The sequence below is a fragment of the Gymnogyps californianus genome, chromosome 1 (genome assembly GCF_018139145.2).
Source record: "Gymnogyps californianus isolate 813 chromosome 1, ASM1813914v2, whole genome shotgun sequence".
In the NCBI taxonomy this organism is placed as follows: Eukaryota; Metazoa; Chordata; class Aves; order Accipitriformes; family Cathartidae; genus Gymnogyps; species Gymnogyps californianus.
The window spans coordinates 199076038-199148126 of record NC_059471.1 but is presented as its reverse complement, the minus strand read 5'-3'; the positions used below and the strand labels follow the sequence as shown (position 1 = coordinate 199148126).

Genomic DNA, 72089 nt, shown 5'->3' with positions numbered 1-72089 from the left:
AAGCCCTGAGCCATTGAAGTTAATGACAGAATGAGAAAGTCAGTTGCAGTTCACTTCAGTGAGGTGACAGAGTGGAAACTAAATGCTTGATAAATAGTCTTTGCTGCATCCTGTCAATAAAGATTACTCAGTTTTTAAGACTTCTAATTCACTTTACAATCTGTTCTTTTTCGTTTGGGTTTGTTATTTTTTTTTACAGCTTGTGTGGAAAAATAATAGATAACAAGGAATGTGTTATTTTACAGGTAGTTAATCAGAAAAGGTAATAAGAAAGGCTCGTTTTTGACTATTCAAGAGGAATAAGTACTGATGAAGTATGGACTAGGTAAGTACTCAGTGAGATAGAATGAAAACAGGCTGAATTGTGGGCCCAAAGGATTGTGATCAGCAACATGAAGTCCATGTGGAGGCCAGATACTCATGGTGTGTCCCAGGGGCTGATACTGAGGCCAATTCTGTTTAAAGTCTTCATTAATGACCTGGACACTGGGACAGAGCGCACCCTCAGCAAGTTTGCAGATGATACAAAACTGGGAGGAGTGGCTGATAGACAAGATGGGCGTGCTGCAACCCAGCAAAAGGTTTATTCAGTACTTAGATATTCCTCCTGATTATAAGAGATATCTAAAACAATGTTTAGATACATTAGATATAGAAATGACTGTTTAGGAATTTATTCCTGTAAAGATGCTCAGGAGGTTTGTCTTCAGTGGACAGGCTGATACTGGTTCCCTGATACTGATTATATCTACCACAAAGATTTTACTATGACACAATAATCTTTTCACAGTATTCTACTATATTATTGTAGGTTTTAATTCATATTCAGGAGGAAAAAGTGTCATTTATATAGATGAACAGACACTTTCATTCGTATAAGTGTGTGTGCATGTGTGTGCACAGAAGACCTGGAGAGCTCTTGACAGACTAGGGCTTCTGAAAGTGTTGGTAGAAGAATAGTTAGATAAGTCACTCCCTGTAAATGTTGTCTGCAACTGAAAACTAGTTATAAGAGTTTAAATAACTGTAAAATAACAAAATCCCCCATGAAATATTATTTTTTCAAACCTATTTTGTTTTTTTGTGGGATTTTTAAATTTTATTTTCTTGTTTGTTTTGTAGCTGTGTACAGTAAAGTAGCAAATATACCGATATGGCTATTTTAATGAATTTTAGGAGTCAAAAATAAAAATTAAGAGTTATAGATATTTTCCTGACATTTCCCAATGTTATGGAAAAGGTAGTTTAAATAATTGCTCTCTAGAGCTAGAAAAATTATGGTTTCCTTTGCTTCCATTTGTAATAGTATAACCTATCCAAAACTCAGAAGTCAATCAGAACTCACAGGAAAGTAACCTTCATATATCTTTTGTATTTTATGCTGAAGATTAGAAAAGAACTCAAAATGTTTAAACAAATTGGAATTGTACCTATGGTTTTGAAGTAAAGCAAAGATGGTCCATAAAGATCCCATTAATCTAAATGGTAGGAATATTTGCTTAAGCCAAGGTGAGCAGATTGTTAACAGTGTTCAGCAGCAGGGGAGAAGGAATTCAATCAGCTCTGTCTTCACTAGTAGATACATCCAAATTAAAAAGAATAAATTAGATTTTAACCACTGAGTCACATAGATGTGATATGCAGTAAAACACCAACTACAAGAAGAGTCTTCCCAGATTGTGTCTTCTGATAAAATTTTCTTTGGAAATTTGTGTATGACATGATCATGCACGTGCAAAGAATTTTGCCCTGGCTTAGATAGCTTGGACAGGTAAAACAACCATAAAATACGGAAAAACAGAAGCATTCCAAAATTCTTTCTAGAAATAAGAAAAAAATTGTAGAAATTTTATATCACCTTAAAAAAATAATTGTGACTGTAGGCAATATTTTCTGAACAGTAAGTATTGTTTAAAAGCAATGCATTAAAATAGTCTATAAGAAACATAAAAATACTGCTCAAAATCACTTAGATGGCTGTACACTAAATCAAGCACACCAAAATCAAACTTGATAGGGCTGAAGCTGACAAGAATAATAATAGAATTATAAAACTCCTGAAACATTTTGACCCATTATTAGTGAAATAAAATATATTCTAATTCTTATCAGAATTTTTTCAAATCCATATTACATGCAGAAACAAATTCAACAAGGAGAGGTGAAGAAGACAACAAATCAAATGCAAACTCCTTGAAAAATCAACGTTATTTCCACTTTTATATTTAACTCTTAAGATACCTGCATAGGAACCAGAGTTTTCTTGCTTTTCCTCTCCTCTATCAGCTTAGTAGAATACATTATTAATTCTCAATAGTTTGTTTATTTTTCTCATGTTGATGAGATTAGACTGTTGACACTAAGTTGCAATGACTTTGTTTTTCAAATTTTTTTAAGCAGATATTGTCCTGCCTTACATTTTTGTATGTAACTCTACCAGAGGTCATAAGATTGCGCTGCTGGACATATACCATGAACATCAGATTCACCAGTAGGCCTATACCTACTGCAGATGGGTGATCTCCATTGTGTACTGTCATCCTTCAGGTATGTATTCTGGTCTGGCCTCAAATAAATATTAGGATGTGACCTGGATCCATATTGTTCTTCCAGCTGCTCATGCAGAACTTAGAATATTACATTTGTCTTACAGAAATGTGCAGATTTTTAAGCCTTATCCATACTGTGCAAAATACACATGCTTATTTGTATTTTGATAATACTGGAAAGTAACGTGATCAAGCTATTCCTCATTTTTTTTTGTTTTCTTTTCCTGTTTGGGTCCTATTTCTAGTCTCACAAACATTCTTCATGGGAAAGCAGGAAATGGATGACTGAGGTATACAGCTGTAGAAGCTATCTCACCAAACACAGCCTCGGAAGCAGAGTAAACCATGTCACGTTCAAAATGAAACATTTCACACTCACACCTCAGCTGGGAGCAGACAGAAAGTGGCAGTCAGAGGTGAGGAAACGTTCAAAGATACATCAAAACAGACCACTAGACTAATGAGGAAGAAACCCCACCATGAACATACTTCCCCAGAACAGACCTCAGGATGTCATATGGCTTGTCAAAAGCCTTCCCAACTCCATTCTTCTTGAGAAGGGTTGTTGACTTAAGACCCAGAGAGACATGGATAGGTGAGCACAGCACCAGGGAACAGCAGTAGGTACTGGGAAGGTTGTTTTCGTATAACAATTTTAAGAGTGTTATTGATGTTTTCCTGTACTAATTAGATAATTTGGACTACTAGACTCTTAGAATGTTGATTACACTAACAATAAAGTCTTACCTCCACATGTGGTATACTCCCTTCACCCATAACAACATTTTGAGTGTAACAATGGGTTACATGTAGTTTTTGAGGGCAATATATATGATATATTAAAAACATATATAAAAAAAAATATATCCATATATACATCTATACATACACATATATGTATATTAAGAAACCTCTTTCCACAAGAGATTCAAATTGGTCACAGCTCTCCTGTTTGTCCTAAAAAAACGAAACTCACTTAAGGAGAATTTAGCTAATTATACTTTTTATTCTTCGTGGGAAGTGGCAAGCTCCTGTCTGTGGATAGGGAAATAGTTTTAGTCAAGAGAGACCAAATTCTGCCCTCACTCCTACCTGTAAAGCCCCATTAAAGTCAGGGGATTGCATCAGTGAAACAGAATAGAACTTGGACTCCATAGCTATGCAATTAATATTAATAATAGCAACATTTTAGATAAAGTGCATTTTAGTTCTCATGAAAGATGTTAACTGTCTTAAAGACTTCAAAGCTGCTTCTTGCTGCAGATCAGATCACTCAGGAGCAACACCAGGGAAAGCTGCCCAAATTGATTCTATCATTGTGTCTGAGTACTGGTGTGGTGGGACTGCTTCTAAAGGTGAGGGTGTAGTTCAGTCTTTAAACTGGGGCTGGTTGAATTATTTATTGCAGTTACTGAATTATTTATTTCTGTTCACAAATAGGCTTTGATTTTTATAAATGTATTTGGCATGCATCATTGCTTGATCAGTTTAGCCAGACAAAATCTAACTTTTAGGTGTCTCACTAAAGATTCAGTCTTTCAAGGCACTGAGACCTGTCATGGCATCTTTTGTGACATGGCGTTTTTGCTCTTTGAATAATTGACTGAAGGCTTCAGGAGAGTGGTGAATGACAAATAACAAACCAGACAGAGCAACTGGTTTGTCTTGCTAATAAATCTTCATACGTTAATACAGGTCATCCTTGAGGACATCTCTCTCTCATACTTATGATCACAGAAATAACACTCTCATTCCTTTTTGTCAATATCAAATAAAAAGGGTCAAAAATAAAGGTTGAACTAAATGACTGTTAGATATCTGAACAACCATTCATGCATACTGGACTTTATCAGTCCCACATAAGTCTGAGGTCAAGAAAAAAAAGAGGAAGAAGAGGAAAAAGGAAAAATAAATTGCATCTTAGTCTCTTCTACCTTGGAATTCAAAACCTAGGCAGAATGCTGCATAAGCCTGCAGTTTCACAGCAGGACAAACTGAAACAATTCCTCTCTAATATGCTTTCCCTATTCCCCGTACACATTGTTCTTCACCTACCTTGGGTTGTCTCTGGCACTCATAAGATCCTGTGGTGAGCTGATTTGTCACACAGAAGTTGTAAAATATATATGTGTGTACATATATGTCTCCACGCTGTTGGCTATTTTATATGTTAAAATCACTTAGGGAAAGGCATGATAAAGACTAGAGGTGGCATAAGGCAGAGGGCAGAGGTAAAGAGGGAGATATCATAGTAGCCAGAAATTACTGGTTGATATAAATGGATGTGAAGTCTAAGTTCCATGCTGTCATGTTGTGAACATTTCTCTGTTTTGCTAACAAAAGGGCAGCACTAAGTTCTCTCAAAACAGCGAAACAGCTGCCTTTCATATGACTGCACAGAGGTTTAAACACTAATCCAGGAAATGGAAGACCTACTACAGGAATGAATTTGAATCTCTCATGTTTTTAAATTACTTCTTTTTTAAATATGACTTTTTCCCCTTAAAACTTCAAACTTAAAGAAAATGTGTGATAAATATCAGGCATTGCAAAGCGTGGGATGTAACCATAATGATGGTGGACAGACTGTATGGAAGTGCTAATACATGCCTATCAAGTGAGCAAAGAACCTGCTGCAAGGACAGTCAACAGCCTCCTCATTACCATTATGTTATACCTTCCTTTTTATGGCAAATACCATAAATCAGTGTTGAGGATTATTTTACCTTCAGTAAACTATAAGAGGGGAAGTGGGTGTAAAACATAACATATCAAGCCTATAATTTTTTTAACCCTGAAACTTAGAAGCTAAATACATATGCATCATGTATATGCAATTGTAAAAGATTTCACGTTAATCTAAGATTGGGCCTATTTCCAAGACAGCAGGACACTTCATTTGCCTATTATCCAACAAAAGGACATGCCTACATCATGCAAAAAGAGATGGCTACAGCCTTAGAACTGTACTGTGTGGAAAGATTGGCTTGAAACATGCAAGTAGTATAAAATTAACTACCTTGAGCATAGTGTCACATAAATATAAGGGAATTATTTCTGTGTGTATATAACCCAGTAAATATGATCTTTGACATTTCTAGTAAAAGGCCACAGGGTCTGCACTGACCTGACAAAGCAAGGTCTCAGTGCTGGTCTGGGCTTACTTTGGCCATAGGTGGGCTGAGGTTTTTGTCATTGTTAATGATGGTTTCCTGTATTAATTAGATAATTTGGACTATTTGACTGTTAAAACATTAATTATACTAACAATAAATTCTTAGCTCCAGATATATGATGAGTTCACTTTTGCTTAATGAAAGATTTTGAGATAGTTTGGTTGAAACAGAGGACATCTCTTCCTATTGAATCCAAAGGTGTCTAATTGCGAGGTCTCTTTAATGTGTTACATCAAGACTGAGGTTATACAAAATGCAAATTACTTTTGAAAATTTCAGGTTGAAAAGATGCTTGAGCAAACTTGAAGGATGGCATAAAGAAATGCACAACACTATAGGTAACAGAATGAGTTACATGAGAGACAAATTGTCTTCACTAAATACTTTTAGATATCTTGAATTCTATGGCAGAGGGGCACTACAGAAATCAGGTTTACTTAGGATATCTGGTCACTGTAAGTGTGGATCTTTACAAGACCCTGATATAGTAACAGGATTTCTTTTTCCCCCTTAATTTCCTACTTTACTAAATTTCTGCATCATTCCTCTAAATATAATGATAATAGTTTAGGTTGATGTAAACCACAACTGTTATTGTAACTCAGACTGTAGATGTCCCAGGAAGGGCCCAGGAGTCTACTCTGTGTCAACACAAGCAGATTTCATAGCTGCCTTACTGGCTTTGCATCAAACCTACACATGTGGATGAAAAGGAGTTTGCAGTTACTTTTTGACAATCCAAATTAGTAATAGACCAAACAATCTAAAAATTATGTTTTACAACAAGCTATTTCAGTAAATAAAAGTGTGTGTTTTTCAAAATGCATTTTAAAATACGTTCATATTTTTGCATGGTAATGGAAAACAGTTCTTTTAAAGGAAAACAGAAATGGACAGTGTCATTAACTCCATGAAAAGATGACAGCACCGGCCTTTTATCTCAGAAAAACAGCATTGCAATTTGGTCTGAAGGTCTAACTGAACTGAGATGCAACTCAGACAAGCTAGTACAAGGCAAAACCAGTCCCAAATTCTAAATTCACTGTAGTCAAAGTAAACATGTCCATTTACACAGAATATGCACTTTTTTTTTTTGCCTTTTTTTGGGCCCCCCCCCCCCCCTTTTTTTTTTTTGGTGGCCTGAGGGAAAATGGACCTCATGCTACATTCACCTGTAAACTCATGTGACTTTCCTGACCTAGGCAGAGTACCTCTGGCCGTATGCCAGATGTTCTGTGAGCAGAGTGGCTGGGGAGACAACTGCATCCTGCGGCACCTTTCTCTGCAGACCAGACTGGATTTTAATGTAGGAATCTTGCCAGGAATTAGCAGAGCTCAGAACGGTATTAACTCCCTGTGGGTCTTTTTTTTGACTACTACTTCACAGACACAGGAAGCTCCAGTCAGTAGCAGCAGGACCCTGCAATAAGAAACAAAGAGATCCTTCCTCTTAGTCCTTCTTCACAGCTGCAAAGATATGCACCACCGTAACCCAGTATCTGATTGCTTTTTAACAAACTACAAGATCCACCTTTTGTGATAAAGCTTTTCCTTTCTAAGATGTAATTTATATTTTAAAATAATTATGACATACTGGTGAGGCAGAATTTCCTTAAACTGGGCAAGTATGAAAAGCTGAGTAAGTGATAATCTGCCAAGAAACCCAAAACCCACAACCAATAACAAAAAAACCAAACCACACAAAAAACCTCACCAAACTCTAATAGTATTTAGCTTTAATAGATAGAGTTACTTTATTAGAGGTCACTAGAGTATTATCTTTACAGGTCTGTGTGAGAAGGTAAACAATTATCTTTGATTTTTTCAGAACAATTATTATACATGGCAGGTATTTCTTCAAATGCTCTAACACCACTTGGAATATAACTGTTCAAACATAGATAACCAAATGAAATGGTGATTAAATCATGGGATACTAGGGAAAACTCAATATAAATGCTGAAAATTCATTGGTGGACCTATCATTAAAAAGTCTGTAAATAGATCCTTTCTACATGAAATTCACAGTGCAGCTATCTATCATGTAAAATTCACACTGTCCACAAACTATTAACGTTTTTAGTTCCCTTTCACTTTACTGGAATATATTTTCTTACTTCACTCTCCTTTTTTCAGGTTTTACAGGTTGTGTGCTGTTTGAACACTGCTGGTAGCAAATTCTGCTGACAGAAGCAGAGGAACAAGAGTCAGTTGACTTCACTATAGTGATTCTTTCTGAACTGGGGAATTTGCCGCCCTGATGATCCAAATAACTAAATAAATAAAAGTTCCAAATTTCTAATTCTAGATTCAACTCTTCCCTGTTTTTTTAGAAACTGGAAGTAAAGAAGATGGAGGTATTAACCTGTGATTGTGGGAACTATTTTATTTAGCTTATAGAAAAGAAAACTGAAGAAACTTATGATCAGAGCCACTGGAGGGATAAGGAAAATTGATTAAAAGATTAAACCATTTAAGTTTAGGTAACCAAATGAAGACAGCTATGTGGCAGGTAGGTTCTCCAGGCTCATGTTATAATTATTGTCAACGGAGAGCTACTCACTGCAGTCACTGGAGTCTAGAGAGGCATTCAGCTGATCATACACTACAAAAATATTTAGTTTCCAGAGTTCAGGTGTCTAGTGCCATCTGAAATTCCATAGGGTGTCCCAGCTAGCCTCTAGGTGTTGCACCAGGGCACCAGTGTGCTGTTGGTTTTTGTATCACACTTGCTTGCCTTTACGATTTAAAAACATAAGTATCTCTGCAAGCCAATTCAACACTGCTGTGTTGAACACTGCTGTTGGTGTATACATTTCATTCTATTTACCCAGGTACTTTATTTCAGAGTACTCAAAATCATTTTCAATACACACATTGACTGGGCTCTAAGTAAGCTTAGAGACTCAGCTCACTTGTGGACACCCATATACAGGCACCAACATTTAGAAGTCTGAACTCGCAGCTGCCTCTCACCTTTAACACTTGTAATTAGCTACAGGAAGAGGGGAGTAAGCTGTCTTCCAGGCTCAGTTCAGTTACCCACACATGAGCATCTAGTCCTGTTTGTGATTTCCTTGGGAATCCTGGTTAGTCTCCAGCTGCCACACTGAAAGAGTATGAGTGGTATGAGTGTCCCCTGTGTCCTTTAGCACATCTCAGGACTAGTTGGATGACAGAGGACATCTCAAAGGGCACAAGACATCCACATATAAGCAAATTAATGCTAAGTATCTACTTAGGATACAAAAAGAAGTATTGGACTTTCTGAAATAATTGGTCCCGAAAAGGAAAATTTAACTTCCACATTATGAAAATCTTTTTAACTATAGGAATATCTGAAGAGATGATGAAATGGATGGCTTAGGATGACCTGATGTTCTAGACAGACATCTGCTAGGATTTGTCAAAAGTGCTGAAAATCTGCTCATAAAATCAGCAATATGACTCATGCCTAGAGGTTACTATGTTAAAAAAAAAAAAAAAAAAGAAAAAAACCCTAGAAATTAAACTTCCATTTATTGAATCAAGGTCAACACACTGATTTTTTAAAAAATGAAATCTGTTTTTGTTTTTATTAGTGTGAATGTGCTTAGACTTACATTTATTGCCAATCTTAAGACAAAATGAGTGAGACTGCTGTGGTGATGAATTACTCAATTTGTTATTGACATACATCCTAAGCTTAAGACTTTCACAAAGAAATATGAAATCTCTATTAAAACTGTGCTCTTTAAAAAAAATAACGTAATTTGTAATCTAATATACTTACTTTTTTCCCACTATTTACTGAAAACAATATTAGACTTCCAATATACGAGTCTTTCTTCAGTAGTCATTCTGTAGACATTGAGTATTATTCATCTACAGTACAGAGGTACACAAAAGAAAGCAGTTAATTAACCTTGGTTTTTAGATATCCAGAAGCCATGGAAACATGAAACATAGCTTATAATAAACACCTTAAAATTACATAATGTGCTGCACAGAAAAAAATTTTGGGGCAACACTACCTATATCACCCATGCAATACCTTATTACAGAAAGGATTTAATGAAAGCAACTTGGCATCTGGCTGTAACTAATACCATCATAAATGACTTTCGTTTGAGGAAGGATCCCTACTCTAACAAAGTCAATTAGAAACTATGGAGACAATTTATGAAGTTCACTTTTTATTCAGCCTGAAGTTTTCTTGGAGACTATCATTCACATGTCCATCTGTGAGAATGCTATGTCACACTCATATTGTTGGCAACTTTAATTCGAGGAGAGAGATTCTAAGGAAGAGAAAAGTTTGAAGGCAGATTTTATTTTTATTTATTTAGTCATGAGAGAGACTAGGTATTTATTTTCAATAATATAACAACTAAGTTTTTTTACCAACAACAAAAATTGGGACTTACTAAAAATTGGGAATTGGAAGATATGGGTACTTTGATCCTCAGTGACATTCATTTTCTGTGTTCAAGAGAACAGAAAGAGGTCAAATCTATTATTTACAATAATAAACATGACTGTTTCATTGACTTGAGCATTTCAAGTTCTAATGAAGAACATGGGCAACAGAAGATGAGGATTTACTCATATATACGTTGTTCCTTCCCCTACTCTTTGTTTAAGTTATTATATTTATATATGCATTATCTAGACAACTCTGAAACTTCAAAGGGTTTTGCTAGAGAAAATGCACCATTATAAACAGTAAAGTGAGACCAAGGAGCGGAGGTTTAGCTTCTACCACTTTACACAAATAGCTGCGTAAAATTTAACAGAGACAATTGTCTGAATAAGTGATAGAATAACTTGGAAGTCCACTGTCTAGCACTTCATCTCACCTATGTTTTATAGCCATAATGAAATTAATTTCCATATCTAAAGCAGCTTTCTCCATGTTATCATCAGCCAACCTGATGGAAAAAAGTATAATCTGGAATGGTGCTGAAAAAAAATTAATCTACTTTCAATTTCTTTCTCTTCCTTTAGTCCCTCCCTGAACTTGTTCTGCCTCCATCTGTAAGGAAGGCAGAGCAGGAATAATTAATCATGTTCAATAAGAATTAATGGTTGAAAGTACTGCTTGATTTTGATATTATGCAGCTTATTAGACTGGGAAAAAAGGTGCAAAGAAGTAAATTTCTTCCTTATTAGGAAAGCTATCTATCATTATCTTATAACTTTTCAGTGAAGACGTCAGGAATACTGTACCATCTCTTCTAAATAAACTTGAAAAAAAACTTGCCATTAAAAATGTTCAAAATCTGGAAAAGCAAATTTCTGTCACCTCCCATTCCATTTGAAAACAGGTAAGTATGAACAAATGTGGTGTGTGACAGGAGGAAGAAAACCTTCAGTTCTTTCACCTCGGCACAGGAAATAGCTTTCTGTCTCATGTGAAATGTTCTCCTACTCTTCCTTTACCTCGATTGTCTGTTTCGATCTCTGAAATTATCTCTGAAATTATATTTACATTGAAAAATTAAGTATGGTGAAAAATACTTCACCACCACCTCGGAAAAATGTGGTCTAAGCTAGTAAAACTGCAGTGCAGGTCAAAGCAACTCCACAGAAAGACAACACCGCATGATTGAACAGGTGCAGCTGTGTTGATAGAGCTACACTCATGTAAATATATACTGATATGGTATTAGTTTGCTCAGAGCAAGTGTATCAAACTTCAATCCATTCAGATGCCAGTTCAGAGATTAATTTCCTTTCCTTGTCTCTGTATTCACAGCACAGGTATGAAGGAGTCCTGAGAAGTCCCATGTTTGTATATGGCTTAATAAAATAGTGCCTATTCTTGGCTCTTATTCACTACATAGTGAGCATACATAAGAATACTCCCACACTGGGCTGCAAGCTAATTTAGTCCAGTAAAAAGAGATGCCTGTACTCCAAAGGGCATTCAAAAGACAGTGTCTTCCATCTGTAGGAAAATATTTTGTTTAGTCTTTCAGAATTCTTGCAAAATACCGTTCTTTGTAATCCATTCTACAGGAATATAAGGTCCCAAAGTATAGTTCCCCATTCTTAAAATATCTCTGCTCCTTTTTTTGATAAGATATATTGAAGTTTCATGAAATGCTTTGACAAACTTACTGACCTATGTATTTTTGAAACTTTTCACTTGTTGCAGTTTTACTTTGTCTCTAAGAACATTTACAAGAATGCAGGATCTTTGTTCCTTTGGAGCTGATCTGCTCCTATTTATCTCCCACTTGAAAATCATAATCCTGTATTTGTGACACCACAATTAACTACTGGGAACATTATTATGATTTTTCAAATAGAGGATTCTAACATCAGATGGAGAATAAGGCATAGATAAATTCCTAAGGAACAAAGAGAGTTTGTTTTCTGTAAATGATCTGACTGCAGGGAGGGGAAGGGCAAAGGATTCATATATTTTGTTATGAAACCAGAACTAATCCTAATTAGAATGTGTTTCCTTGCCCTAAGTTTTCTGTGAAAAGCGATGCAGCTCCTCAAGTTTTAGAAATTGCTTTTTGGACAAGGACAGATTCTACTACTCTAATACTGTTCCTTCATTTTAGTGAGGCTACTTAAGATGTATGAATTTATTCATTACAAGTAAAAGTAGTAAAATCTAACATTGGACAAATCAGCAGTGTGAAAACACACTGCGTTTCACATATTTAAACAAGTTTTTTGACTTGTCTTAGTGACTAAAGATCATTGTTTATTTTCAAATGTTGGCAAGAAATGAACAGTTGGAAAATATTCACAAGAGTACCTTTAGTCTCCAATGACTCTAAAGTCAATGCTCTGTAGTAAGTAATCACTCTGTAGCCTATTTCTAGTCAGATAGATTCCTCTAAGACGTGATTCAGAACTGAAATGTAAGTTGCTCTGAATCACAACCTAGAATGACTGTCTGTACAAGGAGATCAAGAGATTAGACTAAAGATAGATAGCAATTATGAAGCTCTCCCTATAAACCAGAATTTAGACCAGTAAGTGCTTTAAGCATCGAACATTTACTTTCCTTTTTCCCAGTATTGTTTTGCCTTGTATTGTTGCATGAGTAATAGGATTAAATTACCAAATAATGTGAAATCAGATCCTCAAAAGTCCTGCTCCTAATTTCTATAAAAATCAAAGCATACTTGACTCAAAGATTTCTATATGATATCTATTTGAATCAAAACTACCTACATGTATTTCAAGTTCTGGGTCATGGTAAAATGTCTTTAATTGGCAATTGTAGGTACAGGTCAGAATAAAAAATAAGCTATCACTGAAAGGGTTATTAGAGTGTTGTGGTTTAACCCTAGCTGGCAACTAAGCATCACACAGCCTCTCGCTCACTCCCCCGCGGTGGGATGGGGGAGAGAATCAGAAGAGTAAAAGTGTAAAAAGTACAGATCAGAATAAAAAATAAGCTATCACTGAAAGGGTTATATGCTACTTACTAGAGAAAAATCTGTGGATGATGTTATTCTGGATAATAATAAAAGCCTTTTTATGCAGGGTTCTGGCACAACTGATACAAAACAAAACCTCTTTGAAGCTGAGACCAGAGCTTCAGAATCTTATGCTTCCTTTTTTTTTTTTTTAAAAAGAGCCACTTATAGATATTGTTTGAAACAAAAGTTCTGAACCTATAAGCAGCCAGTAACAATGCTGCTACTGGTATTTGAACGTTCCTAAGTCTGTAACTATTGTGCTGAGCAATGTGAAATGCCATATGTGCCTGTTAATTTGGAACCCAGCAATGACAATTTACATGTTAACCTTGACGGTTCATTGACTGTGACACTAGGCATGAAGGTGCTGGAAGATCTCAGAACATCTGCAGTGACTGACAACTCATTCTGACACATTCAGCAAAGCAGAGCTTGGTAGCAAAACCTTCTTTTGTCGCCCTGCAGCTAGGGCACAAGCTGAATAACTCTATTTGCGTGGAGTGTGAGTAACTCAGTAAAATGTGTTGGTACATTAAGATCTCAATGAAAGAAGGGTTGGAGGGTTCCTTAATTCTCTTTTCTAATGTAAGGGCTGGTTCTGTCAGTAATAAGTTAGGCAAAAAGCAGGCACTTGACATTTGTAAGTTCATAAATGAAATAATCTCTCATATTATATGCACAATACAATGCTAACAGGAGTACCATAAAGTTCTGTGAGAGTACAATGAGTTCTCAACATGAAGAAGGCAAACATATGTGACTACTAAATATCAATGTCAACATAATGTACATTTGACTAAATTAATGTAATAAAATACATGTGTTATGCTATACTATATAACACAGCGTATATACACACTTACCATACCCACAAATATATTTTAGATCTAAGTGTATCTACTTCAGGTAAACCTTTTAGATGCAGTGTAATTTATTTTTAATATTTTTGCTAGCAGGAGCAAAAGCCAATTTAAAAACAACCTGTTTATCTATTAGTTTCTATCTCTTCTGATGCTTAGTCTCATTTCATTAACAGTAATATTTGCTTATCTATGCAAACTTTCTCTTTGTGATAAGATATGTATGAAATTAGAAGATACACCACAACTCAGAAATATAGTTGTATACATTAGAAATAAAGAATACTTAATAAACTACTAATCTATCAGATTATTCAGACCTGGAGGCAATTTTGTTTATGCTGTCAACAAAGCAAATTATTCAGATTCATGCATTTTTAGAAGAATTTAATTTACTGTGCCCATTTGGTCAGACATAAATTCAAAGACAAACTGCAAGTCTATAGAAAATTCCAAAGCATAGAAAACTTTTATATAAACAATTATAAAAATGGCTCTGAATACCACGTATCCTCTTTGCATAATTGCTTTCTTATGAGACATGTTGTGAAATAAGACATAGTTTAGGTCTGTTGAAGAAAGAACGCTTATTCCTCTAGAATGTTTGCTTGAAGTGTAGAGATAGAGGAATTGTTCTTAATATTTACATTAACAGAACATTTATAGTATATTGTATGAATGCAAAAATATTTATATTTAGATTATTTATAAGCCTTTGGCCTTCTATTGATTAAGACATAGTCTAATGGAAGTGAAGCATAATGTGACTAATTTTTTTTTACCTTTTAAACTAAAAAGTTGTCTTTAAGGCTTCCCTATTGGATACTACAGAGGGGAAATAAAGGTAAAGAATGAACTAAAGAAAAGTTTGTGACTGTTCAAGTGTGTGAACAGAAAGAGTGGGGAAGAGACTCGGAGTGCAACTGCTTTCTGAATCCACCCTCCTACACATATACGGCAAGAAAGGAGCATATAGATGACGTATGTGACAAACTGTGGGAGATTATTATGGGTGGATTATGTTCACTTAAATTCGGATATCTGCGTCTAACCTTCTTGCCTCAGGGTTCCACTACAATCAGCGAAGATTCAGTCAATAAAGTTTCAGGAATGACTCATCTTACCCTGAAATAGACATTAAGAAAAGGTCAGATAAATAGTGTCATGAATAATGCCTATTTTCTTCCATTAACAAGTAAAGGAACTGTAAAAAGCCTACTTCCTATGTAGACATCAGAATCTTAGATATCTAAAGATAAGTATCACAGATCCATTAAAAAAAACATAAAGGAACAGGAAGTACAAATTATAATAGGACCTCGGTATCTGAAACACTTTGGCCATTACAGGTTGCCACAATTTATACAAATCCCATTCTACCCTAACTGCCTAAATGGTACTAAAGGGTAACTATTGTTCACAGTGTACCTGAATCAGGATAAAGGTAGTCATGGTTTCTAATTATTTCAAATGTGACTTTTCAAGGTAGAAAGCAGCATAGATTTTTTTCCCCAGTGAGAACTGGAACATTTTAAATGTTGTCTGATTTACAGTTATTTAAAGTCTATGTTTCATGCTTTCCCCAGGCCAAAAAAAACATCCACCCCAAAAAAGAAACTCAAAATTTCTTTTCTTGTTCATTTGTGTTTACTTCATATGAAAGCTGAAAGTCTAATGTAGTAGTTGAGCTTCCTACTAAGTGGTAAAGTCAACCAATGTATAATAGTTTGCAACAGCCTGGGATCTGGCCCCATGCTTTGAGTTTGACTTTGCATTTTAAATTAAGTTAAAGTATTAATTTAAATGATGAAGAAGAGAAGATTTGCAGACCTAAGCAACCATTATCAGCCACAACATATTTTGAAAGATTGGCAATGCCATCAGCCATCCCTTGTGCAAAGTATTTTATTAATTGTAATTTTTATTATTCAGCCAGGCACTTTCAGGTTGCTCTATCATGAGTATATTCTTTGACCTAGGACATGACTGCTAAATCTGCAAGTCAGTATTAGGGAAGATGTGCACTTACAGCATGGTTGAGATGTATGAGTATAGCTGCCTGTGCGTGACTCTGAAAGCTTAATCAGTTTCAGTAAATCTCTTGCATTCAATTATGGGTCAGCATGTGCTATTTCTATTGACCTCCTTATTGGAGAAAGCTACTAAAGTAGGTACGTTTGTGCAGTTCATAGTACTGTACCACGAGCAGTTAGAGTGAATTTTGTGGGAAAATGTAACAGAAATGGGCAAATAATTTGGATAATTCAAGACCTAAACAAGATAAATTTATACAATAAATTGTAATTACATTGTAGTGAAGAAAAACACTATATATGCTGTAATTGCTTACATCATTTGTATGCTGTACTTAACTTGCCTGACTTTGAGAAACAGGTCAGTTTCCTACAAGTAATGGAAAATATTTGCTACAGCAAATTGAGGTTTTATTTCAGACAATCTTGCTGGACCTCCTGCTGGGTCTGAAGATCAGCTGTCAACAAAAAGGGATGGGTTCATAAAAGACCACACTCACACTGGTAGAGCAGTAGATACATGCACAGAGGGGTGCATGCTCTGTTTCCAAAGCTGTGTGGAGAGCAGACCACCACCATGCAAGTTAGCATGGTATTGGCCGGTATAAGTTTCCAGTCAGCAATCTGTTGGTTAATGGAAACATCCACAAGAAGAAGCAAAGGGATTATCTGACATTACTGAAAATATCTACATGGAACTGGGGCCAGGGGTTGCAGAACGGAAATGTTATGAGGAAAGAGTAAATAACTCATGACAAAGTAGAAATGGGTAAGAATGTAGAGCTTCAACTACTCCGTAACAGTGCAGAATTTTAAAAGGAGTTACAGTAGACTGACCAGAATAAAATCTGCTTGTGACTGCATTTGACACATGAAAAAATGAATTAAGAAAGAGAAGTGGGAGTAAATCTGAGCTAATGGACTAGACCCACTTACCAATTTCTTCGGAAGGGATTCAAAGAATGATGTAGCACTGTATTGGGTTTGCGTAGCAAGGTTTTGGTAGTGGGGGGGGCTATAGGGGTGGCTTCTGTGAGAAGCTGCTAGAAGCTTCCCCTATGTCCGATAAAGTTAATGCCAGCGGGTTCCAAGATGGACCCGCCGCTGGCCAAGGCCAAGCCCATCAGCAACAGTGGTAGCGCCTCTGGGATAACATATTTAAGAAAGGCAAAAGAAGTTACAGGGGAGTTGCAGTTGCAGCCAGAGAGAGAGGAGTGAGAAGATGTGAGAGAAACAACTCTGCAGACACCAAGGTCAGTGAAGAAGGAGGGGGAGGAGGTGCTCCAGGCACCGGAGCAGAGATTCCCCTGCAGCCCGTGGTGAAGACCATGGTGAGGCAGGCTGTCCCCCTGCAGCCCATGGAGGTCCACGGTGGAGCAGATACCCATCTGCAGTCCATGGAGGACCCCACGCCGGGGCAGGTGGGTGCCCGAAGGAAGCTGTGACCCCATGGGAAGCCTGCGCTGGAGCAGGCTCCTGGCAGGACCTGTGGCCCCGTGGAGAGAGGAGCCCACGCTGAAGCAGGTTTGCTGGCAGGACTTGTGACCCCGTGGGGGACCCACGCTGGAGCAGTCTGTCCCTGAAGGACTGCACCCCGTAGATGGGATCCATGCTGGAGCAGTTCATGAAGAACTGTAGCCCATGGGAAGGACTCACGCTGGAGAAGTTTGTGGAGGACTGTCTCTCCCATGGGAGGGACCCCACGCTGGAGCAGGGGAAGAGTGTGAGGAGTCCTCCCCCTGAGGAGGAAGGAGCGGCAGAAACAACGTGTGATGAACTGACCCAAACCCCCATTCCCCGTTCCCCTGCGCTGCTTAGGGAGGGAGGAGGTAGAGAAAATCGGGAGTAAAGTTAAGCCTGGGAAGAAGGGAGGGGTGGGGGGAAGGTGTTTTAAGCTTTGGTTTTATTTCTCATTATCCTGCTCTGATTTGACTAGTAATAAATTAAACTAATTTTTCCCCAAGTCGAGTCTATTTTGCCCGTGATGGTAATTGGTGAGTGATCTCCCTGTCCTTATCTCAACCCACGAGCCTTTCATTTTATTTTCTCTCCCCTGTCCAGCTGAGGAGGGGGAGTGATAGAGCGGCTTTGGTGGGCACCTGGCATCCAGCCAGGGTCAACCCACCACAAGCACAAAAACCATCATCAATAAGGACAGTGATAAAAAGGCAATGCAACACCATTCTGAGGTCTGCTACAATGAGCAGCACATCTTCAGTCATGACGGGCAATTGGATTCTTGTTTGGCACATGGTTTGGACAGAGTAACTTTCATTCCAGCTCCTTAGTAGAATGTCAGGCATTTTCAGACATACCATTACCTTTACTGCTATTATTATTATTAATTTATTTTAAGCCTTTACAAACATAGTAAATAAGCCTCTCCTCAGGCACTTTGAAGTCACAGGCATTAGAAATCTTGCAAGCCTTAACCTTTTGGGTAAGACATATTATGTCCACATATTTTAAAACAAACAGAAAATTCAGCAACATCTGATTTCAATAAAATCATTGAAAATAGCAGAGTATTTCATAAAAATATAAGAGGATGAATTATGGCTTCCTAATATGCCTTCAAAACCTTCAAAAATTTAGTCCACCACTCTTATCTCATTGGATTAAGGGAGAAAATCACAATTTCCACAGTTCACAATCTTTCATATTCATTCCACAGAATAGTGCTTCCAGGATATAGTGTGTAATTGTTTTGTTTCCCAATGATTTTATATTATTATCATAAGACTTCTTTTCCAAAATGCCATCATATGTTCCTGTTGTAAATGTGGTCCTAATTGTCATACAAATATTAGGGTATGAAGACTATGAAATCTACCCACTTTTTCCTGATAGAGTATGAAGGCCACAGTAGACTAATCTTTTTTTCTTTCTTGCCAACAAGAGTGGTGCATACAATATATAGAGGCTACTTCTGCATGTTATTTGATTAGCATGTAGTTCCAAATTTTAATTATATACCTTATACATAAACTGCAGCATCATTAATTTAATAGATTGCTGTGGAAATTAACTGTGTGAGAAAAATCATTATTATTTCAAAAGTGTGATAAAAGTAATTCTCTTGTTGCATGCCAGGATTAACATTTTAGACCCTTGATGTGACTACAGAGCTAAGGAAGTTTTCTTTTTGTTTTTGGTTTTTTTTTTTTTCCTCCAGAGTTACTATACCTGCGTACAACTCAGTTTGAATATTCTGATAAATATCCCCAGGATATTTCACTCACTAAAGCAGAGAATGAGCTGACTGTATTAACATACCTGTAAAGAGAGGAGACTTGTGCATACACCAGAAGTTTGAAAAACAGGGAATTTTCAGCTTTTTACAAACAAAAGAAACCCTTGAAAAGACAGTGATGACATCTGTTTACCTAAAAGTTTTTTTAAACTACCATGAATGTTAAATAGATACAGTCAGGAAATTATATGTATTAAGGAAATAAATCATGTTCAGATTTTCAAAATATGGGTGTCTAGTCACTATCCAGGTGTTTCATTCTCATTCAAATCTGTGTGCCATGTACTGAAATTTCTGAGAACCTCAATTTTAGTAGTTTAATATGAATTCCTACCTGAATGAGGGGATGCTCGTTGAATGAACAGAGAATTCACTGTTTCACAGGACATTCGCCTCAAAGGTGGAAGGGTGATGTTTACATCTCATTCTCTGATATTCTACTGGAAGCTACTGGCCTTGATTTGCAGCCAGGAATCTCTAGCAGCCCTTTTGTCAGAAACTGCAATGAAACAGCAGATTCCTGAAAAAGGTTGATTTGGTATTGAAATTTTTAAAAAATTTGATGCTTTTCAGCTGGCTATAAACTAGCAGATGGAGTAACCTGCTAAACCAGGAACTGAATCATCTGCAGACTCAAAATACTTCTGTGGGAGTGGGCTTGTGAGCATAGGAAGTACCACTTTGCTTCTGGAAAGCACAGGAGCTTTCAAGAATGATTGGGATGCCTCTAGCAAGATGTGTATGTACTCTGGACATCACCACACTTGGAATTTGAGTTCTGATAAATGTCCTATTTTGAAAGCTTATAACCTAAAATAGCCAAACCGAAAATCCCCCTTTCAGTTGCAGAACGTCTATTGGTTAGTCCTGGATGCTGTCAGCTCTCTCTGCTTCTGCTTGTATGAGACTGCAGGCTAAACTAGAAATGACTATTTAAGAAATTCAGCTAACTGTTGGTGATGTTTTAATTGAAGTAGTAGGTTTTATACAACATTGGTTCCTCCAGATCAAAAGATATTTTGTTTATCTACCAAGTTTGTCTACTTTTTGTCTGGAAAAGCATTAAGGGGAATTGAAAAGGCCTGACAGAAACATTCTAAGAGTAAAGGCTCCCTGGGAAAGAAGAGGACATGAAAACAAAAAGTTTGGAGGTGATTCTGAAGGATACATTAAAAAAATGGCCTTCAGTGCCATATTGTCATCCTCAAAATTCTCTCTCAGATGCAACCTAGCTTTGGAAGCTCCCAAAATTCCCGAAAGAGCTACAGTTTCCCAGGCAGCTGAATTTCCACTGCTGATACATGCAGGTTAAATATCTGAAGATATTGAGGTGTAAGAAACAGAAGCAGAGTTATCCAAAATTTATATCCCTTATGGAAATATAAACCCCCAAAATCACATGAAGATTCTTTGCCTGACAATAGGAAAGTGCACAGTCATTTCAGTTCAACTTCTGATGCAGACATGTCACTCAAAATGACTTCACATTTGACTTCATCTGACAGTTTTTATTGACAATTTGACACTTACGCTTACGCTTAAAAGTGATCACTCCAACTCATGGTTCAGGCTCATCAGAAGGGAAATCTCTTCATAGCTCTGACTATTCCAGAGACATCAGAGGAATTACACTTCAAGGTTATAAATATAGACACATATATTCAAAGATCTATAAAGAGAATTAGAGTGCATATAAGATATCAATTCCAATGTGATTATATCAAATAATATAAACAGTATACACCTTGAAATGATCTCAGTTGTATTTTGCTGTTTAATAAAATCGTTCATACATCATTATTTTGATTTGCCTCTACTTTGTGATGTGAGATAAATTGACTTCTTTATTCAGGTGCACAGTACCGTGACATATTAAACCTGGTTTTGACATTTCTAGAAAGAATAATGAAAATTCATAGATGGGAAATATTGTATCTTTCATGCTTATTTAGAGTGATGCAGCATGTGCGAATTGTTGTTCTACTACATTCACCTTTCACTTCATGTGTTACAAATATTACAGGAGACAGATATTTTCACACATTAATTAGCAATTAAAAACCTTATAAATAAAGTCAATTCATAAAGACTTGTCTTATTAAAATGCAAACTATTATTCCAGATGACTTTTAAATAAGAAATGAACAGAAATGCTGAAGACTGACTACTAACCATGCAAGAACATCTTCAAAAACAATTTGTTGAATATTAATGAACTGAAAATGTCATTTCTGGTCCAATTACTACAAGTAATTAGTTTTTTTTTAATTATGGAGGAAGTGGAATTTTAATAAGGTCAATTTTACAATTACAGTTTTGAAAAAAATCCTAATTGTATTGTTATCATCTTATATAAAAAATGGAATCAACTCAATAACATCTGTTGAATTTAATGTAAATTAAAAAGAAAAAAGCACTGTGTTAATTCAGTAGGAAGTGACATTTTAATGAGATGAGGTTTGTTTTTAAAGATGGAAAATAAAAGATTTTAGTTATATAAGTATTAGTTATAGTAACAAAAAAACTGATGCCGTTGCATTCAAAAATTATTTTTATATGAATGTTTAAAAACACTAACATTAAACTTTTTCTTTTGAAATATTTATTATACAACTGTTAAGTCTACTGAAATCAAAATACTTCTTAACTTGAAGAGAGATACTGCTTTTTACTAATATGTGTTCTAACTTCAGTTTTTCTAGAAAAGGTCAGTCCTTTGTTATAAAAACATAATTTAGTCATGATTGTATTATATCTGGAGATTTTAAAACTCAAGGGTCAATACCTTTGTGCACTTTGTTATTTAGTGTTTATATTTGAGAAAATATCTCCTTACTGAGTTCTTTGATGTAACTTTAAAAGTTGGTTGGAATTCAAGTAATTTTCACCTTTAACACAGAGTGTGAATTTTATTGAACAGATTTAAATTTTAATCTTGTATTAAGCTAGCCCAGATGCAGCTAGCGTTGCCATTACAAGCTAAATTTTCCTAACCATGTACAATGTGTGCTGTCATAAGCTAGGAAATGCAGACCAACTATTACGCATACAAACAGAAATGTAGGTCCACAAATTTTTTTTTGTCATATGCAACTGATCATTCTGTGAATGGAATGAATACACAGTCAATATATCAGTAAAGACATACCCCGGGATTTGCAAATTTTACTCAAAAATTTTCATTGTTATAGAAAACCATCAAGTCATGAAATCTGTGTAATTTATGCTGCAGTATTATTAAAGAAAAAAAGGAAAGAAAAAACTTCAAAAATGTATAACATTTTATTGAAAAGAGTCTCTGAATGTCTCTATTTTTAAAGGCAGAAAAGAAAAATCCTGTAATTCACACCTAGAAATCTTTAAAATCTGTATTGCTTTTTTATGTGGAACATAGTTGCAGCTTGTTAGGAGGTAATAGCCGGAAGATATCCAAAAGTATGTTTTAGTTATGGAAAATGAAATACTGATATATTGCTCAAGCAAATCTTTCTGATGAAAAGTAGGATAAGAGGAAAATGTTTTCAGCTGTTACATTTATAAATAACATTTCTTCAAATCATTAAACCTTCACAGACAAATTTGTTTAAAACAAAAAAAGTTAGTGACATAGAACCATTTTACTGGACAAAAGCACACTGTTTCTTATTTTATTCCCAGTAGATCTAGCAAACTGTTTTGTTTGTTTTGTTTGTTTTTTTCTCCTTTTAACATACACAAAGACTTCTGTCACATATTACTGTAGTCTTCTTTGGACTAAACTAATATAGGTCCTTAATTCTTTCTCATACACTTTCTCAAGTGTTTTAGACTTGTAAATCATTATTATTTCATTTATTTGGGATTTACTCCAACAACTGCTCAATTTAAAAAACTTTTTTTAATGTAAAATTATCCAGAAAAATGGCCCAGCTGGGACCTTTTATGTTGATAAATAAGATTTTTTTTTTTTTAACCTAGATTCTTGTTCTCTGGATATTTTGCAGTAGCAATTATTAATTTGCATCCTATTTATTTCAGACATTTCTTAAATTTTCAGTATGATGATAATCTCCAGTCATGTCTTCTAAAGTTCTTATAACTTTTCCATGTTTAATATTATCCTTTCTTCCACAATACTAATTTAAATACTGAATTTACCTGGCCCAAAACTGATCCCTGTAGAAATCCATCTGACATATCCTATAACTGCTGCTTACACTCTGAATAGAGGTTTCTCAGTTAGTTTCACGTCTCCTTCTACAGTATCTTCTAGACTGTATTTTAGATATTTGCTTATGGAAACGTCAAATAAGAAAGTATCATAAGGCTTATTATCTGGCAAAATATATTACATCCACCTTTTATCCTTCTTTCAAACAAAAAAGAAGGGGTTTTTGTTTTTTATGATTCTAGAGAAGCAAAAATATCTTACTGAAATAAATGACTACTAGGTCACAAAGTAATAGATCAACTTTTCTCTTTAGTAAATAAAGGAAATGGATTAAGAAACAAGTCTAAGAATCAGTAGCACATAATCCCAGGATTATGTTCAGCATTTGTCTTGCAAAGATAGCATTTTAATTAAAGATATGTAAACAGTAAATTAAGCAAAATAATTTTCTAGTCTCTGTGTGTGTGCACGCATCTGATATCCACACTCAGTTTACCCAATTTGATGACTTCCTCATTAAAATGAGGATGAGGTGTTTTCTCAATTACAGCTTTGATGTCCTCTAACTATAAAAGTGAACAAAGTAACAACAGCAGCATGATACCACAGCTTGAAACTTGTTGTGCTTTAGTAGTTCAGCTGGGTCTAAGAGACATTTCAGTAGCACAAATTTCTAGCTTTGTATCTGAAGTCCATCTACATTTGTAAGTTTTAAAACTTTATATCACATTTTTCATTTATCAGACATTATGGGAAACTCTGTAGATAAACTGTCCAACAGAGCTGATTCTACTAACCTGTTGAAGTTCAGCTTTCGAAACAAATGTCTATATGCCTTTATGGTGCACAGTCATTTATATTTGACAATAAGACAGCAAAAAGTAGATTTTGAAAAAAACTATGCAGACTACTTTTTTTCTTTAGAAGAAAAGGAAATTGGAAACCCAGCCAGATTTCTTCCCAGTGACTCCTCACGTGTCACTGAGACAACAGCCTACCAAAGATATGGCCTAAATGTTTGTGATTATGAATCTGGGTATGTTCCAACCAGGGTACTTGATACCATATTAAATAAAGAGAAGATAATAATATTTAGGTGTCCAGAAATTGCAAAAAAATCAATTGTTTCTTTATGAAAAGTAAAGATTACAGGTAGGTTTTTGTGCCCTTGTAGCCCCAGAAAGTAAGATGTTCGCATTGCTTGTGGCAGGCCCCAGGACCCCAGGTTTACTCTGGATTTGTGCTGCTTGGAGATTTTTGTAGCTTGTAATAGCAATCATCAAATGGCCAAGTGACTATTGCTTACTTCATTTTAATTTTTGCTTGGCTTGGTATAACTGATATAATATTGGGATATGTATACATACATATATATGTATATATGTGTATTTATTTATCTAGGGTCAAAGACAGTTCATTCTACCCTGAAAAACTACTTGTTATCGCTATTGTTATTTAGGCATGCGTATATATGCATGTATACATAGATATGTATACAGGTGTGGCAGGTGTACATGCCCTGATAAAGACCGAAACTTCTTGACTGCTGAAAGGAAAGAGTTAAAACTAGAAGCTGCAGTTTGGGGGTCGAGTGGGCCAGCCACGTGGTGACTGTGGTTACCTACACACCTTGGTCAAGGGATAGGAAAGGCAAGGCCCTTTGGTCGACAGACAAGGCCCTCAGCCAATGAAACGCCTCGGTCAAGAGAAGTTTCTAGACCAGTGACCATATATGACCACAGAGCAGATTTGACCAGGGTATAAATGGAGTCCTGCTGGAGGGCAAATTGAATTGGTTCTCCTTGGAGCAGTGGGTCTGCAGCTGGGAACTCTCCCCTTAGGTTGGGATGCCACCTAAGGAAACTCCTTGAGGTTGAGAGTCCCTGCCTTACTGGGTGAGTGAGTGTGCATTTCGGGTCATCTTCCCTATAACTTAAGCTTAAGTCTACTGTGTAGTATTAGTTATGTTTGACAGACATCTGTGGTGGTGCAGCCCCCTCCCTGGGCCACATTGCAATGTCAGGACCAGCCACCATTGCATTCTTGTGCAGTGAGCTGGGACAGCCTGGTACTTTCTTGTCCTGGCTACGGTACAGTGAGTTAGGATGATTATGTACTCCCTAACTGTGTCTGAGACTCCTGTTGCCTGGAACTGCACCTGACACTCCTCCTGCTTTGATCATGGCCTGCCTTGGAGGGCGCCAGAATTACCTGACAAAAAAGAATGATGGCCAGAATGGAAATACACTGACCAAAGTCAATCATCTTGTGATCCCATAAATAGTAATAGTGTTAATAAATTTTAAATTGCTGCTACCTTAAAGTTGCTTAGGATCCATAATCACTAATTCCCTGATAAATTGACATAATGACTTAACAGCAGATTTTCCTTACCCTCTATATTCCATTTATCAGGCATTAACTGTTGTCCAAGGCTGAGACTAAGTTTGGATCCAGCCACACCTAGATTCCTCTCTGAGATGGAGTTTAGAAAGCAGGGGAGTCCATTCTGAACCTCATGACTCAATGGGAGGTTTTCCTTACCTTTGCATTAATTCCATTAGACATAAACCGTTGACCAAGTCTGGGACTAAGATTGGACCTAGCCACACCTAAGCTCTATCAGGAGCTTAGAAAGCAAGGGGGTCCACTCTGAACCTTGTGACTCAACAGGAGGGTCTCCCTTACTCTTTTGCATCTCCAGTCTCTGTGTAAATAATTCTAAATCGATTCTAACTCAATTTTCCTTTGTATGTTTCTCATGTAGTAAGTAATAGAGTGAACCTTGCCGTTGAACTTTGTTAAGTCGCACTTTTACAAATTCACATTAAAAATCACTTTTGCTAATATCTTTGACAGTGATTCTTTAAGTGATCTAAACCAGTCATTTGTGACAACATCTGAACCTGTAGTTTACTAATGTTTGTCGGAGTGCTAAATAATTTTAATTAGAATAAATCTCATTTCATCTATTTTGAGAGACTCCGTGACAACAGGTACATTCATTCTGTATAGAATGAACTGTGTATGACCTTGGAATAAAATGTAGCATAGAGATTTAAAGGTGTAGGATGATCTCAAAGGCCTTGAAAACACTGGCACTGGTTAATATAGAGGACCCCTGTAAACAAGTCACCATTTACTGGTCGGTTATTGGCCATCAAAGGAGTAAAGGCTTGGGAGCTGGGTAAAACCAGTTTGGAGAGGGGAACACAGAGAACGAAGAACCAGTATCCAAAATATGTGAAACACACCATAGTAAATTTAGATGCAGAGCAGTGAAGAAAGAGCAAGGCTTTAAGTATGTCAATAAACATGGAAAAGTAGATCTAAAGGGAAGAGAATGAAACCATCAGCATCATACCTCCAGCAGAGGACTTGCGATGCTGATGAGTCCCCTGAACACCTCCCCGTGTACACAGAGTGAAGGCACCACCTCCACACCCCACCTTTAGGCATCAGAATGGCAGTGGAAGGATCATTGAATCGTATCATAACAGGTTGGAAGGGACCTCAAGGATCATCTGGTCCAATGAGCACGACATCAGAGAAAGGGGTAGATAGTAGACAGCATGTGCATTTATCATTTTAACTGTATATTATTTGAACTGTTAGTGTCATTGTAACTGTACTAATATAATTCTTTGATGTTAAGACTTTACTTATTAGATTAACAATAAATTCTTGCCTTTGCATATACGAACTGTTCTGTTTTGCATTTAGCGAGAGGGCTCTGAGCATCCTGGTGGGCAACAAGCTGAACCAGAGTCAGGAGTGCAATGAGGGCTGATCACACGTTAGGCTGCATTCACAAGAGGGTGGAGAGCAGGTTGAGGAACTGATTGGTTTTTCTCTGTTCAGCGGTCTGGGATCCTCTGTCCAGCTTGGGGTAGTTTCTGTCCAGTAGAAGAGAGATGTTGAAAAAATGGAGAGAGACCATCTGGGATATATGATGTATGAGGTGATGCTGAGGGAACTGAGTTTGTTTAGCCTGGAGAAAAGGCTGCTAACAGGGGATCGAACTGCCATCTTCCACTACCTGAATGGGGCTATAGAGAAGGTGGAGCCAGACTCTTCAGAGACAGACACACAGCGGGTCAAGCAACCACAATCATATGTTGCAGCAAGGGAAGTTCAGACCAGATATTACTAGATTATGCTTCACATTTAGAGTGGTTAAGCACTGGAAGAGGTTGCCCAGAGAGTCTGTGTACCCTCTATCCTTGGAGATATTCCAAATTTCATGAGACAAGGCCCTGAGCAACCTGATCTAAATGTGAAGATAACGCTGCTTCAAGTATGAGTTTGGACTAGACAACCTTCAGATGTACCTTCCAACCTAAATCTTTCTGTGATTCTGTGACAAACTTCATTTCAGTCAAGTTTTTTATTCAAAAACAGCACAACTTTTTTTAGAAAGTTTCATAAAAAATAAAATCGAGACAAATAGATAATATTGGGGCTGGGAATCAGCGTGAGTCTTTTCAGTCCAGTGAGATGAAATGAGGAGAAAAAATAACTGAGATGAAGGGATTAGAAAGACAGGTTAACTCAACTTAATTGCAGCTTTGCAAATGGCAACACTATCATATCTCTGCACCCTGTGCTGTAATTATCTTGTTAAAAAAATGACATAGGAAAAGGATGACAGCAGTGCAACTTTCTGGTAATAAGGAGTTAAAGCATTCCTAAATCATCAAGGACTTTGTTTTTGAAACCCAGTGTCTTTCCTCAGTGTTTTTCCAGTCTATTTCATTTTCATCTGTAAATATGTTTTGAAGAAATACATTAATAAAGATAAGCTATGTATATTTAAAATATAAGCTATGCATATCCCTGGAGGTATTTAAAAGATGTGTAGACATGGCGCTTAGGGACATGGTTTAGTGGTGGAGTTGGTAGTGTAAGGTTAACAGTTGAACTCGATGATCCTAAGGGTCTTTTCCAATCTAAATGATTCTATGATTCTATTTCCAAGTCATAAAAAACAGAATTCACATTACCATACAATGTCACATATAATATTGTCAAATAGTTGGCATAATCAACCAACATACCCCAAATATAGTAATGGTGTAGTAATCTAAAAAAACCTGAACATGCATACATGCTAGTTCAAGCAGTTACATGCAAGGCAAAGTGGCTAGTGTTACTTTAGAATAAGTCACGATGGCAGTTTGGCTGACATAAGACTAGCACTGTGATACTTTGGTGAAAAAAACTGTTGTATCTATACTCTGTGTTAGACCAGGGTGCTAGACATGACAAATTAAAAGACTGTTCTGGAAAGAACATATAAACCTTGGCAATCTTATGTACTTGGTCCAATCAGACATGGGAATTTTGTAGCATTTGCAAATGTCAAACTGTCTTTGTTATAACGAACCAAATAATTTATGAATGCCAAAAGCACTGAAGTTTATGGCTGAACCTTCCTAGAGGACTTTTGTGATGTGGGATTACTTTATCTTTGGGGATTTGTTGTTTTTCCTTAAGCTAGGCAGTATAAACTAACCAATAGTAATTAATACTGTTAAATTCTGGTGATAACTCTCCATTATTTCTTAGGGTTAAGATATGTAAAGCACAGATAGTAATTGTGTTAATGACATTGTTTCTGGCTGCACTTGTAATTAAAACAGTGTCTGAAAATGTTTACAATGATTAAAATAATATTTGACCTAGAGTTTCAGTTTATGAAGATTTTCAGATGAAACCTTATTTCCTTGAGATTTAATTATAATGTATATGCATATTCATGTCTCTCTGTCTAAACATATTCATTCAAAAAAATCCACTGAGATATACAGTATTATCTTCTTTATCAGGGCACCTTTTTACAGCATAAGTAGCAGCTGCTAGTAGTACAAATGCAAAATAGAAATAATATTGTATGTTTATAAGCTTATCACTCTCCCTCCACATAAAAACAGTGTATACAGTAATAGCAAACATCACACTAGAATTAATTTTAAATTTTTACATCTAGATTTACATTTTTAAGCATGACACTGGGGGAAAAGAGGAAAGTAAGAGCTAATGTATGACCTTGAGAAAGATTTTTGACTCACTGAACTAATACCATGTCCCTTGATAAAATCTTTAACGTGTTAAATTATTGGATACATTTTCATGTCTTATATCCCAGAATGGATACACGTTCCTGGGGCACAAGGTGTTCTTACAGTGCTTGGGATTGGATAGGTAGCCAAGAAGGACAAACAAAGCCTATATTGTGAATGGGGAAAGAAAACTGATGTTAGGTTTCAAAATACCCCAAATCCCATTCACCTCTGAATGTAGATATCTGAGGGAAGGATATAGGTTAGAACCTTTGTTAATTCAGGATCTGTCATTCAGAATTCTCATATAAGTTTAAGATCTTCAGCTCCTTGTTAGAAGGGGTGATCAGGGTTCACATTCACTCTTTTTTTTCTTTTTAAAAAATCTATATAAAGACAGACTACTCCTCTTTTATCTAACTTCCTTGTGTCTTGGACTGTGACTAAGAGGAAGAACAGCTAATTCAAACACATTTCTTTCAGGAGAGGATAGTAGAGAGTCCCCAGAAATTTTTCATGTGAAATTAGCAAAATGCTCAATACAGTAAGGAGAGAGGGGAAAGTATAGGCTAGTTTAAGCACCCACCACATTTCCAAGTCCACCTTCTCTGGCATTGTTTTTAATCTTCATATAACACAAATAGTAGTATTTTATGAATCTAGTACACTGTCCTGGTTTCAGCTGGGGTAGAGTTAATTTTCTTCCTAGTGGCTGGTTTAGTGCTGTGGCTTGGATTGAGTAGGAAATAATGTTGATAACACACCGATGTTTTGAGTTGTTGCTAAGTAGTGTTTATACTAAGTCAAGGATTTTTCAGCTTCTCATGCCCAGCCAGCAAGAAGGCTGGAGGGGCACAAGAAGCTGGGAGGGGACACAGCCAGGACAGCTGACCCAAACTGGCCAAAGGGATATTCCATACCATATGACATCATGCCCAGTATATAAACTGGGGGGAGTTGGCTGGGAGGGGCAGATCACTGCTTGGGAACTAACTGGGCATTGGTCGGTGAGTGGTGAGCAATTGCATTGTGCATCACTTGTTTTATATATTCTAGTTCTTTTAGTATTATTATTGTCATTTTATTATTATTTATTATTATTATCATTCTTTTCCTTCCTTTCTGTCCTATTACACTGTCTTTATCTCAACTCATGAATTATGGTTTGGGTTTTTTTCCGATTCTCTCCCCCATCCCACTGGGTGGGGGGAGTGAGCGAGCGGCTGCATGGTGCTTCGTTGCCGGCTGGGGTTAAACCATGACATACACAAACTTCACAAATAAGAGTCTGTAACAAAAAGAAACAAACAAACAAAAAAGATCATCATTTCCTTGCTTCCTTCCCTCCTTTCTTCTTTTCCTAGAAGAAAGTGACAGCAATATTAAACAAATAGCAGTAGGAATTAGAAATGCTTTCTTTAGCTACAAGATAGAAATTCTCTTTAGCCTAGAAGAATGGAAAGAAATGCTCATTTAGGCACAAAAGCAGCCAATATCTTTAGAGTTAAGTATAACCTTAGTAATGAATTTTGGTATTTTATGTTGTCTCATTACTGCAAATCTATGCTTTTAAATAAACATATTTTTCCCAGAGCCTTATATAGTGGGAAAGCTGACTCTAAGTAACACAAAAAGACATTCATTCCATCTCTTAAATAGTAAAAATCATTAACAGAAGAATATTAGGACACCATTAACTGTTGAAGGAGCCTAGTTTATGCAAGGTTCCTAATTTAGATCACAAAATTAAGCAAGATGAATCCTCCGAAGTGCTATCTAAATAAACTTTCACAAAGTGTTAAACATTTTCTTCTCTTTTAAAAGGTTTTCTTTTTTTTTTCCTTATTTGTCTATAAGAAGATACCTCAAAGGCAAATACTTCACTTTTAAATTGCTTAATTGCTCTACTAATAAAGAAGATGCAAATCTAGAACAAAAGAAAACTGAAAAACTAAAAGGCTGAAAGCTTCTCCACTGAAAAGCAAAGGAAGACTGACCATTGTGCAGCCAATAAAAACCTAGAAAAATATAGAAAATTAAGGGAAACACTTAAGCAGTGGAATGTAAATTTGATAATATTGTTTTTCTATCTCTATGGCTTTTTCTATCCCTGCGGTTTTAGTCTCTTTTCATTAACTCTCACTTTTGGACCTCAGAACTTGAATCTTCTAATTTTTACATTTCACTGTTTTGTCTATTCTCTTTACATAAGATGGATGCATATCCCAAATTTTCTGAAAGAAGTAACTGCTGAAGCAAAGTTCCCATGAGTATGCTAATAAATAATAAGTTTTTAAGTTTTAAGTACCAAATAAATCTTATAGACAGAGCATGGTTTACTATCTACTGCACTCACTCTCCAGTACATTAATAGCCTAACTAGCATGGCTAGTGTTTTCAGTTAACATCTAAAAATCATCATACAGAGTCAGGTAAACTCTGGTCTACTATTAAAAGAAAGTTTAAAAACTCGTGCTGTTCATTTGGTAAAGGACAGACAGTTATTTGGAAAATAATGCTGGCAGTTTTTTTCAGTGAATGTGTATACAATGTTATATTGTTATAATTGTTGCTCATCATTGGTACTGAACTGACACCTAAAAGCCATCTTCATGGAGCTGGATCCTGTTACAATGCAGAAACACAGAATAAAAAGACCATGCCTGGTCCTGGCCTATGCCGTAAATAACTTCATATACACTTCTTCCTGAGGATTAATTGTCCTTAAAGCATAACTGATAAGCAGTTCTTTGATTAGAAATTTTACAAAGCAGACAATATCATTCTTCTTTGTTTTTCCACATTGAACTACTTCATTAAAGACAATGCTGAAATGACGAGAATCAAAGGAATAATTCATCGTAACAGTCACTACACTATTACTGATAAAATTCCATTTTGCCTAACAATAATTGTTGCTTGATAAATCTCATTGGGGTAAGCTGGTCAAAATACCAACCAATTACAATTGCTAACTTATCTTCAGTACAGAACAAAAAGATAATTGTTTTGAATGCTGACAGTTTCACAGATATAGTTAAGGTTAATTTAAAATCATAGACAGAAAATGAATTTCATAATGAAGCATGCCATAAAAGAGAAACCAGTATAGAATGTAATGTATAATAAATGGCAACATTAACCTAGTGAAGGGACATCCAAAGAGTTGCTGAGTGCCTAGGAGCAGCATCCTAGTTGTTCATTTTAACTAACTCATTCAATGCATGACCTTGTGTTACTTCAGTGATTGATTCTGAATTAACATTAACCTGTAAGTAACTGTCATTGAGTTGGACACCAGTCAGAATGATCTCAGTAATAGATGTCTAAGCTGCACTAACTTCATATTAAGGTTTTACCATCTGAGCACAGTCAGTGATAAGCCGATTTTAAAAACTTTTAATTTAAAACCAATTATTAACTGAATTACCCACAAATTTGACTAACAGAAGGATTTTGTTCAAACAGCAGGTCAACGTAAAAAGATTGCCACAGATATGGCCATTTTTCTCCTGGTAAATTTTAAGCTGTCAAAGCCCTCCAAAATGCAAGTGCCATAGTGACTCCAGTGATCTCGGTAATAAACTTCTCAGCAGGTTTGCTGATGTCAGTTTCCATGAAGGTTAGACAAACCTTATGACTAATCATTTAGGTGGGAAAAAGGTTTTAAATCTTCAGTTCACTCACGCTGGAGAAGGGACTGGAAATTACTTTTTAGGTCAACAACTTGCAGTATCCAGACATACTTTCATATGTAATCAAACTCAATTTAAAAATTGTATCAGTTGCCTATTCACAGTATTCCAGCATGTCATCGTTGCAAACTTTCCTTTGATAGGAAATTAACATTTTTTTAATGACCAAAATATACCTCTTTGTTCTTCTGCCAATGCTGTTCTTCATCATAAACAATAAATTTCCCTCTTTTCATACACCATCTGAAAGTCATAGCAGTGTCTTTCCAAAGCTGTTTTTTTCTGATTTTTCTTATCTGAAAGAAGCTCTTCATTCTCTTGCTCATTCTTATGATTACCTTCTCTGTGGATGTTGTGGAGTGAATTAGTTTTTATCATGGTCACCAGAAGTTGACAGTGTGTCAACTTCAGAGTAAGACCTGTAAATATGAGTGTCTATACGAAGGTGAACTAGCTATCTAGCTCCCATTGTAGTCAATGAAGATATAGTTAATGCAATCACTGGATGCTAACAATTGACTTAACCTAAAGTAAACTATTAAAGCACAAATCATTCACCTAAACATTAGCAACTAGTGTCATTTGTGATGTGCTAGAGCATGAGGCATTGCTTTCAGCTGCTTTGGAAAGAACTAGGTCTTTCAGGAGCCCTTATTCATATTTGCCAGTCTTCAGTGGAAGTCTCAAATCCTCTAGAGCATCTCAAATATCAGTAGATACAACTGAATCTTGCCCATTTTGAGCTGAATTACTCTTTGGACTCTACTGTATCTCTTAGCTAGATGCTTATTGTCTACAACATGAGCTTAAACATTTAAATATGGGGGAAGCTTCTATGTGTCAGCACCTAAAGGTAGACCCCTTAGTCTGTGAACTGAACCTTTCTAGCATTTTGGGCAGCATCTGGGAAATACTTCACCTAACATATATTGAGCTTGAGCTTTTATTTGACTCTTTTGTGGCGTTATCACTTTGGTGATTCACAAACATGACAAATTAAACCATCAGTTTTTCTCATTCTTCTTTGTCCTTAATAACAAAACAAATTCCTTACTAGTGTATTTAGTCTGTCCTTACTAAATATGTGACCTTATATTTTATTCTGTAGCATTTCATATGTCTGCTATGTATATATACAAGGCCACTCATTTCCTCTTGCATAATATTCCAGTTCTTCTCTGTGATGATAATTCAAATTTCCCATCATTAGCTCACTTTCTTTTTTTTCTTTATTTTCTTTTTTTCTCTTTCCTTTTTTCTTATTTTCTGTTTTCTTGGGGTTTTTTTATCTTTTTTTTTTTTAATTTGTCAATTAAAAGCATGAATTAGTTCAGTCCCAAGGACAAAATCTGATAAGTACATCATTACCTACTTTCTCCCACTGAATGTATCTTGTTACAACAGCTGCAAAAGCTGTTGTCATGATTTTTAGCTAGTGTACATAACTCATCCATCTTAGTTTCCTGTCTAATACCATAACAGATACCCCTATGAAGACCAGATGGATTTGCTTAGTGATGTTCCTGTGCCTAAAATTCTTTTATTCTGCCCTTTACTCTCTGTTACTTTGTAACTATTAATTATGAGAGTCAGTTGCAGATTTTTTTTTCTCCTTATAATCATCAGTAACCGATAGAAGAAGAGGTATGTCTTGACAAGGAAGGGGAGAGCTGTTTTAAAGTGATTTTGATAGCATGCTATTGATATTGTCATAATTTGTAGATTTTGTCAACAAATGGTCATGACAGCATTATTTCCATTTGTGTATGTATATGCATGTGTGTGTTTCAGTACACAAGCGAACAATTAAAGACCTTCCTAAATTCTGTAACAAAACCTTAGTTTATCAGTAATGCACAACACAGAAGCTGTTCAAGTAAAACAGGGGCTTATAACAGGGCCCCCCAAAAGTTTAGCTGCAAGATTTTAATAGAGACCTTGAAAATGGAAGCAGGAGATGACAAGGGGGTCCTCAGGGTTATAAGGAACTCATCAGTGATTAGTCCAAGACTAAAGGAATGCAACCTTGGATGCTGTCTGTAAGATGCTTTAGAGAGAGCAAAGGGAAGAAAAGATCTTCAACATATGTAATATATAACATATATAGGACATTCTAATATACTTCAAAATTGAGGACAAACAAAGGATTAAGAAGATGCTGTGAATAGTAGAAAATATATTAGACACCAGTGGGTCAGACTGTAAAGTGAAGAGGAAGACACCCCACCAACACCACAGTTCCCTCCCAGTGAAAAAAATGGGATTCTAGCGACTTCTTGTAAAAACATGTTGGAAAGAGTATGAGACCAGAAAAAAGAGTAGATACTAACAAGTCTGTGTATATTATTTTTAACTGTTTCATTATTAGGAATAAGCCATGGTGATTTAGTTAAGACTAACAATAAACACCAGCCTTCATGTATAAGGTATGTTTCTTTAGCCTACATAGATTGCATTAGGTGTCCTGTCTGTTACCCCCTGATCAGGGACTGGCTGCCAAATCTGGATGCAACAGAGAGAATTGGACCTATGGAAGATTTTCCCTATTTCTAGTATTCAAGACAGCAGACCATATTGTCAGCTTTTGTGATTGCTTATATCAGCACAAAATAGGTGAAAATATTAATACATTACGTTGCAGTAATACTCACCTTCATCTCTATGATGAAAAAGGCTATACACTATTCAAGAAAGCTGAGAATCTCATCTATTCTTCAGCTATAAACACATGAACAATTGTGCTGGTAAAATATTAAAAGGTTTGTTTGAGGTTTTTTTTGAAAACAGACTTTTTTCTCCACTTTCATGTATCTTATACTGTCATCTCAAACTTTGTCAGGTAGACTGATTCATATTGCATTTATCAGAATATACATCATGTTTACTGATCTTTAGCAGTACTTACTTATCCACTTTTGCCTTCCAAAATGTTCTTGGATGAGATAAAACCCAATTAAAAAAAATGGATAGTTTATATGCAAGAGTATTTGACTTTCCTCATTTGTTTCTAATTGCATTTCAATATACTACAAAGAGAATATTTTTTATTTACATAGATTTTTAAATTATTATTATTAGTAGTAGTTTAATTGATTTTGACTACCTATGCTTTGTTGTTTAGGTCAAACACAAGTGACAGGTGATTTTTTAAAATTTTAATCTTTGTGCCCTGTATGTGAATGTGCCCTTAAAGTCATACACTGATATTTGTTACCAGTGAGAAAGAAAAGTCTAAATTATGGAAATTCTACCACCTTTTTCTCATGCATGCCTTTTTCTGTGTTTCTGTTGCATACTTTTCTGTGTTAAAGAGTCAAGAAAAACGATCTGACGTATGTATTCATGACCCAGATAGTACACAAGTTCTATTAGGTCCTGACTAGATACTATCTAGCAAGAATTTACAAAAAAAGAAAAGTCTTTATCACTGGAGAAATACTTTTTTCTTCATAATCTCTTCAGAAGCTATTCCCTGAAAAATGGGAATTTCCATAAAAGCAAAAGAAAGAAGCAGCTGTTTACTGAAAAACAAGTAAACAAACAAACAAAAAGCTTAGGCAAGAGACACAAAAAGGTTATGAGATTTGGTAGGTTACATGTGTTGGAGAACTAGCCAAGTGAAAAGTCCCTGAGGTATGGTAGAGTAAGACAGATTCTGACTTCATAATTCGGTGAAAAGACCCTGTTCTGCAAGTGAAGGTATCTGTATGTTGCAGGGTGTTTCAGCTGTCAATCCAAAGAACATTCCAAAAATTGGAATTACTCCAGAATTCTCATTTGGGGAAAACAACAACTTTGACCTACTGAAAAACTGTCGTTCAATTTTTTTGTCCACCAGGACCTTCAGTTCCTTATGTGTTAAGTTGCTTTTCATCCAGACTGTATTTTTGGACAGGTTATTCAAACCAAAGTGCAGGATTTTTCAGTTGTCTCCACTGAACTTTGTGAGGCTTCTGTGAGCTATACCTTGTTATATTATTCTGTCAGCTATTCCTTGCTGTATTATTGACCTGTTGTATAATCCCATGTAAATCATCTTACTTTTTCATCTCTTTGGTTCCTTATTTTATTTTTTTGCTTAGAGAGAATCCATCTCATCCTAGGGTTGTTGGTTTTTTGGGGTTTGGGTTTTTTTTATTTTTTGGTAATTTTTTTTATTTCGTTTGGTTTGGGGTTTCTTGTTGGTGTTTTTTTTCTTGGCACAGTACTAAACAGAATGACGTCTTTCCTGGTAAGTGAATCTTGTTCCTGTAATTCAAATAATACAACGTAGTAAACATTCGTTGCAAAGACTCCTTTAAAGAGTTTCCCACTTGAGAATTCTTTTCCCATAGTTCGCTCAGGAGCAGTGCAAGCTTTGGGAGAGGAGAGAGAAAATTGGAATTCCTCCTTAAAGTAAGTAAGTTTCACCATTAGAGGTGAGCCTTCTGGAGGTAAAAGCATTGGTTTTTTTATGAAGAGGTTCAACATCTGGAACTTCTTTTTCTGTTTGTTTGGGAGTTTTGTGGGTTTTTTACTGGAGACCAGAGTGGGCAAACGTCATTGGTATCCATGTATATTTCACATGCGCTCGTGATTATTCTGGCATGTCAGCAAGATATCTGAATGTACATTGAACGGAAAGTAGGGAAGCCATACCAAGGAGCACTTTTTTATAATACATGTAGTGAAGCAACACGAGTGACTTTGAACATGTACTATATTGACAGACGTCTCTATATATACTCAAAAGAATAATGTCTGTTCTTTACTTCTCTTTCAGCATTCAAGGCACCACAATTGTTCTCAGTCTTGTAGTTTGGAATAAAATGGAGTCTGAGATACTTTTCAAGAGTGAGTACATTTTGAATTTGAATCACCTAAGTTAATGGACTGAAGGAGGCTTATATGTGAGTTCTGAAATCAAGTTCATTTTTTTGGTGGTCATTTATTCTCATAACAATCTTTGTAGCAGCAATGTCCCAAGCTCACTTTTCTGTTCATATTCAAAAGACAATTTAGCTAATGAATCATAGCAGATTCACATTAAATTCATACTATATATGTTCCATGAACAAAACTGTTTTCCCTCTGTTCTATTATGCATGAAAAATGATAGATGATTAAACCATCCCAAATCCCCCCCAATTTTTTTTCTAGAAAGCAATTTTGATTGTGTAAATAAAGCAATATACACTGCTATGGTGTGTTGCCATATTATCAATAGTTATATCGTTCTTTCTACCTAAATACAGAAGACAACTGAATCTGTTGAAGAACTGTCCAAGTAGACCAAAGAAAGTGAGATGTTAAAAAAACATGTAAATTTTTAAACATTCTGTTTGTGTTCAATTAAAAAATGCTTATAATTTACCTATATTTATTTATGGCTATGTCATGCATTTCCTTTTCCTTGTTACCAGAATGAGATGCTTTGTTCTGCAACTTAAAAATTGATATGGACATCTCAATAATATAAATGTATTAATATTTTATTACTGGCCTAAATTACACCTTTTATTCATACATAGAAGAGAGAGATAATTCACTCATTTATCACTAATATAACCATTAATAAGTTTCATATCTAGCAATAGCCATATAATTATATTTTTAAAGCTATTAAAAATGATAAATTTAGATATAATGGGCTGATATCAGTGAAGATAATGAACTGGCAGTTCTTCAAATTGTATGCATATACTACTTGAGCTCATAGTCTGTAAGGAGTTAGTAAAGAAGGAAAGAAAAACATAACTAAACATATTGATTTTACTTTACAAAATATTGTTTATATTTTTTCTTTAACATTTATATAGAAGATAAATGCCTTCCAGAACTCACAAATAAAAACACTTCTGAGTCAATTTTGAAACAAGTTGCTCATCTAGTTATTAACTTACATGCATTTAGAGATAACTTAGAAAGGAAAGTATGAGTTTGTACTACTTTTAGAACTTAGAAATCATGACTAAGAGCTCTACCTGCTCAGAGCCACAGAAAAAAAAGTAAGTAAATACAAATGGAGTTCCTAGCAGCCAGGAGGGAGGACTAAACCATAAGATATTGTTTAAAATTTATGAAAAAGTGTTTACTCAAATTAGGCCCAGAATTTGTATATCTTCTAGACCCCTAAGTTAGACACGAGTGTAGGATTAGGATTCATAGTTTGAAACTTTATCCTGGCATTACCTTTGTCATTTTTTATGGACAATTGGTTTATTCTTTTTTTACACATGAACATTGGAAGCTGTGTATCAACATTTGCCTTCCTTACCCTTATGATTTTAAATAACATCTCCCTATTCTTCAGGCCGTAGAAACCGACTACAGGGTAACATGACACCAGCAAGCTCTGAAGAAAGGCAGAATTTAGGATAACAAAATGTTCTTTTATGTTTCTTAATGGTTAATCTATGTAGCAGAAGAAAGCTAGCTGTTGGGGATCTTAGAGACACAATTCTCTACCCTCATGGTATATAGATTTTATGTGGTTAGCTTTGATTTGAGAATTTCACCCCAGAAAGGGGAATTTCACCCCAGGATCTACAAACCAAGTGACCAACCTGTAGACACACAAATAGATGAGGAAAAGTGTAAAAAAGTAGTTAAGACCGTTTAGGTGGCATCTTATGCAGTGATCATGTCTTGAAGGAAACTATAAGAGGCAAAATACATTTCTTTTTTTTTCTGATGCTGCATATGATTTCTTATGCTTGAGTTCCATAGTCCTTGGTGATTAAGAATATGTTGTACCAGCTTTTCTAACAAGCCAACATTTGTACTAATTAGTTCTACTACAACAGAATTCTATTTATGGGTGCACTCAAACATGACAGGTATACGGCTTTGATTTTCTGTGACTTAAATGTAGCATAAACACTCTTAAAATCACATCAGAACAACATTCTGTGAATTAGTTGTGAACTCCTGTTTTCAGCTGTGTTAGTCTTTGCCAGAGATTGCAAGGAGAAATTATACTCTTGAATGAGAGGACACTTGCCAATACATGTTAAAGTATAAGATCTTTAACTGATGGTATTTCTTCAAAAGAAGAAGAGTTGTGGAATATTTCAATGTGAATCATTCCAGGAGTGAACAAACACACACAAATAGCATGGCCATTTTACTCTAGCAAACTTCTTCACCTGTCTCGCATACAATTACTCTAAAGGCCTAAGCTATACAGTCAATTAAACATAATTTAATTTATTTAGTCCATTAAATGTAAACAATTTTTAAAAGAATATTCTGCTAATTTAATTGTCAACAAATATATCTTTATTCATATACACATAAAGAATTAATCTATAGGAATGTATGATTTTTATACTAAATAAAGGATTTTAGTTGCCTTAACCCACCCTTCAGGCATGCTGACTTCTAGAACAGAATCCAGAACTCAGTTAGACCCTGAGTCACAGGGCTCCAGGTCAGAATCTCTTTTTTGCCTCCAAGAGTCTTGCACCCTTTTCTGAACACTGGCAAGGCTTCCAGAAAGAGTCCCTCAATACACATCCTTATTCCAACCAGTCGCCTGGTTATTAAGAGAAAGGAAATTGTTGCAGGGAGATTGTCACTTTTTGGCTTATAGTACTCCAGCCATCTAGCAACAAGGTACATTATTATATAGACTTCAGGTAATATCAGTGATCTCAACTCTGTTTTTTAGGGGTATGATCATCTTAAGTATTATGCATGGTCTCAGTGCTTCTGGCATCAGGTCTCTCAGATAACTGATCTCAGGAAAGACTTATTTTCAAGAGCAGAGACTGAATGAGTGAAGCATTTTCATTCAGAATTTTTAGACTTAAGTGCCTTAACTGTACTGGAAATTGTATTATAGATACCAAGATTTTTTTCTGTCTAGCCCCTAATGTCTCTTTATTTAGGGTTAATTACACAGTTTTCAGCTTGTAGCTACTGCCAAAGAAACAACAAAGTAATTATGAATACATTTTCCAAATAAGCAATTTTATTTTATTTTGGGAGCTCTGGTTAAGGAGTAGAGGTATGATCTAACATATCTATCTATTTATCTACCATCTACTTATGTTAGAGTATCGTCTCATTGATTCACTGGGAGGAAGAGAGTTATAGAGACTCTTATTTAGGTCAGAAATACATAGGAAGGAATAAATTATGTTATCTTCTAATTCATAGTTTAATACTACTAGATATTGTTTAAAAATCAGAATATCCTAACTAATACTTGGTTGATCAGGAAAGATTTTCAAAGGCGGGGGAGAGAGAGAGAGATCTTTTCTATATCCACACCCAGCAGCAATTCACATCTTCATGTAGCTACTGAGGTACTTAACTAGTCTTGGCATGACCAATTGTTTTGACTACTTATTACAAAAGTAGCTCAGGTTTTCTTCAGAAGTTTTACTTATAGGTAATAATACCTATGAAATGCTCCGAACAGAAACATATTAAAAATTCATCATGAAATTCCAACAATTTGAGTGCCTCTCCACATTACCTTAGTTTCATGACATTCTTTTACCAACAGCAGCAACCCTTTTGTATGCAATCAGTAGCAAAACTTCATATTGAAAATTGTGTGGGGAGATGCAGAGGAAAAAAAACCACTAACTTTCCTATAAAGCAAAAGACTCCAATCTAAAATTCTCAAGGGAAAAAAAAAGTTTTATTTTTAATTATTATATGATTCATACGATTAATATAATAGTTATAAGTAATTAGCTTTGCTCTATACCCTGTTAAGACATGACAGCATGAATATTGGTGAACCTGTGGTCATGGAAACAGATTGCACATTATTACACAGCTGGACAATAAACATGCTGCCGGGAAGCAACTATTGTTTTTTCTCTAATTTAGGCTTTCATTTGCAAAACACTGGGGTTTTTGTTTGTTTTGTTTTATTTTGGAGGGGTTAAAGAATTAGGTAAGTGAAAAATACACAAGTAAAATAGCTAGGTAGAGAAAAATGGAGATTCATATAAAATAATTCAACAAAGTAGTATATCTGGTATCTGAGTTTCGGTATTGTTAATACAACAAAGTGGCATTTAACACCTTAAGTAATGAAAATATTAAACTATTTGACGATAGTAAAACAGCAGTAATAATACAAAGAACTGAAAATGAGATGGAACAAAATATCTTTAGCAGACACAACAATTCAATGCGCTATTCCACTACCAACCAACAAACCTCAAGGATGTAACTACTTCCCTTCAGCCAGGGAATATTCAGTAGTTATAAGTCCCAGTGTCTCTTTTAATATAACTGGCAAAAGAAATAAATTGGGTGGGGGCGGGGGGGGTGGGACATGGGACGCACCGAACCAAACCAACAAAAACTCTATGTAAATTTAAAGAAGAGAGTTAGCGTTGCTCACTTCTCCTCCAACAAAGATAATTTGGCTGAAGATTTATTTCAGTGAATCCTAAAGCATTGGACTTTCTAATTAAAGCTATAAATAATGTGCAAAAATCATGTATTCTTTCTATAAGCTATTTTCCCTATAATTTTTACATAATTTCTCAGTAGTATTGAGTTATCATTCTACTTTCTGTAAGTAGCAAACCTGCTACTCCAGCCTTCTGATGTCATTTTCAGCCTCGTGGGGAAAAAAAAAAAAGAAGAAAAAAAAAAAAGTAGAGACTTTATCTTGTCTAGACCCCCAAGGAATTTTGGAAGTAACCACATATTGAGATCTTTCCCAATCAAAACTATCTGCAGGAAGCAAACATAACATTATGTGAATACAGTACCTCAATAAAGTACCAAGAAACAAGGACTGCATATATTTTAAGGAAGGATGGAAACCTCCCTGGAGCAAAGCATTTACTGTTATATCCTTAAATGTTTACTGGGCAGCTGAATTCTGCTGTGAGCTCTTAATTCGAGGTTTCAGGCTATTATTATTACTATTATTATTATTATCATCATAATCATCACTACCATTATTATTATTATTACTATTATTATTAATTATTGGCATGTCTGTCAATTACTACAAGGTAACATTCTTTCACAGATCCGGGACTCACATGTGTCCAGTCCTTGCTAAATGTTTCCTAGGCCATTTTCTAATAGCAAGAGCCACATTGTCAAAACTGGGGTCCAAAATTAGAGGCCTAGGTAAAAACCAGATTCGCTTTTGTATTGGGTTTGCGTGACAAGGTTTTGGTAGCAGGGGGGCTACAGGGGTGGCTTCTGTGAGAAGATGCCAGAAGCTTCCCCTCTGTCCGATAGAGACAATGCCTGTTGTCTCCAAGACGGACCCGCCACTGGCCAAAGCCGAGCCCATCAGCGATGGTGATAGCACCTCTGTGATAACGTATTTATGAAGAGGAAAAAAGTGCTGCGCAACAGCAGCCAGAGAGAGGAGTGAGAATATGTGAGAGAAACAACTCTGCAGACACCAAGGTCAGTGAAGAAGGAGGGGGAGGAGGTGCTCCAGGCGCCGGAGCAGAGATTCCCCTGCAGCCTGTGGAGAAGACCATGGTGAGGCAGGCTGTCCCCCTGCAGCCCATGGAGGTTAACGGTGGAGCAGATATCCATCTGCAGCCCATGGAGGACCCCACGCCGGAGGAGGTGGATGCACTCGAAGGAGGCTGTGATCCTGTGGGAAGCCCAGGCTGGAGCAGGCTCCTGGCAGGACCTGTGAAACCAAGGGGGACCCACACTGGAGCAGTCTGTTCCTGGAGGATTGCACCCCGTGGAAAAGGACCCACGCTGGAGCAGTTTGTGAAGAACTGCAGCCCGTGGGAAGGACCCACGTTGGAGAAGTTCGCGAAGGACTGTCTCGTGTGGGAGGGACCCCACGCTGGAGCAGGGGAAGAGTGTGAGGAGGAAGGAGCATCAGAGGCAACGTGTAATGAACTGACTGCAACCCTCATTTCCCATCTCCCTGCACCGCTTGGGGGAAGGAGGTAGAGAAATCAGGAGTGAAGTTGAGCCTGGGCAGAAGGGAGGGGTGGGAGGAAGGTGTTTTAAGATCTGGTTTTATTTCTTATTATCCTATTCTGATTTGATTGGTAATAAATTAAGTTAATTTCCCCAAGTCGAGTCTGTTTTGTCCGTGACAGTAATTGGTAAGTGATCTCTCCCTGTCCTTACCTTGACGCACAAGCCTTTCATCATATTTTTCTGCCCCTGTCCAGCTGAGGAGTGGGAGTGACAGAGTGGCTTTGGTGGGCACCTGGCGTCCAGCCGGGGTCAACCCACCACACCTTTACAGTTGATAGAGAGAATTAAGTTCTTCTGAAGGTGATAGAAAAGTCTTATATGATAAAAACAGCCAATATGAGGGTTGCCACTCATCTGTCTGGGAACAGGTCCTTGCATGAAAATGAAAATTAGATGCCTCTGTATACTGGGGGAAACACTGTAGTCTAAATTCTGTGGATACCAAATGCAGAAGGTAGAGGAGGATGAGAGGATGTGGCATGATTAGAGGCTGATGAGTTGAGCTCCCAAAAAAGGAACAAACCATGGCACTCTGGTAATTTTGAACATTTCATTGTTTTATCAAAAAATTATTTAACTTAAAGTGTATAACATTTTCAGAGGACAGAAATTCATAATTTCATATCATTGCTAAATATTAGGGCTGAGAGAGGCTTTGTTTGATCTGGTTTTTATTCAGCAAAAGGAAATGGAGAACACACTCATTTATGAGACCTCATTGTCTACTAGCATGTTTTTGGGATACGGTAGCAAGGGCTATTAGACCAAGGCAGGAAGGCCTAGAGCCAAAGATTTAATTACATGTACAGGTACATGAACTACAATGTCATCATGAGTGTGATTTAGTTGTTTACAAATAGATAGCTAGCATCATTTGAGATGCAGTAGATCATCAGAGACATCTCACGTTGTTCACAGAATTTCACAACCTCCAGGAGATCTGTATCCTTCTAGAATGGCAGCTAGAGGCCAGATAGGACAACCAAGGGGATCTCACATGGCACTAGTTACTATATTTATATAACTGAATTAAGCCCAATGTGTCAACTCTATTTCAGTGAAATCAATATTCTGATATCTTTGTTAGATTTTAAACACTAGCTGTCAGATAGGACTCCTGAAGATTTAGAAGGATGTCCCTGCCTGCGTGAGTCAGAAAAGACTTCGGCAGGAAGCAGGTAGGGAATGTACAGGCATGTCAGAAGTCTAACCTAGGCTGCAGAGGGGCTGATCAGGGAGAGCCTATTGACTTTAGATATCTATGGCAGGAATCAATAATTTTTCATTTATGATTTAGGTAGTATTTATGCCAATGCATTCCGTATAAAATAATTTGCCATTCTGGAGCTGGTAGGCTTGTGCTAAGAAAAGTACTCTATAGGGGGCTTAGTTATTTTTGTTGCTGAGCCATAGGACTGTTTGAAGTTCTGTCATAAAAATTCTACGTCTGTACTGAAAAAGAAAAAAAGGAAGATTCATGCCATATCTAAAAAAACAACCAACCAACCGACCAAAAATTTATCAAATTATGTTTAAACTACTAGATACAATCCATTGAGAAACACCTGGAAAAAGTAGTGTCCTAAACAGAGATAAAATTATTTATCTTTCAGATTGATATAATATTATTAAAGCCACTAGCTAATTGTACTTCAACTTTCAATTGAATTACATCTAGAAATTAAAAATTACATGTTACAGATTAAGTTAATGTAGCTGTGTTTAGTACTTGTCTTCTGGTCTTTAGGGACATGTTTTCTTAAGGAATATGCAAGCTGAAAATTGATCTGTCTGGTAACCAGCATTGCAGGAATTAATTCTCACCTTACATTATAAGAATTGTAAGAAGCAAATTCTCTACTGGCCTAGCTCCCTTTGAAGTCAATGAAGTAATGTCAAAAGAGAATGTGGCAGTGGTTCCACGAGTATTTTGTGATTATTTTAACAACAACCATTAGATATTTTATTTTAAACATATTCCATTCAATATACTCTTTTTCCATATTAACATAACATATTGCAAAGAATGGTTTATTTTTCCTGGCTAATTTATGCGGTCTTACAGGCCACCTTTAGTATGTTAGACTTACAGTTAGTATATTTATTTTTCCACCAGTAATTACATCCTGCCTACTTTCTGTTACTGCCTTTGCACTTATAATGCCCAAATTTTAAAAATAAATTAAAATAAAGAACATTTATCCAGTTACAAGGAGGGTGATTCTTCTTCACTAGAGTAAACAGTAATGTTAAGTGATATATCTAGGTCTCTTAGAAGCTTTTGAGAACAGTTGTCCCCCAACTGCTTTTCCAGCATCACTTTGTGTGTGTGTGTGTTTGTGTGTGTGTGTTGGTTGTTTTTCCCTAACTGTACAATGTGTTATGAGATTGAAAGTGTCATCTCATTAGAAGTTAATAGTATTGAGTGTTGGCTCCAAACACCATTTAGAGATCACAATCTGAGCTGTACACTATACAAATAGTTAATTGTTTAATCTGACATTGCTCATCTATAGGAAGGAAATGGATAAGAAACCTGATCTTTATTTGAATAATAATTTAATTAGAATTTCCCAAACTAGTCATCATCTTCTCACACCAGACATTTACTTCTGTTACATACTTACATGTTGCAGCAACAATGTGAATAACAATATTTATTATTTTCTAATTATGTTTCGGTCCACAAGATATAAAACCAAAAATATCTAATAAGGCTTGTAAATCATGAGCTAAGTTTCTGGCACTGTTTTCTAAAAATAACGACACTTCTCTGCAGCCCATTCCAGGAATCATCTTATCTCTATGATCATTATATATCCTCATCCTAAATTTAAGGCAATTAAGGGAGTTAAGCCAGCAGACACAGCAGATTGTGTAGTAGTTCCTGAGCTCTACTTTGTAATCTTTTAGATCTCCTGGGAACTTTGTCCAAGATCACTGGAGGACTTGTGGAAGGTCTCTGAGGAATATCAGGGTGCCTGCTGGTGATGGGGAAGGATTACCATGGGGAGCTGTGACTGCCAAGCTCTAGCAGCTCCTAACAAGCTCTGTGAGCTGTCCTTGACCAAAGGGGTCAGCTTTTGTCCCAGCTGACCCCTGGTGAGGGGTGGTCAGGCACCCTTGCAGCAAGTGCAAGGAAGAGAGCCATATAAGGGTTGGTCCTGAGTACAGCTCAAGGAGGCAGCTAACAGATGTACCCTTCTGTGCAGAAAGGGGTCAGGAGCTCTGCTGAGGGCAGTGTATGCGTACTCAGCGATGGTGATGAAGTGCTGCACAGCAGCTGCTGGAGCAGCTGTCCTTGTAGCATCAGAGGCTTTGACCCAGACCAAGTTCCTGGGGGAGGACACAGCTATGCAGCACTAGAGCTGTAGGGAGTGTCTGTGACCTCTTGCTGGGGCAGGGAGGAATACTTCTTGTCTGCAGGAGGTGGGCATACTGGTGGACTACTTGTGTTGCCAAATAAAGGAGCTGGAGGAGATCAGCAGACTGTCTCATCTCTGGTGCTACAGACTTTGATTGATCTTCTCTAAGACCTTGCAGCTTCAAGAGCCTGAGTTCAGAATCCTGAGAGGAAGGAAAAAGGTGAATAGCAAGATCACAGCCCTGGACTTTGAGAGAAGACTTTAGTCTGTTCAGGGACCTGCTTGCAAGAGTTCAATAGGAGATGGTCTCAGAGAGAAGAGGGGTCTAGAAGTGCTGGTTGAGTTGTTTTGTTTGGGTTTTTTTGAGGGGGGGTTGGGGGTGTATGTGTGTGTCTTTAGATTCACCTTCTTCAAGATCAGGAATGGTCCATCATGATGACCATCATGATATCAAGCAAAGGTGGCAGGAGGCCTGCATGGATGAAAAAAGACATCCTCACTAAATTCAAACATAAGAAAAAAACCAAGACATGGAAGCAGGAGGAATATAGAGACACTGTCTGAGCATGTAGGGATGAGGTTTAGAAGGCTAAAGTAGTATCAGGCTTTCAGGCTATCACCTGATACTGAATCTGGCAAGGGTTGTGAAGGGCAGTGGGAAGGGCTTCTACAGGTACACCAGCAGTAAAAGGAACTTTGGAAAATATGGCCCCCCTGCTGAATGGGACAGAGGGGCCGGTGACAGAGGAATTGAAGTCATTGAATATCTTGGCCTGTTCCTTCACTTTGGTCTTTACTGGCAAGATTTGGCTTCAGAAGTCCCAGGCACCTGAGACCCATGGGGAGGTCTGGAGCAAAGACAGACTTGCAGGAGGGTTGGACTAGGCAATCTTCAGAAACCCTTCCAACTTCAACCATTATGCGAGTCTGATGTCGAGTTATAAGACAGTAGATACCACAAGGGAGACAGTTTCATTATCACAAATATTTAAATTCTTTGCATAATTATGTTCAGGTAAAAGGAAATAGATAATTTTTGGACTGCAAAATTGTTCTTAAGAAGGACTCCAGATAAAGAGACTGAAATACAAAATGGGAATTATACACTCTTGTAACAATTGAATGCTTTTTCATCTCTTATATTGTAGTAGTCATACATGACTAGCTTCATGATACATATCTTTGCTAACAATTTATCTAATTTTATCTGTCACTTCATGACACCTTACAAGATACTTACTTAAATGTACACTACCGTGTATAGTGACGTACAATGAAAATACATCTCATTTTTGAACATCAGTGTTTATCTTTCCGAAAGAAATTCTATTTAAATGAATTGAGTAAATGAATTAGTCATGGAAAGCCATTTTCTTGCAAATATGACAGAGGAATCTGTTTATCATGGGAAACATTTCCTTCACTATTTTTTTTTTGTCATTAGGAAACATGAAAATTCAAAAGAGCCCTGTCAAGTAATTTCTTTCATGAAATATAGTATCTTTAAGACATAAAAACTTACATTAGAGAGCTTTTCATAAACCTGTTACAAATATTTCAGTAATTTAATGTTAACATTTTTTCTTGATGGGGCTATTTATTCTTTTTAAATAAATAATAACATTTGTATAAGTCAATGCCTATTAAAGATTTTGACAGGGCATTATGTGTTACTTTGGCAATGACTGTAACTAGATTTACAAAAAAACAAAATACTTATCATACAGCTGCAATGATCCTTGTGGAAAAATAAAGGAAAAACAATTCTTCCTGTATTATGGAAAAGAAAAAGTAGTTTGTGAAATGTGCAGTCTAAACTTATTACCTTTACAGGCAAAGTATATATTTAGTAAAATATTTTTGATGGGAATGAGAACTAAGGGGGGAAACACTATTGTCTTTAACTTAAATTTCGTAAGGCAATGACATTTAAGTACTGTCAGAAGATTTATTTACAGAAGTTATTCATTAAGCTTTGGTTTCTACATGGATTTTTTATTTTTAAATTTCCTGATATTATTCATTTACCTTTTTTTTTTCTTTTTGAGGGAATTAAAAAGTTCCCATAATGAAATGTATATTAAAAAACAAGTGGAGAAAATGTTCACTGGGCTTATAGAAAAAGATAATTAAACCGAGCATATTTCTTTCCAGCTGATCTTATTCTCATGTAGAATCTGACTATACATCTAAATTTTCTGTTTTGCCACTAGCTTTTCAACCATAACCTTAAGGGAAGAAATATTGAGGTTGTGACCTTCAGGGATGTAACAGGACTTGGAAACTTTGATGGGCACACATTGACGTGTAGATTCAGATAATTTAATTTTAAAATGACATTATTTTGTCATATGTCTGACCGGGCCCCATCTGTCAAGATGGATGTTCAGGACAGGAGAAGCAGTATGTTTGACTGTTGGGCACCAACACTGGCTTGGTTTGGGTCATCGTTGCACTTGTCTGGTTCCTTGTGAAACTCACTCTTCGTTGGTTCAGGTCATTCCTGCTGCATTACTTCCTACAACATACAACTCACATCACAGATTATTTTTCCCCCAAGGTTAAATCTCCTTGAGGCACATACCGGGTCTCCCCATCGTTCCGCATTACCCACCAAGTACACCCAGATCCTTGAGCAAAGACAATCCCACAAATGGGTTTGTCTTTTCCCATGGGAGGAGCAATGTTAGTTAGGTATTTATAAAAATTTAAAATGAAAATTAAAAATTAATTTCATGATTAATTTCACTTTTTAAGGAAGGCTAGAAACATACAGCACTGGATATTAAACCTTCATGCTATCTGCAGTCCAGATTCAGCTGAAAAACAGACTTTAGGTCTGACACAAATCTAAGATTGAATCCTGATACATATCTGCCCAGTAGTCTGAGAGAGTCTGAATTCCTTTATTTGGCAAGCATTGATGTTGCTGCCCTTGCACAATCTGAGAGGCATTAGTCTCTTACTGAAGGATGGCATGATGTGAGGTCATGCACTCATCACCTTCTGCACTGGCCTTATTTAACTCATTATTAGCAATCATCCACCTGGTGTTATCAACTATACATAAGACATCCCCAAGTACTACAGTTTGCATTTTTTATCTCTGAAGTGTGTGTGAAAAGGGTAAACCTCATTTCATTAAACATATCCCTATTGGCTAGTCCTCTAAAAGGGTTCAGCAATATAAATTATTCTTTCTGAAGTCACTTGGAATTTGTACTCACAACATTGCCTCCATATTTACCTTTGCAAACAGTGCGGGAAAAGTAGAGGAAAAAAACAAACCCAGTCAAAATCCAGGCTATGCTAATTTGCGGCATCAGATTTCTTCACTTTTAAAGGGGATCTACCATCAAAATGAAGACTTTAAGGTAGAAAAGCATGCTTTCTTTAGTCTGATGGAATAATCAACAATCGTTTTAAGTGCAGTGGCCACCATCAGCGATTCACATGCTTAACTTGTTCCAAATGTCTGAATTATATAGTGCAGAACTAAAGGCAGAATTACCCCCAAAGGAGGCCACTTTAGGAGTCTCTTTCAGTTGTGGCAAAGTGATTCATAGTTTAAATTAAGAACTTCTAGAACCCTGCAGGGTGAAGATACTTCGTTGGCTTCTGTGATTCTCAGAAGTAATTTTTCTTTTTCTCAGTCTGTGCTGTAAAATCCATGGCAGACATAAGCTTTCACAGAGGAACGTGAGAACAAAACCTAAGTTGGGACAGCTTTGAGAACAAAATCCGGGGGGGGGGGGGCAAACGTTGCTAGAGTCATGTTTGTAAACTATGCAGAAATTTTCAGGGTAATATGCATATTTTTTCCCCCCTGTTGATTGATTAGCATGTTCATTCCTACTATTCCTCTGCTTCTTATATTCTACCCACAATTAAGATAATATGTTCACTTACCTTATTGGCAACACAGTGCACATGAAGACTGATGTGTTACATAAATACTCCAACAGTATCATCGGAGAGCAATGGAAAATATATCTTTCAGTGCCGTGCTTTGTTACAGTCTCCAAAAGAAATGAAGTGTGGCAATTAGAGCTGTGGAACTGTATGGAAATTGTATAAAGTTATTTACAAAATTTGGATTGAGGCAACATCAGAAGTGTACTCACAGTGAAGAAAAAAGTTGCACAAGACTAGAAAAACCTGCTTCCTTCCACCCCCCTCCCCAAGTTTGTCACTTCTCTGTTACGGTGCAGATCTTCCCTTCTCATCTTCATTTTGCAGAGATGATCATCATATGGCCTTATTGAAATGAGGTAAAGTTAAATGAGACCTTTTTCTGATTATTTTTGGTAAGCAAATCATCAGACATTCATTTCAGATAAATACATTTCCAACCTTAAGTATTCAAAAACCTTGTATCAAATCTCAGAAAATGATGACTCTAAAGAGAGAAATCTAATTATTTAAAAAAAAATAAATTCCTTGTATTTGTCATCTGATTTTGAAATTTTTGGATGGATTTGAAGCCTGCTTTTCAACTTTTCTGCATAAATTTCTTTCTCTGAGAGGAAAGTTTTATTTTAAGAAAGGTAAATGGGGGTAAAGATGGCATCATGGAACTGCAGAAACTGAGACTTGGGGGAAAAAAGAAGGATGTAGTCCTAACACATATTTCTCAGCACAACCAGTTCATAGTGGACTTGTATTTTGTTGTCTTTTCTCTTCTACATACTTCTCTTTCATTATCTCCTGACTCAGTATTTTTGTCTATACCATCCACCTCACACCATAACTTTTGGTTTCCTTTCTGTTTATTTCTGTCTCCTAACATGACATAAAAAAAGTTTTTAACATATCTTTGCTTTCAAGCACACAGTCCCCCTTTTCTTTCTCTTGATGTTTTATGATCCTTCTCTCTAATTCCACAAAAGGTCTCTCTCTTTCTGTGTTTTCCTCGTGCCTACCTGGGCACAAGCCAGCATACTGGCTTGACATTAACTTTCTGCATTTCAGCGCATGAACTTCAATTTCTTTTTTTTTCTGAAAAAAACTTCAGGTTGAAGGAACACTGGCTGACAGCTCTTCTGAGTGCTTTTCAATGGGAATAATTGCTGAAAAGAGCAATGATCATTCCTCCCATTGTCAATGTTGCAGTCATATGAAGTAACTTTCAACAAATAATTTGTATTGTGATTTATGTTGCTGATTACTGAACTACTATTATTCACCACTTTCCACTTATCATGGAGCCATGAGGAAATTATCCTCTGACTATGTTCTTCCTGCTCAGTAAGAAGTATTTGAAGAAACTTTAATTCTCTGGCAATCTATCCATTGCTTTTTTTTCTTGGAAATTTGAAGGAAATTAAGTCTGTTATAATAGAGATGCTACCTTCCTTTCAACTTAAAATCACAGTTTGTAATAAACAAAATTGTTGGTCTTCTAAGCACTGTGTAAAAAGCATATGCAGAGAATGATAGAAGACATGATGATCGACATTTGGTAGTGTTAGGTTAACAGTTGCACTCGATGATCTTAAGGGTCTTTTCCAACCTAAATGATTCTATGATTCTATATTGACTACTGGTCATGCATTTAGGCCTAAATTCAGTCAAGCTTTCATCTTTTTAACTTGTAGAAACCGCTTTTGAAATACTAATGTTATTTCTACATTGTTGTTGCTATTGTTACACCCTTGCACTACACTAATCTGCTAAGGAAACAGCCACCACTCCTTTTGCAGTTTGAGTCACAGATATTGATCGGGAAATTAGCAAAAGTGTTTTCCTATGGGAATTATTATTGTAAGATACTTCTGTAGCTGCATTCCCTGTATCTGCGTAATAAACCACCTTAGGCCCTATCCTTTGTCTCTTTTAATGGCTGTATGCAGTTTAAGATATTATAGGACACAATGTGAGCAAATTCCGACAGGGGATCTCCCTCCACATAGTGATATTTTGAAACATTACCATCATGGGTTATGCTAAACTGTGTTAGTTCTATTTGAGTTGTTCAGAAGAAGCAGAGTACAGATTTAAAACAAAAGTTGCGAATTACTTTCTTTTTTTCACATTGTGATTTCCAATACATTGCTACCTAAAAACATTTAACATTAGACATTGTTTTTACAGACCCATTTAACTGTCAGATAAATATTTCATTTCAAGTACTAGCTGTTAATAAAAGGCAGACCAGCCAAAATGAAATTATCTGCCTTTAGTGAAACGGTAGTGATAGACTGAAACTTTACCACCTTACAATATGAGAATTATGTTACTACTAAATAGAATATTTTTAAGAGTTTCAAAACAAAGCTGTGAAAACTGTGGGGTATCATAGAATGCTTAACTTGTAGCTATTCCTCCAAAAGACAGTAAATAATATCTTGTTTTTATACTTATTCAAGGCCTGGATCATCATTGATAATGTTTTGCTCCAAGCTCTGACTCTTGGTTTGTGAGCTTGTGTGATGACCCTATTATTATGTTAATTAATTTTTCTGTCTCTGTATAAAATGAAAGTCGTTTATTATCTCCTAGCAAATTTTCTTGAAACATACAAAAAATATTAAAAAATAGTAGTCAAAATCAAAAGCATTGATTTTTTTCCCATGTTTATAAAAAGATTGCTCAGTAGGATATAGTGTAGTATATGTTCATGAAAAGCACACAAAGAGAAATAATGGAAATAGATTACATTATACTCTAGGATCTCCTTTGAAGAAATGCAGTTGTCCACAGGGGTTAATCTTCTCCACTAGTAAGACAAAAAGACTTGCTTGGTAACAAACCGTGCTTCCCTAAAGTACATTTGGGAGACTGGAAAAGCCATAATCAGGAAAATTCTGAGAACAATTTCACCCTCACTAACAATTAGCCATGACCATTTGGGATAAAAATATTGCTGAGACAATTTCAGATAAATTCAGACACCAGCTGTCAGCATATGACAATCCCTATACAATAAAATGGGGAATTTAATGAAGGATTAAAAGAATGAAACAACCAAATTTCTAAATTATACTTGCTGAAACAGAAGTTCCTAACTCTTGTAGAGTTTATTCTGGTGGAAATCTGCCTTTTGAGCCTTGTCTTAACCCTTAAAATGACCTTAAAACATTTTTTTAGCACTCTTCATTCAATAATAAAATATAAGGCAGCATCTTTCAAGGTTGTTCTGTTGATTCATTCTTATCAGAGAACAGAGTCTTGACAATGTCCTATGGTTTGGTAAAACACAGAGGAATTGTGGCATGCGATTATCACAACACTTTTGGGAAGGGAAGCCTTATCTTCTAATTCTCTGTGCATAACCATTGATGCTGATACAGAAGAGTGAAAGCTGTGTATAACTGGCTACTTCATCTTTCACTCATTTCCTATATTTTCACCGGCTTGATGCCTGGCCTTCTTGGTATCAAGAGTGCACAAAATGAAGGGCAATGGAAAGCTTCTTACAAACACATAGATATACACATAACTCATGGAAAGAAGATCAGTCACCAACAGCAGCAAAAATCAGGACTCCACAACATTGCCAAGGAAATAGGTAAACAAACAGCTAAGCACAAGGCAGAATTGGCTGGGAGTTCGCAGTACAGAGCTATACCACAATAACTGTCCATGTCTGTGCTTCAACACCTCGTAGCAGAGGCAGCTTATTCCCCTTTCCTTAATGTCAAGCTTCCTTTCTTATTACAGTATTTGCTGAAAGTAGATTATTTGAAATAGGGTATATTTGTTTAAAAATGTAAATTAATGGTCTAAACTTACTGGAGAATGGCAACTTGCAGGGACTTATGGGAAGATCCCATTCCTAAAGAATGATACTCATTAGAAGTATTTAAATGTCTCTTTGTATTTATAGATTGGCAAAGAACGTATGTTCATTTCCCTAATTCCTTCCACCTGAGGATATTAAAGCTCTTTAGAAACCTGAATAAAGCCTCACTGCCCTGTGTGAGGTAAGTAAATATAATTATCCTCATTTTACTGATAGAGAAATTGAGACTTTGGGAAGACTGACTTCAACTAACGTAGTGGTGGTGAAAGTAGAGGCTATATCACACTTTTCTACCTTAGTAAAGTTCTATCATTGTTATTTGTTGAATATTTAATGCTGAAATTTGAAGCAGGAATACTGAAGTTTGATAGCTGATATAAAGATGAATTCTAAGTGTTTAAAATACCCAGAAATGAACTATAGCAAAATCCATAAAGATTTCCAAGAACAGTATTAGTTCATAACCATCACCAGATAATAATGTGTTATCAAAAAAAGATAGGAAAGCTGCCCAGGGTGATTTAAATTTCAAAAGTGACTAAACTGGATGTCTTCAGTTTGAAAGAAACAACTTGAGGCATCTTGAAGAGGCTGCTTTTTGGAAAGATGTTGATCTCTTTAGTGCCCTTAAGGGTATGAGACACTCAAACAGTGAAGCACCCTTAACTCCTAGATTTTTTTTTTTATTTAATCTTTAAGGTCTTTGGACCAAACAATGCCTGTTTCATATAGTGTTTACACAGCACTTGCCTCAGTGGAATAGCTATAGTGAAATAAGTAATACAGCATAAAAATTTTGCCATTAATCAGTATATCAGATTCTTTAAAATCGTATCAGATTCTTTAAAAATATGTAGCATTCCCTCTTATAGTATTAAGCAAAATAAAGTTAAAATAAACAGAGCAATAATAAATGTACATAGAATAAATGTACCTTATAATGGTCAGTATTAACATACAGTAACATTTGGTATTCCCAGCTCTAATAATAATATTTATAATCAGAAACTTTTGGCAAAAAGAAGGCATAACACTTTATTTTGGAGGGCATTTTTTTAATTGGCTCATGCAATTGTCTCTTTTTCCACTAACTTTGCTATTTAAAATTCATATGATTTTTATATCAAGTTCAGCTCCATCAGAACATGAGCATTTAACAATTCATACATGAAATATTAACCTGCAAGCAATGCCGTATTAACATAGCCATTTGTACTGTGTGAAGACTAAATTATTAATATTAAAACAAAGAAAAAAGAAATAACCATCATGAGATACAGCAAACTACCATTTTATTATGGCATTGACTTTTTAGGCACAAAACATGTTCTTACTGCTTGTTATTCATTCTGTTTCAAATAGTTTAGCTTATGTTTAAACTATAAACCCTTCTTTCTACCTAATTAGAGGGAAGAAATCTTTACCTTTTTTTTTTTACTTTTTTTTTTTCACCTCATTTAGAGTTAGAACTCTAGCCTTCTGTTGAGACAGATAACCTTTCCTTCATGAGACAACATTAAAGTAACATTCTTCACACTTGGAAGGTCTGTATGCTTACAGATCGCTGTAATTGTACATTCACCTGGAATCCAGCTGAGAAATGATGCAACACACTTGTTCTCTGGTGAAAGTCATAAACCAATTAGGTAGTAAATAAATATCAGAGTGACATTAGGTTTAATAATGGAGAAAGGAGATGATGACTAAACATTTTTAGCATCTTCCACATAAGTAGTTAATGCTGGTGCAGTTCTTTTTTTATAGTTAAAAATTGCATGGTTGTGAGTCGTGGATGAAGTCTTTATTTAATTGCAACTATAATTTATGCCTGAGCATGGGGTGCTTAGGACTTTAGGATTTAATTTCCTTTTTTTTTTTTTTTAAATACTGAAACTACTTGAAATATTTGGCTTCTTAAAACTGTGTAGCCATTTCTTTTTAAATACACACTGAACTCTGAAATGTTTTCGTTCATAACTTCATATGAAAGATGATATAATTTTCGAGTGAGCCCTTTTGAGTTCTTCACATCCTTGCTCATTTACACCTAATATGTTTGGTAGGCAGTGGTAGGATCAGTAGATTCTGAACATATTACTTTTTTCCACTGTTTACTAAAATGGATTTATAGAAACCCAGCATTTCACTACAGATTTTGAGTATTCATATTCTCTTAACCTTTTTACGCTATGTATGTTTTCTTGGATAAACGACAGATATACTGTCCAATAGCAATTTTGTCTGTGAATAAAAAAAATCATGGAGAGAGAGAGAGAGAAAGCAAGATACAAAGAAATACTTCCTTCTGAGAAATGGCTCTGGTGACAATTTCCTAGTGTTCCTCAGTGTCCAGTGCTGCTGCTTCTACAAGTCCAATAGGCATCTTCAGGCTTTTCACAGGTCAAGACGAAAAGTGGTGAAAATCTCTTTGCACATGGCTCTCGGTGGCATGTCAGAGCCATCTTTTAGCACAGGCAGCTAGACTTTTACAATGCTCCTGACAGTAACTCATAACCCAACTGTAATAATTTTTTTATCTTTCTTACAGCAGGCAGAAGAGTGGGAAAATGCTGTCATTAATGCCTAATACCATTTACATTTGTTAGGTCATCACCATGATTTCATAATTGTAACGAATTATGAACATTAGTGTTTCTAATACATGTTTTAGCAAGCATGTCTTTCTACAGTGGACATGTGCACTGTAAGGACATCAAACTATTAGAGTGCGTCCAGAGGAGGGCGACCAAGATGGTGAAAGGTCTCGAGGGCAAGACTTACGAGAAGCTGCTGAGGTCACTTGACTTTTTCAGCTTGGAGAAGAGAAGGCTGAGGGGTGACCTCACTGCAGTCTACAACTTCCTCAAGAGAGGGAGTGGAGGGCGAGGTGCTGATCTCCTCTCTCTGGTGACCAGCAATAGGACACGAGGAAATGGAATGAAGCTGTGTCAGGGGAAGTTCAGGTTGGACATTAGGAAAAGGTTCTTCACTGAGGGGGTGGTCTGTCACTGGAACAGGCTCCCCAGGGAAGGGTTATGACACCGAGCCTGTCAGAGTTCAAGGAGTGTCTGGATGATGTTCTTAGTCATATGATTTAGTGTTAGGTAGTCCTGCGAGGAGCAGGGAGTTGGACTCAATGATCCTTATCGGTACCTTCCAACTCGAGATAGTCTATGATTCTGTGTCCTAGGACTAATTTTTATTTACTTCTGTGCTGTCACTCAAGAATAGCCAGAGAAATTCAGAAGGTATTTACCCATTACGCATTATTTACACAGAAATATCAAAAATATCAGTTCGCAGTAATGAAAACAATATTAGTAAACTAATAAAAGGGTGTTTATGAAACAAAATTCCTAGTCTATTTCTAGACATCATTTTAAAAAGAGGACAAATGCCTCAGCACCTAATAGTAACACTCTTTTATAGTCAGAGGAAATGGTGTATGGGGGAGAGGGTTGAGCAACATCATTTACAAACAGAAAGCCTGCATCCCAGAAATATAGCATTCGACTCAAATAAAAAACAAAAGAGAAACAAAACATGACAAAAATTTAGTTTTTCAAAACTTAGTGGCCCTGAAATGAGCTTATGTGGGGAGGGTAGCTACAGAGAAAAACTAGAGCAGCACAAAATCTTAATTGTTAGGACCTAATCCTTTTGAATTCAAAGAAGCACTAATAGTTTCTGCAAACAAAAGAGTGATCCTATAAAGTCTGGGTGACAACAAAGGACTGAAAGTGCTCACAAGAGGGGCAGACAGAGCACTGTTAAAGTGTTCACAAAATTTTCATCTACAGCTTTGTCAGTGAAAACAACCATTCCTAAGGCTTATAATAACTTTGTGATTACACATTTTAGCTGGAGACCACAGTTACGTGACAGTTTGTGAAGTGCCTGGTGAGTATAGACAAAGTTGAGAAGTATATGTTGTCCAATGTAAATGTGCTTGCAAGCCAGGGTGAAAGTTCATAGTGGAAAGAGGCTGTAAGAATCCAAGAGTAAGGAAGCTGAAGTAAGCTAGTTGTATGTTAGCCCAGACTAATTCCATAAAATACAAGACACATCTTTTCTGCAGTTGAAGTCCCCCTGGAGCATGGGATTTTGAAATCCAGAATCAAGAAGTCAGAATTGGAATTTTAATAAATTAGGAACAAAAAAGATTAGGTCATGGTCTCCAGGTTCTGACTTGGTCATACTGTATAACGTGAATGTCCCCACAGTGTGGATGATAAGCATGAGGCTCGCTAGATTATATACCAACAGACTCATTTAATCAACCCTATTATCAGCATACAAATGAATCATTCATCAAAATATTTTTTACTCTCTCACATTACACTCTGCAATCCTGTAGAACCTGAGCATAATGTATTGTCCTTGAGACGGCATTCCTTGTGAAATCTCTTCTGTAGCTATAGTAATTTGCAGAAAGCTACAATCTGTTATTTCTTTTGCAAAGCAGCAATATGGCTAAAGAAATGGAGAGGATAGTTTATTTAAATTTTAAACTGGTCTTATATAACAGGAAATACCCATTAGCAGTTTCCAGAGAAGGATACCTTTGGTACACGCTAAACTACCTGCTGAGATACCTCTACTACTTCAGATTGCCTTCGTAGTACAAAGGCAAGATCAGTCTTACTGGAGTTGCAGATTATTAAAATAACACAGCAGGGTAGAAAGCTGATGCTGACTTGACATGGCCTTGCTAAAGGCAGTTGTTAAAGAAATTCAAACAAGTCTCAGACACCGCTCTTAAAAGTATTTTTTAGAGAAGTCCACCTCCACACAAAGCATCAAATGTTCTTTCTTACATTTTGAATGTGTGTTTGCACTGAAAAGGAGATGGACTAAAAGCATAATCTGGAACCTTCCCTATCTGCAATAAAGATGTAGGGTAAAAAACCAGAGATTGACACTAATTCAGTACCTTTTCTACAGTACACTCTTTCTCAACATCTTCTCCTGCCAAGGGTAAGATAAGACCCTAGAGTATACAGTTCAGGAGTAATAAAGACACTGTAATAGGTAATGGACTTAGTCAGGCATGGTGTTCTGCTTAGGCTAGATTAATCAGAGAGTTTGGACATGGCTACTATTCCCCCAATTGCACATGGTGACTGGGAAATCTACAATTGTCATTTTAATTATTTTCTGAGATGTTTACGTATTCACAAGATTTCAAAAGGGCAGAAGAGAAGTAGGAAACAAAAATTTATGTGAACCGTGCTAAATAACTATCATTACATTTTGCAGCTTTTCCAAATATAGTCTCTAGTCCATCCAGAAGGCTGTTTACATCTGGTAGGATGTTTGTCAGACTTGATCTCCTCTTGGGTAGCTATTCTGGGAAAGCTAATGAGAAGTAGGTAAAACACGCTATTACAGATAGATGACCAAAATGTTTCTTTTTCACTGCTGAAAAGCAAATATAAAATAAGAACAATGCCATGCCCGAGTTTGCTGGTTTGCAGACATAGGATTCTTTTTCCTTGTTTACAGTTTTTGTTGTCAAAAGATTATGACTTATGTGTAATTTGAACTCCTAGACCAAAAGTTGTATTTTTTTCATTTTTCTAGGATCCGTAGGCAGCCATGAGCCTCCTTCTAAACTTATACTTTTTATCACCTTCTATAAAAGTTTTTGAGCAAATGTAGTATCCTCAGCATTTAATGTGATTCTAAACTGTAAATCTAAGACATTAATAATCATAATGATAGGTAACACAGGATTAGAGAGTGTAAATCCTGAACTATTTATAGGGTGGGTTTTGGTTTTGTTTTCATAATAGAGCAGCAGCTTTCCAGGGCAAAGTTCAGGCTATATACAGTACAGTATTCAGTAGTTCTACAATGGTACCATAGTCCTGAGTAAATATTGATAGCATACTGTAATATGTGTCAAGATAAGAGAAGACAGTTTTTTTATAACTACAGCAGAACGGAATGATTCATATCTTAGATCTGTTTGAAAAATTATACATTGAAGAAAAGATGATCTCAAGCAACATTTGGCCAAGTTCAATTTCAGCCCTGCTGTGTTGATACATAGTAATATGAACAGTATTTTTTCATGAACTTTGGAAGTCTCCTCTAATACAGCATCATCAAGACAACATTGTGTTCCAGGCATGTTATTGAGGATTGGAAACATCATTCTTTGAAAAATCCTGGGTGTTGATGCAGGTCTGTATAGTCATATTTAAAGTGGAAAAGACCAACACATAAATGTTTTGAGATCCATGTCATACTTAGTAGAATTCTGTGGTGTCAAGGACCCTTAAAATAAGAAAAAAAAAGAACAATTTAACTTCACAAATAAAGTATTGCAAATAGTTTCTCAGTTAGTGGAAATGAATGACTGCAATCACAGCAATTCCTGAAAGCTGATACAATCCTTTAACCTCACTGGGAACACTCCATTTCTTCATTACTGTCTTAGAACTAAGTTTTATGCCTTTGGAATACAACGTCTCTCACTTAAAATGGTAAGTGTTATAATTTCTACAACACATAACTAATATTAGGTTGGCTTTTAATCTTGTGAGCAAACCTTTTTCTCAAACAGACTTTTTCCTTTGACACTGTTACTTTTAAAAGCAGAATTCAAGAGTCTGTGGTATAATAGTGTTTGGTGGTTTTGAAATGATTTGCTATCGGCACGAGCACAACAGCAAATCAATTTTTGTTTAGGACTTGAATATCACTGTGCACAATATACAATCCAGCAGGTATTCAGTAGGAATCAGAAGTCATATTTACTTGCAAAGAGTTTACCACAGGAATTTTGTTCCTCAGTAGCTCTCTGGATTTAATCTAGGTTTAGTACATAGAAAACCTCTAAAGCATTTTAAGTAAATAGATTTATGTCAGTATTGAGACTGTTGGGCCAGTTTCCAGCACTAACTTGACAGAATGAGGATGACCTCCTAAGTAAAAATGTTTAGAATATGCATTATTGCATACACACTGTGTTTGGGATTGCTTATATCCACACAACAACATTCTTTCTGAGTGACATCATATTCCTGCTGTTCAAACTGTGTGATAACAATACCTCCAATTTTTCTAACACTGGTTGCACCAGTATTGTTTTGCATACCATAGCACAATTTTAGAGATTGTTTTGCAAAACATAGCAAAATCTGGTATATTTTGTATTGGTGTCTACCAACAATATTTTTGTTTCTTGCAGCCTTTTTATACTTTTTTTTTTCCTTTTTCCCTTTCCTTTTTTTGGCTGTATTATGAGGTTTTGAGGTGGTGAGTTTGTTGTTGGTTTTTTTGTTTTGTTTTATTTTAATAGAATATTATTTAAGTGAGATCTGTAACAGTTATTTGAACAGTTCTTGCTTTATCCTGTCTTAGGAACAGTGCTTCCACCATGCATTTACAGCATTCTCCAGGAGAAACTGGCTGCTCATGGCTTGGATGGGTGTACTCTTTGCTGGGTAAAAAACTGGCTGGCCAGGCAGGCCCAAAGAGTGGTGATGAATGGAGTTAAATCCAGTTGGTGGCCAGTCACAAGTGGTGTTCCCCAGGGCTCAGTATTGGGACTAGTTCTGTTTAATATCTTTGTCAGTGATCTGGATGAGGGGATTGAATGCACCCTCAGGAAGTTTGCAGATGACACCAAATTGGGCTTGTGCAACACAAGGAGTGTTGATCTGCTTAAGGGTAGGGATGCTCTACAGAGGGATCTGGACAGGCTGGATGGATGGGCTGAGGCCAATCGTAGGAGGTTCAACAAGGCTAAGTGCTGGGTCCTGCACTTGGGTCACAACAACCCCATGCAGCGCTACAGGCTTGGGGAAGAGTGGCTGGAAAGCTGCCCATTGGAAAAGGACTTGGGGGTGTTGGTCAACAGCCAGCTGAATATGAGCCGGCAGTGTGCCTAGGTGGCCGAGAAGGCCAATAGCATCCTGGCTTGTATCAGAAATAGTGTGGCCAGCAGGACTGGGGCAGCGATCATCCCTTTGCACTCGGCACCAGTGAGGCTGCACCTCGAATACTGTGTTCAGTTTTAGGCCCCTCATTACAAGAAAGACCTTGAGGTTCTGGAGTGCCCCCAAAGAAGGGCAACAAAGCTGGTGAAGGGTCTAGAGAACAAGTCTTATGCACGGCTGAGGGAACTGGGGTTGTTCAGTCTGGAGAAAAGGAGGCTGAGGGGAGACCTTATTGCTCTCTACAACTACCTGAAAGGAAGTTGTAGCGAGGTGGGTGTCGGTCTCTTTTCCCAAGTAGCAAGTGGTAGGATGAGAGGAAAGAGCCTCAAGTTGCACCAGGGGATGTTTAGATTGGATATTAGGAAACATTTTTTCACTGAAAGGGTTGTCAGGCATTGGACCAGGCTGCCCAGGGAAGTGGTGGAGTCACCATCCCTGGAGGTATTTCAAAAGACATGTAGACCTGGTGCTTAGGGACATGGTTTAGTGGTGGACTTGGCAATGTTAGGTTAACAGTTGGAGTCGATGATCTTAAGGGTCTTTTCCAACCTAAATGATTCTATGATCTATGATTCTATGTCACTTTCAGTAAGTGCTCTTTGCCTAAACATCAGTACCAGGCATGAGATGTGCATGAGGCTTGCAGATATAGCACAGAACCAACTCCAGAGGCCTAAGCCATTCTAAGAAGTACCTGAGGACCTAGTGGATACCAGGTGAGTCTCAGTGGGTAACAGATACCAATGTTTCAGCAGCTAAACCCCACTCCTATAGTCAACAAAGGGAGATGACATGTTTAGAGGACAATCCACCCAGCAATGAGATGTGTCTAGAATAGATGGGATGGGATCAATTCTGCCTGGTAAAGAGTATAAGAGATCAATTCACTTGCTCAAACACAACCATCTAGTGTCATATTAAGTGTCTTAGAGTTTTCCTACCTCTTCTCCTGTTCTATCTCCAGAAGAGCACAGGTTGTGTAGTACCTGTCAGCTGCATGTGGATACTTAGGGGTCTCAAATGGCATGAGTCACTTAAGTTTAGGCAACCCTGGATACCTAAATTAGGCAATTAATTTTCAGCTAAACTGAGGACAAATATAATCCATCTCATTTAAGTGGTCATGGGTGTAACCTTATGTAAGCTCATGCAAACTTATGTAAGCTCAAGTATGTGTTCTTTAATAAGAAAATAACTATTTAAATAGTTTTCTGTGAGCTGATTTCAAATTATCTTAGTTGTCATACTTCTAAACTGGTATGCAATAACTTTTTTCTAGGCAGCAAATGGTGTTCTGTTGACTTAATTCTGTATAAGTTAGCAAATTGTATCACATTTAGCAGATCATTAGCTTCACGCACAGAAGTATTTTATGCTGTGAATGTGTTATATTCTTTTAGCATCTGATAGGGGAAATATGTAACTCTAAACTTATCTTCTGCTACAAGGCAATGCAGACTCAGCACACACTTGGATGCCTTGGGACCTTTTTTCTTATGACTTGTCACTATGTAGTTTTCAGATACCCTGACCCAAGCATTAAAAATGGAATTATGGAGTCACCATTTCTTTGCGGTGTAGCAGGACAGTCTCATCACTCCTTCTGTTGTGTAGGCAAGTGAGAAGAGTAAGTTCTAAAACATTAAAGAGACTAAGAAAAAGAAATGTGCAGTAATCACACCACATATCAAGTACAACAAATTTCAACAGATCTTTCCTTTTTTATTTACATAGATTGTTTGAGTGTGCCCCTCCATTTTATAACCAAAAAAACCCCAAGATGGCAACTTTAAAATGATCTCCAGACTGCTTATAAGACCTACCAGGACAAAACGATGATCAGGTCTAAGAAGGCTGCAAAGCCATACAGCTCCATCCCATCAATGAGAAGTGAAGGTTAAAACATTCTTGGCTACTTCCTTTGCAAAATGTACTCTTGGGAGTAGTTCGGAAACCTGTTTCATAGGCAACAACCTCTTCCCTGACATGCAGCCTTACTAGGTTCAATGTAGGCCTATGGAGAAAACTGCTCACATAGTGTAGGTTTTATTTTTTGAGAAAATGTCAGGAGCAAAAGTGAAGAGAGCACAGTCTCAAAGCTTGCACACACATACACATACACAAGCTAAATTCCAAATTTCACTATTTGTGCAAGAAAAAACTTCCAAAATAGCCTTCCTAGTCTCCACAATTTATGATGCTCTACTTTTCTTTATCTTCTCTTTAATTTTCAGCATTATTTATAAGTATTTGTAGGACAACAAATAAATAAGTAGTTCTGGGATTTTTTTGTCGTTCCTATAAATGTTATTGACATTATGTGAGACACCATCATTCTAAGATATGTGACTGTATTTGCAAGTGGGGGGAGTAGGAGAGAGAACACATTTGAATACAAAACCAACAGCTGAAATGTGACCTAAAAATAAAACAGGGACAGATGGAGGCTCCTAGGAAAGGAATCTTGGTAAAACCTCATGGATTTTTTAGACCTTTTTGTCAGAGATTAAATATCTGTTTGCTTTCTAACTTACAGTGAGTTCATATTCCATCTTTATGCTACCAATATAATAAGCACAGTCAACAGAAAAGTTTATGTGCATGTCTACTTGTGCTGCACAGCAAATTTTTAGTGTCCAACAATAAAACTCATATACTGCAGACTTGTATGCAGGTAGGTGCCTCTGAGGAGTTTTCACAATTGCAGTCTATATATGAAGAGGTGAAAATATGTGATGAAATTACTTCACAGAATTAAAAATAAAGGCAAACAAATTCCTATAGTGAGAAGTTATCAGGTTAAAAAATATAAACATGAATTATTTCTCACAGTAATTAAAAATCAGCCAAACATTTAAAAACATAAATAATTAAAAATTAGCTCCAAAAAATTAAGACCTCAGCAGAGACCCAGTCTCAGAAGAAAAATAAATACAGAAATTACAAGAAAATTTGAAAAAACAGAATGTCAAAAAGAAACATCAGTTTTATATAACAATTAAGGTCTTTCAGTTATATAACTATTAAAGTGTTGTTCTTATTTTGAACATATTTGCAGCCCCCTAAAGAAATAAATTGTATGCTTGAAAATCTAAATCACCCTTGCTCAATAAGTACCATTGACTAAAGATGTAGATTACTATCAGTCTGCATCAAATTAATTTCTTTGTAAAATGAAACTGTTAGAAACCAGGGGTAAATTCCTTAGCAATTCTTTGAGTTGTGGACTTCAGTTCAACTTTCAGAAAACCTGAAAGCAAATCATTATTCTGACTCTGTTTCTGTGCAAATTTTACCAGGTTTCTTTACATAGAGGCTAAATCAAAGCTGTTAACTGAAGACTTACACTTTATTATTTATATACATATATATATATATATATATATATACAAACATACAAATCACATGTATTTCTATGTGTGTAGAAAGTAATAAAACCAAAGGAAAAAATCAAATAACAAACTAAAGAAAACTTTTGGCCTGGAACTAAAACTGGTGCAAATTTTTGAGGAAGAAGTGAAAAAAAGAATAGTAGATGTGAAGGAAAATTTAAATTGAGAATCGCTTGGAGTATCAAACATATGTTTATTAAAAAAACAACAACAACAACAACAGCAACACAAACCAAACAAAAAAACAGAGGGAAAAAGGATCCTTTATTGTAAAAGGTGGTGAAAACATGGAGGGCATTTACTTTTGTTATTTTACCGTACTGAACAAAGAGGAACTTTGAATACTACCACACAGTAACATTTTAAGATTCCTGCTAGTGAATACTTGTGCTAATTTTAGGAAGAAAGGGATACAGGATCCATGCTTATGTTTAGCTGTAGTGCCAAAATAACATACCTCTGGCCCAGTTAGTGTCTTCCTCCTTTTTAGTCTTACACTCCCATGCATTAAGAAATGAGAAAGACTGTAAAATAACATGTTCTGGGGTTGACACTTAGTGTGTTAATTTTCACTGCTAAGTAAATTTCTTACTGCCAAGTTATAAACCCTTGAAATACAGGGTTTATAAGTGCTGCTACATCTTTGAATATAACTGAACAAATGACACAACTATAACTATGCTCTGTGAGAAACATAATAATATATTCTGAACTCATAATTTGGTCATTTATTTTCTATAATTGCATTTTTACTTTCTCTTTAAATGAACCTTTATAATTTTATAGATGGCATGGTCTTCTCACTGAAAATTAGATTGGCTTCTCCTCTGTTAGCACTGAATTGCTTAGCTATATACACTCTTGTTCTCTCCCCTTATTATTTCTGCAGTGATTTGAGACTGTGTGATACAGAAGTCTAAGGACCAGACTTCCAAAAATAGATTGCAGCTCCTTTAAGATGAAGCTCTAAATGTCCCCCATGCTTGACCTAACTGTCTAAAATTTTTCTAAGAAAAAAACCAGTTAATCAAAGTTAGAAACTAATTTGAAAAATACAGAGAGGCCCAAACCAGGTGGGTTGTGGGTTTTTTTTTTCATTTAACTTCAGCCAACCAAAAGCAAAGCCTGGAGCAAAGCTAATTGTCACTTCCTTCCATGAATCATTTCACCGAATCAAAACATCTCATTTTCAAGGTGATTAATGTGATTTCAATGTGATTAATCAACTTAGGATATGCCTATTTCTCTCTGCTGGAACTTGGAAAAAGAGAAACTATATAAGAGTACATACCTAATATTGGGAAGATTACAGGCTTTAGGATGCTGCTTCTCCTGCTAGAGAGACTTTTAGTCAAAATTTTAAACTCTCACATTTGTCTCATTTGTCTGTCTTCACTTTTATACTTTTGGCTTCTCAGATGTAATAATGGATTTCAAGTTGTACTAACAGAAGTAATTAGATCATCTAGTCTGACCTTCTGTATAACTCAGGCCATCAAATCTCTTTCAGTTACTTTTTTTTAATGACTATGACAACCTCTGTTTGTCATTAATTATAAACAAAGATTTTTTGAGGAAAAAAACCCCTTCAAAAATCCTTCTATTTTTATATAATAGAGTTGATTCCAAACCTGACAAGACAGCAAATGTTCACAGTATTTTTCACTTAACTCAGAAGAAATAAAATAAATTTAAAAAAAACCAAAATCCCAAACCAAACAGTCATTTATTTGAGCAGGTCTATTTGTATCTAACAATATTTCACAATCCCCTTTTTCCCAGAATGCAGCAACACTAAATCAAGACCAAATAGTTATGCTACAGTTGGTCCCCAAAAGATGCTTATCTCAGGCTACACACACTCCTTTTCCTTTGACAACAGCTTTGACTTTAGGTATTCCCCACTTCATCCACCACAACTGTATGTTCCTCCCTGTGAAACACACCTTTGTTTATGCCACTACTACTGTTTGCAAAACTGTATTATATATCTGATTAACAAAACAATTCAGGATAAACAGACCTGTGAAAATGAGTCCTGCAAAAAGGAAACATTTTGTTATTATTCTGTGAAAAATTTAGAAGGTTATTACAGACTTAGAGGACTTAAAATAATAATAGAGCAAAATAAATATGTAGGTCTCATTAATTTTCTTACTACTTGAAGTCTATAGAAATTTCTTAGAAATACAGTTTAAAGTTTCCTCCATTTATGCAAATGCTGTTGTACATATGGCCAACAATTACCTCAAAAGACATTGTGCATTACTCAACAGATCTAGAGATTGGTCTGAAAAGGTCTAAATTATAGTTTTCACCTTTCATCGTGCTTTTAAAGAAATGCGTTCCCTATTCAGTCAAGGTAGTTTTTTAAATTATCAGAACATTAAGAATGCCAGTCTCTTTTAAATATATTCCCAAATCCATCAGGAATACAGACTGAAGATTTTTAAGCTTTTAAAGCTGTAATGCAATGAACTAAAATGAATACATAGTGATTAATGAATCTGAAATTTGTCTTCAGATGTTTTCTCTTCCATTGCTATCTAACTGAATAATTATAGTGTGGTCTCAGATTTTATTCTTTGACCTTAAGAAACTTTCATTCTAAAACATGAGCAATCTACATGAGAGAAAAAAAAAACAAACAAAAAACCCAACCAAACAATCAAAGAAAACAAAACAAAACAAACCAACCCACTCCAACCCCCCCCAAAATCCATGCAAGGCTGACTGAAAGAGAGATACGAAAATGTCTACAAATTTCTGATAGAAGAGAGTAAAGATGGATCCAGACTCTTCTCAATCGCACCCAGTGAGAGGACAAGATTTAATGGGCATAATTTCAAGAAAATTCCACTCAACCATAAGAAAAAAACATTTACTGTGATAGTGGTCAAACACTGGAACAGGTTACCCAGAGAGGTTGTAATGTCTCCAGCCTTGAAGATATTCAAAACCCAGTTGAACATGGTCCTGCATTGAGTAGGAGGCCTTCAGAAATGTGCCAAAATAATTGTATGCTAATGATTATCTTGAAAGGCCATTCATAGTGTAATTAATTTCAGTTCAATAGCCAATGACCTTGCTTATCACCCCACCCTTTACTCCTTCTGAGATCAGAATGGAATACCTGAGAACAAGTCTATCAAGTAGGCTTCAGTGTCTTTGAAAAAACAACATGACATTAGTGGATTCAAAGGGATGATGGGAAGATCAATTTTTGCTGAGGTTGTCCAATCAGTCATATATAACTGCATTAACATTGCTCCACTGTTCTCCTTGTCATTACAGTCATTCTGGTCACCCAATGCACTGACTATGAATGTGAGAAAAGACCTGACCCAGATGCAAGAGATCAGGAGTAACACAGTACTTCATCTGGAAAAAGAAGAAGAGGCAGCAGTGGCCATTTATTCTGATGCAGAGACATGTAGTCCATATTGATTAAGTCAGGGAAGCCAAGACTATGTGACCTTTTAAGGCTGAACAGCAGATATCTTCCACAGTGAAAATGACAGGAGGTACATTGTAAACACATTCGTTAATGTTGTACATTAAAGTCCTGGAAAAAAATATTTGCTTAGTATTAGTTAAATATGAATGTGGATTTGTATTATGTATAAACATAGAGTAATCAATCTTTTATTATCTAATACTTAGTATTTTAAAAATAAATAAGTAAAAATATTTTCTCTTCTCAGTTTCTTACTGAAATCCGAAATCACACAATGCTGCACAGTTCGAAAGAACTTACCTGCCCATGACAGGCACTTCTTATCAAAAGTTAGAAATACTGAACTAATAGTCAGCTTGTTAGCAGAGTTTTAAAATCAACTAATTCTCACTTAATCAGATCTTACCTCAGCTTCTGCTGTATATATTTTTGAAAGAAAACCAGAGAGCTTTGCAAGAGAGCACAAACCAAATGGCTCCATGCACTTTTAAAATAAAGGATAAAGTTATGGTGACAAAGAGAGGAAAATACATAACCAAATAATATTATTCAGCTACAAGAATATTAAAATATGCTTTTTAAAAAGCTTAGGGCATTATAAGACTCGCAGTCTTTTGCAAGTTGTTACTGTTTTGACTCGTGTGGAAAAGAAAAGGAAAGCTGCAATTATATGCAAGCATAGACCCACTGCTGTGCTAAGTTTCAGCTTTCTTCTTTGATAATATTGCAGGTTACTAATTGCAGTTTGACTGCCGAAATAAACTTATCAGGTTAGCAACTGCCTTTTGAAAGGGAATTGAAAGAACAGAATTTTTGTTGAGGTGAAAGAAATTCATATGAAATTTCTCAACAACAGTGTCTCAACTGCTACAGTAAATGCTTTGTAAATTGCATAAATTCCCGCCCTGTAGTATGAACATTCAAAATTGAAGTGGTGTTTAGCTGAGAAACCATTTAAATTAAAACTGCTGCAAGATGTGGGAGAGCTGATTCCTGTTTCCCCAGAGATGATTAAACACTGAATCAGAGACAATAACTAAGTAAAATGCATGAAAATTAAAAGTTTGCTCATTTTATTTTTTAATGCATGGTAGTCTTAGTTACTGCTTTAAAAAAAATGGCTATTTTAAAAGTTGCCAAGTTGAAAAGTACTAACATAAAGAATTTCCATATCTAGCTGTATCTATCTGTGGCTTCTGTATGATGTAAAGGTATATGTCTTCAAAATTACTCAAATAGATAAATAGATGGGTAGAGGCTGGTAAGGCACATGAAAATGATATTTGGAAATTTAAATATGGCATATTTTAAAGTATGTGTCATTAGAGACATTTCCTTATTTAATGATCACACTTTGGAGAATATGCACTTGAGAGCAGTGAGGACAGATTTCTCCTCTTTGTAAAATTAGGGTTAATTTGCCTCCTCAACTCCCTCAAAGTGAAAGTTGTAGTATCTAAAGCAATCAAACCATCATCAGGCTTTATCACAGTGATACCAACATTTGAGTGATGGGCTTAACATTGATAATGGAATGTATATCCTAATAAGTGTAAGAAGTGTATATTTTCAAGGATACAGGCTCTATGTTTCAGTTCTGCTGTACAAAACACAATAAAGGGTAATAGAACACGTTTTGTTCCATTGCCGTATTTTTCAGAGGTGCATGTCTGAGATTAGTGCTGGCTGTGATTTACTTATTCCAATTTCTCTAAAAATAGGATAGATATAATCTGTAGAACTTTCTTTTTCTTTAAAGGTCATTAAAAGCAGAATTTCTTTTGTATGTTGCTACATACTGTCGTGGGTGGAGTGATGCACTTCACTCACAAGAGAGAAGCAACAATATATTTTATTGATATAAGACAGTGAGTTAACAAAGTTCAATGGTAAATATGACAGTGGTTTAACAAGATTCGATGGCAAGGTACACTTGAGTATTACTGCATAGAGGACAGGGTCAGACAAAACTGTCAGGGAGACCCTCCCGTTGAGTCAAGAGGTTCAGAAAGGACTCCCTTTCATTCTAAACTCCTTCTCAGAGGGGA

At 36.2% G+C, this 72089-nt stretch overlaps 1 long non-coding RNA gene across 1 annotated transcript; it reads left to right on the top strand.

Moving 5' to 3' along the window:
* The first annotated feature begins 25282 nt into the window (after positions 1-25282).
* LOC127012557 (uncharacterized) lies at positions 25283-38012 on the top strand. Its single transcript, XR_007766026.1, has 3 exons — positions 25283-25346; positions 37543-37603; positions 37971-38012. It is a non-coding gene; the product is annotated as an uncharacterized LOC127012557 (long non-coding RNA).
* The last annotated feature ends 34077 nt before the right edge of the window (positions 38013-72089 follow it).